Source organism: Sphaeramia orbicularis, chromosome 16 (genome assembly GCF_902148855.1).
Source record: "Sphaeramia orbicularis chromosome 16, fSphaOr1.1, whole genome shotgun sequence".
Lineage (NCBI taxonomy): Eukaryota > Metazoa > Chordata > Actinopteri > Kurtiformes > Apogonidae > Sphaeramia > Sphaeramia orbicularis.
In genome coordinates this window covers 58,595,475-58,667,563 of record NC_043972.1, presented here as the reverse complement: position 1 = coordinate 58,667,563, position 72,089 = coordinate 58,595,475, and the positions used below count along the sequence as shown (strand labels likewise).

The window sequence follows — 72,089 nt, the reverse complement described above, 5'->3', positions numbered from 1 at the left end:
GATGTCCAGAGCGATGGCTTGGCTTCCTCCAGATGGCATTGACTTCCAGTGGGCAGGACTGATGATATTATGGTGGTGGCAGTAGCTTAGAGGGCAAAGGCTTAGCAGTTAGCAGTTAGCAGTGGGTTAGTAGTAGGAAAACAGGATGTGGGCAGGGGTCAGACCGTAAAGGCTGGGTTATGTTTGCTGCACGAATGTGATGTGCGGAAAATAGACGTGGGGAGTCGGCACGAGAGTACGTGTGGTGCTTTTATAGTCCGGGCGGCTCCGCGCAGCATCTATTCCCAGACTGCAGAGGGTGATGTGCCACAAACGCACGTCTATCACAGTAAAAAACTAGAGAAGAAGAAAATTGCCATAACAAACCAAACATGGTGATGGTTTTTCCAGGTTTTTTTTTCAGCCCTTCCTCCTCTTTGCCGACTGTCGCTGCAGTTTCCCTCCATAAATTGTTCACCACACAGCTGTCACGGTGGTCCGGGTGTGACCAATGATACCAGTGCCTGTACTTCTGTATTTCTACCACCAGAGCTACAGAATGTCGGCCATGTTGTCCGCGCATCTCTTACAAATTTTCTGAGGTGTGCGAAGCGGAAAGTTTCCACTTGAGATGAGCCGCGCGAAAGGGTGTGGGTGTGAAAATGACGTCAATTGGCCGTGTGAAGCTGACGCGGTACGCATAAACCAGCCTTTACATTTTCTTCACGCTTTCAGATTTATTGTTTAACTTTTTAACAAAATGACTGAGAACGGATAAGTGTCAGTTTGCGTCCTTTTGTTAAATAGCTATTCAGTGGAACTCGTATCCCAACATTGGTTCCAAATACCCTATTGTTTAGGAGGATCATAATCACATGGATACCATATTCACATGAACACTGTCAAATTTAAAGGAACTATCAAAGACATCTGTCAGTTTAGATAAAAGATCAGACTCTTATTTTCCTCTGTTGTTGGTACGTTCTCATTAATGTTCCCTGTTCATATATTATGCTGCCACTAAGCCAAGAACAAAATGTTGATTTAACCAAGGTTATTATCGTTAACAAAAACAAACAAAATGACAAAAACTAGAATTGTAAAAACATTTTTGTTAACTGAAATAAATAAAAAACTATAATTAAAAGAAAAAAACGATAACTAACTGAAACTGTATTGTGTGTTTACAAAACTAACTAAAATATATAAAAATTTATGGATAAAATTCCATTCGTTTTTGTTTTTGTCAATGTCGGACTGATACGAAAGCGATTTATTTCCCTCAAGCAATTTCATCTAGTGGCACCATATGATATTTAACGGTCCGTCACTTGTGTTCACTTGTGGTTTCCAGTGTCTTCTGGTCCCCGCTCTACCTGGAAACATGGAGACTAACGCTGGGAGAAAGCAGCAGAGTCCTGTCTGGGATTTATTTGAATACGACGGAGAAGAAGAGAAAAGATATTTAAAAAAAAACTAAAACAAAACTAAAGCTAAGCATTTTGAAAATAACAAAAACTAATGAAAACAAGTGTTCAGAGAACGCAGACCTCCGCCAAGCACCCTGAACGGTGTGCATGTGTGGATCGACTATTTCTTTTTAAATTAAACAGTTTCAAGGTTGTTCCATACAGCAGAAAAATTGCAGTCAAAAACTGTAATACATTTTTATAGGTTTTACATTTTTACAGTTATAGTTTGATTGAATTAAAAGATTTGAACTATAGGTCTTCAGTACAGGGGGTCTGTAGTTGTTTTTTAATTATTTATTTGAAAATGGTGCATAAAAAATAACACAAGTCAACAGAGCGTAACGGAAGAGAAATGGAGTGGAACTATATTTCGTACAAAGTTGAAGCTTGGTACCAGTCATGTTTTGTCAAATTAGATTCAATTCCAATCAATATTTGTTGAGTTCTAATTTTAAATGTGTGGTAAATGGGATTTTCAATGTTAAATGTAAATGTCCACAGAGTCCACATTCCACAGTGGAGTGGACAATTTTGTGCAAGATACAAGATATTGTTCTAAGCTACAGGTGGATCCAATTGGAGGCTAATCAGAGTGTTTTGAATTTTTTTTTATGAATTCTCAAAAATTGCTCAATGATGAGAGATAGGAAAATTGTAGATGTTGTGACCTTGCTGTGACCTTGAACTTTGGCCTACTTGGCCCAAAATTAAATAGGTTGGTTCCAGGGCCTAGGCCTATCTGTGGAGAAGATTTGAGAAAGATGGTTGGAAGAGTTTTCCCCTAAAGTTGCAAACAAACAAACATGCAAACAAACAAACATACAAAGCAAAGTGATCACAATACCTCCTGGCAGAGGTAACTAAAAACCTGCTCTAAAAACGAATTAAAACTAACTGAATTAGAGGGAGATCCGGATACAAGCGGTCGAAATGAGTTTCCCTGTCGGGTGGCTGGGCGCACCCTTAGGGATAGGGTGAGGAGCTCAGTCACCAGGGAGGAGCTCGGAGTAGAGCCGCTGCTCCTCCGCGTCGAGAGGGGCCAGCTGAGGTGGCTCGGGCATCTGTTTCGGATGCCTCCTGGACGCCTCCCTGGGGAGGTGTTCCGGGCATGTCCCACCGGGAGGAGACCTCGGGGAAGACCCAGGACATGCTGGAGAGACTATGTCTCTCGGCTGGCCTGGGAACGCCTCGGGATCCCCCCGGAAGAGCTGGAGGAGGAGTCTGAGGAGAGAGAAGTCTGGGCATCCCTGCTTAGACTGTTACCCCCGCGACCCGGCCCAGATAGCGGAAGAGAATGGATGGATGGATGGAATTAGAGGGAAAAAAAAGTCAAAACTAAATAAAATTAAATTATAATGAAAAATCCAGAACTATTAGAACCTTGGATTCAACCTAAATGTGTAATCTGTGAGCATGCCTGATTGTAGACACAACAGAAGAGGATCATCTTCAGGGTTAAAGGTCAACTGTCGCTTTGCACAGTCCTCTCAGAGATAAGACTGCAGTTCTACTTCTGACAAACTCCTGCCAGGCAGGTTAATGTCAGACCAGCTGGAGGTCGTGACCCCACCACTCCACAGTTTTGTAGGTTAAAAACACACAGGAGTGTTTCACCCCGATGCTAACCCCATGGTCAAATGAGCACACTTGCCTCAGGTATCGTTTTAATGGTCTGGGCCTCAGTCATGACCAGATGCTTTGGAAAGACAGGAAAAAAAAGATGCTACAAAGACTTTTTCCTCACATGCTCACGTTTTAACTGTATGATTTTTAGGCAATAACAGGAGAAGGACCAGTCTTTCACAACCACTAGAGATGCTGAATGTGGTCATGACATAGACTACATGTTCTCTAATCACTCGTGTATAATCTCATTGATTTAGATATTTGTGCATTTATTGGATTAGGTCCAGGGGGTCAAAGTCATTTTAGTTCAGGGGCCACATTTAGCCAAATGTGATCTGAAGTGGGCTGGACCAGTGAAATAATAAGTGGTGCCAGGTGCTTGAAGTGGAGGAGGAGCATGGGGGGGGGGGGGGCACATGGAGAGGAAGGGGCATTTAGGGCACCTGGACGGAAGGGACACTTAGGGCATCTGGAGAGGAAGGGGCGCTTAGGGCACCTGCGTTGAAGCAGGTGTGACAGGCACATGTGGTGACGCTGGTGTTACAGCTATCTGAGTCAGTGCAGGTGGGATGGGCACCTGCACTGGGGGGGTGGGGGCTGGCTGGGGCTGAGCCTGTCTGGGTTGGAGCAGGTGTTGGAAGCACATGTGATGGAGACTGGGGTGGGGGGCATGTCTAACAGGCTCTGAACATGACTGAAGTGGTTATGAGACATGCTCATTATGGAACACATTCACTATGTGGACGGATCTGATTGTGGTTCCTCTGAGTCTGGGTGGGTTTACTCATTTCAAAGTCTGGTTCAGAGTCTACCTCACCACAACACACAACTGTCTCTGCAGTGCAGTAACGCATCACCATGTTCTTATTTCTTCAGTCTGGTCCTGAGTGGAAGGTGGTCCAGGCTGTCCCACATCCACAGGTGCAGCAGCATGTTCTGTGTTTGGAGCCTGAGGATGTTCACGATCTTGACGATATGATGGCTAGGTTTTCTGTCTTTCTGCCCTCCTGATTTCCCGATCCATATTCAATGCCTAAACTGTCCAGCTTGAAGGATCATGTAAAACTGTGTAGGATGTTGTCGTGGGCTGGTTCATACTGTGAGAGTTCCAGCTTCTGCATTGGCACACGCTCAGGTGTGAAGGGTCAGGGGTTCAGTTTGAGGTTTTATTTCAGTCTTTCAATAGGATTCAGTAGATGTTTCTACTTTTTTTGGATCAAGATGATAAAAGGATTAAACAAATGTAAAACAATAACTCAACTAACAAGACAATTCCAAATGTACACTCTAGTGCAGTGTTTTTCAACCTTGGGGTCAGGACCCCATGTGGGGTCGCCTGGAATTCAAATGGGGTCGCCTTAAATTTCTAGTAATTGATAAAAAATTAAGAACAACCTTACCAATAAAAAACATATGGTGAGTTGAGAGATACAATTACAATCCATAGCAGACATGACAAACTCTGAAGCTTTTATTGGACCAAAAGTAGGTTGGGTTTTAGGTATAAACCATACCCCTACCTTCCCTTTTTATCATATTTTGAACATTAATCTAGTCACGTCAGAGACCCCCTCCTTTTTAGCTCGTCTCCGATAGGGTAAGGTCTTTTTGGTGTTTGTCAGGATTGGTCAAAACATATACGAGGGGTGACTGAAAAGTTTTGAGCCTAACATGGAAAGGATTAAGATAAAGACCAAATTTGGCCCATGAAATCTTTCACATATCTTAATCCTATCCACTAAATTTCTTGGTCATAGCAATCTTTTTCCCTGTTTTACAGTTCCCTGAACTTTCTGTATGAAGTGTTTCCTGAAAAATGGGCAAACTTGAGTATGGGGCTGTCATCAAGTATGTGCAGCTGAGAGGCATGACCCCAGCTCAGATCCATGAGGACATGCAGGACACAGCAGGTGAACATGCCCCTTCATCTGCCACAGTGAAACCATGGGTGTTTGAGTTCAAACGTGGAAAAGACAATGTTGAAGATGAACCAAGGTCAGGGAGGCCGTTGACAGCAACAACTCCTGAGAACATTGACCTTGTCCTTGACATGGTCATGGAGGATCGCCATATCTCAACTTATCAGATTGCCAAGAGACTGGGCCTCTAACAGGAGTGAGCAGATCCTGTAATCAGAGATGAACTCGGATGTCAAAGGTGTCTGCGAGATGGGTGCCACGTCTTTTAACTCTGGAACAAAAACACACCAGATGCAGAATGTCAACAGAGAACTTGACACTCTTTGAGGCGAACCCATCCAGTTTCTTGGACCGGTTTGTGACTATGGATGAGACTGGGGTCCATCACTATCAGCCTGAGACCAAGGAGCAGTCAGAACAATGGAAACATCCCATGTCACCAACCCCAAAGAAGGCAAAGGACGTACATGTACTTGATGACAGCCCCATACTCAAGTTTGTCCATTTTTCAGGAAACACTTGATACAGAAAGTTCAGGGAACTGTAAAACAGGGAAAAAGATTGCAATGACCAAGAAATTTAGTGGATAGGATTAAGATATGTGAAAGATTTCACAGACCAAATTTGGTCTTCATATCTAAATCCTTTCTATGTTAGGCTCAAAAGTTTTCAGTCACCCCTCGTATATAAGCAACTAATTCCCAGTGTTTAATTATCATATAAATATGTAACTTTTTCCCAGAAAAAGTAAAGTACTTCCCTGAATGTTCAAAAATTTCCACTCACATGTACTTCTTTTGTACACCACATTTTCCAAAACTTTCCATGAGCTCACATGTTCTTTCTGCCCGCCCCGTTTTGTAACTTTCCATAAATTCACGTGTTCTTTCGATGGCTACACATGTTCGTTCTTTTGTGGGTCTCCAGGAAAAAAAGTCAACTACTATTACAACCATCACATTGCACTGAAATGTAACTTCTGGCAGGCAAATTGATACTTTTGAATATAAAATGAATTGATTGAAATACTGGTTTGTAATACTTTGATTAAAATACTGAATCTTTGATTAAAATACTGATTTCTGACACCACACACTATGCTTGATTATGCATGGAATTATTGTTAGAAAAATATTGTTGACCTATTTAATTGTGATTCAGAAATGATCACATGATTAAGTGTGCTTAAAAATCTGACATAATTACCGAAGTGTTATTATTTCTAAATAGTTTGGTCTGAGAGACCGTTTACACAGGAAACAGGTGCAATGGAGTCAGAGCGTAGGAGTGACCGGACAACGACTCACCGGAGTTTGACCTTCTACAGTACGAGGAGCTTCACGACAAGCATCAACAGAGGAACTGCAAATGAAACTTCCTGCTGTGTCTCATGTTTTAGAGTGTTACCTGAAAGTAGAAGAAAAGAGAGATGAGGCTGAACCTTTTCATCAATGCTCTGTCGGTCTCATGAATTGTATTGATTTCTTGCTCAAGATGAAGCTTTGGAGCCTAAAACGGTGCCTCTGTCTTTTCATGCGACCACAAAGTGAAGTTCTTTAACAATTATGCGATCGCATCATCTTGTTTTTCTGGGGGACTGATTATTGTCTTTCACTACTAAAACTAGACTACGACTCTGATGACAGCGTTTTCTGTTTTTTAATCTGCAAGTTCATCATGAATAAAGAAAGAAAGAAAGATAGAACGATAGATAGAACGATAGAACGATAGATAGAACGATAGAATGATAGAATAGAACGATAGAACGATCAATAGAATGATCGATAGATAGATAGATAGAACGATAGAACGACAGATAGAACGATAGAATGACAGAACGATAGAACAATAGACAGAACGATACACTGTAACAAATTACTGTAAAAAAACAGTACATTTTGTACAGTATCATGCTGTTATTTGTAAATACAGTATAATGCTGTAAATGATGAGGTCTTTAAGGTGCAAATTTAAAACAGTAAGCTACTGCAAAATTTGACAGTATTCTACAGTATTTTTTTCAGTTCCTCCACTGCTGTCCGCCCAGAACTGGTCTGAACAAAGTGTTATGTGTTAACAAAAATGTTTGGTGTGGGGTTTTTCTTTCATGGGGGCAGATAGGGTTTGGTCTCAGGACTGTGGACTTCCGGTGAGGATGGATAGTATTTCCCTTGTATATATTTTTGTTTTTGTACTGTATTTTTTTTTTTTTTTTTTTCACGTTTATTCTGGTTGGAGTGGTGTTGAATAAAATCACAGAAAATAGTTCGGAGACTAAGCCATCATTTTTTTTTTTTGAACCTGTGAAACCTGACCCCATGACAGTAGAGCTGCACCATGAGTCAGAGCCATAGGAAGAACAATGGATGTACTGTTCAGCTAGGATTGTTCTTTTTCAATATAAATCTATATGCCTTGCCAAATTAAAAGCACTTCCTGTACTGGCAAATTACACTGAGCTAACTTCCTACCTAACTTCCATCCACACTGCAATATTTTAAGTTGAATAATTTCATAAAGCAATTTAAATTGCAAAAGATTTTAATTTAAATCAATTTAGAATTGAGTCCAATGACCTGATGATATTAAGTCTAATGATTCCACAAAGCAATTGACAATGTAACAAATTTTAAGTTAAATGAACTTGGCATTTAGTGTGTTGTACTTAAAATAGCAATTCTGTTCAAATCAAGCATTTCAGTTGAACACACTCAAGTTTTCATTACTCATTACTTCAATTTTTTAAGGCAACCAGTTTCCTCAGATTTTTAAAGTAAACTCAACTTATCCGGTCTTACAGTGTGTGGGACAGTAGATGGACGTAGGACAGTGGCCGTTGTACTAAACCCACCTGAGAACACAACAATAAATCGGACCAATGGTCCTGTAGCGTACCGGCCAAATTCAAAGCTCTGGGAAATGTATCCAGATGCCATTTATTCTCACCCAGTTCTGTGTATTTATTCTATTACAGAAACAGCCCATGTTCTGGTCATATTCCAATCAGATCTGTAAAAAATTCAAATTTACACTTGATATCATTGATACTGATTTATTGGATCATCCACCTCCTATCTGTTATAATGGGGAAATTTTCAAAGTGGCACCAAATCCAGAATCAGATCCGGATCCAAATAATTTCAATCCCTTGTGTTGACATCATCATACAGAAGCTGTATACCAGGTTTGAAGTCAATCGGAATTGTAGTTTCGGGGAAGAAGATGATTGAAAGTTTTTTAACGGACGACAGACGACAGATGCCGCATGACGACAACAGCTCACGGCCTGTCGGCCGGTAAGCTAAAAAGCGACTTAGTATACCTGTAGATCTGCCCAGTCCGTGATGGGAGTTTAACTATTCAACATGTGCAGAGCTCAGTTCAACAGCAGTACAGGTCTAATAAGGCTGTTTTTAAAGGCTGATGCTGCTGATGGTTGTTTAACAGGGTGACCCATGGTTGTATTATACTGAACAAGGTTATTATCGTTAACGAAAACTAAGGAAATTACAAAAACTAGAATTGAAAAACATTTCCATTAACTGAAATGAAAACTATAATTAAAAGAAAAAATGATAACTAACTGAAACTGTATTGTGTGTTTACAAAACTAACTAAAATGTTTTAAAATTATGGATAAAATTGCCTTAGTTTTCGTCAATGTCATATTGATATGAAATCAGTTTATTTTGTTCGTGCAATTTTAGCACCATATGGTGCTTCACAGTCCGTCACTTGTGTTCACTTGTGGTTTCCAGTCGTCTTCTGGTCCCCACTCTACCTGGAAACATGGAGACTAAAGCAGCAGAGTCCTGTCTGGGATTTATTTGAATACGACGACAGAGAAGAAGAGAAAAGAGATTAAAAAACAAAAACAAAACTAAAACTAAGCAATTAGAAAAAAACGGCCCCAGGGGCCGCATTGGAACCTTTGGAGGGACACATGTTTGAGACCCCTGACATACGCCAAACAGTCCCTGAACAGATTTAATAAAAGTGAATATGGAGACGTTTACTTCGACCTAAAACAGCAGAACTTCACATTTATGAACATGTTTTCACTGTAGACAGGATGAACACAACACAACTACAGACACGCCTCACATTCAGGATCCAACAGAAAAACATGTGAATGAACATAAAATAAAATGTAATAAAGATGGGACGGGACTAATTAACCCTTTCATGTCTGACGTCCACATGTGGACCCATAGTTGAACTGATGTTCCAAAGGGTTCTAAAGGTAATCTAGGCCAGACCACATGGGTTCAGTCTGTACAGACCCTCAGACACACAATGAACCAAAGGATCACCTGAGTTTAGAATGTGGACTGATCTGGGATCTGCTCCAGTTAAATATAAACTGATGCAAAAGAGCAGTGAGCAGAGATACTGATGGAAATACAGACACACAGACGCTTTGAATGCACTGATGAGCTGATTCACTGTAACAGTCTGTGTTCTAATCAGACCTTTAATGCAATAATATGACAGAGAAGGATTAGACACAACTGACAGAGGTGAAGGAAGTGCCATGAACACTGAAATAAGTTTAAAATAATAAATAACAAAAAAAAAAAAGAATAAATGAATAAATAATACATAAATAAAAAATTAAATAATAAATAAATACATGAATGAATGAATACATGAATGAATAAATAAATACATACATGAGTAAATAAATAAATTAATTAATAAATAATCAAAATAAATTAATCAATAAATAAGTAAATAAAGTGTATTTGTTTCAAATAATAGTGGCCGCACACACACACATGCACACACGCACGTGCACACACAGACACACACAGACACACAGACACACACAACACACACACACACACCACAGACACACACACACAGACACACACACACACACCGACACACACACACACACACACAGACACACACACACACACACACAGACACACACACACAGACACACACACACACACGCACACAGACACACACACACACACAGACACACACACACACAGACACACACACACACACAGCACACACACAACACACACACACAGACACACACACACACACACACAGACACACACACAGACACACACACACACAGACACACACACACACAGACACACACACACACACACACACAGACACACGACACACACACACACACACACGCACACACAGACACACACACACACAGACACACACGTACGCACACACACACACCACACACACACACAGGTGTACGTATGAAAATGCCAGTTCAGTCTTCATGCCTCAGTTCACTGCAGGTCTGTGCAGCTCATGTTAGTTCAGGTTCCACATTCAGTCCAGTATGATCTGAAACAGACTGAACCAGTCCAATAAGAGCAGCGAAAAATGTGTAAATGATTTATGAAAATGTTTACCTTCACAAAGTTTCCTTAAAAATGTGAATAAACTGACATTTCTTAAGAAAATTAATGCAAGTTTAAGAATATTGTGCCTCAGGTTTTCATTTCTACGTGTTCATTATAATGTACAGGTCACAGTGGATCTGCAAACACACAGAAGATCTAGTACCAGGCACAATGTTGGTTCAGCTGCACTTCTATTAAGACATTTCATGTTGTTCATATTTGTTCAGGTTATTCATATTTTCTGTTGCTTTTTTGTCAAAGTGTTGAACAGAAGTGGAAGCAACCTCTGCCACAAGGTTATTTTCATTAACGAAAACTAATGAAATGACGAAAACTGGAATTGAAAAACATTTTCGTTAACTGAAATAAATAAAAATCGGACCAATGGACCTGTATCTTACCGGCCAAATTAAAAGCTTTGGGAAATGTATCCAGATCCATTTATCCCCCAGTTCTGTGTATTTATTCTGTTACAGAAATAGCCCATGTTTTGGTCACATTCCAATCAGATCTGTACAAAATTCAAATTCACACTTGATATCATTGATACTGATTTATTGGATCAATCCACTTCCTATCTGTTATAATGGGAACATTTTTCAAAGTCGCACCGAATCCAGAATCAAATCGGATTGAAATCATTTCAATCCCTTGTGTTGACATCATAAAGAAACTGTATACCAAGTTTGAAGTCAATCGGAATTGTAGTTTCGGAGAAGAAGATTGAAATTTTTGTATTGGACGACAGATGATGACGACAGACGATGACGACAGACGACGATGACGATGGATGCCACATGACGACAATAGCCTGTCAGCCGGTAAGCTAAAAACTGTAATTAAAAGAAAAAAAAACGATAACTAACTGAAACTATATTGTGTGTTTACAAAACTAACTAAAACGGATAAAAATTATGGATAAAATTCCATTAGTTCTTTGTCAATGTCGGATTGATACGAAATTAGTTTATTTCACTTTAGCAATTTTAGCTAGCGTTACCATACGACACTTTTTGGTCCGACACTTGTGTTCACTTGTGGTTTCCAGTCGTCTTCTGGTCCCCACTCTACCTGGAAACATGGAGACTAAAGCAGCAGAGTCCTGTCTGGGATTGATTTGAATACGACGACAGAGAAGAAGAGAAAAGATATAGAAAAAGTAAAATTAATACTAAAACTGAGCATTTACAAAAAATTGAAAACTAACTAAAAACAAACTAAAACTAACTGAATTAGAGAAAAAAAAAGTCAAAACTAAATAAAACTGAACTATAATGAAAAATCCAAACTATTCGAACCTTGCTCGTCCACCCACTTTTGTGCAATGGGTGCATGATTTATTTTTCTTTTTAAAGTTGGAAAAGATTCAGTTTTCTTCATGGACAAATTAATTTGTTTCATCAACAATGGAATCCTTTTTTCTCTGCTGTCAGCCAGTGTCCTGCTGTCCCATGTCCTTTAGACTGAGAAATGTGTTGTTAATATACATTAAATTAACTCTGAATCAGCCCTGAGTATTGGAAAGAGGAGCTGATAACATTATTTATCTTGTTGTTCTTTTTGTTGTTGTGGTTTTTTTGTTGTTTGTTTGTTTTTGTTTGTTTGTTTTTTTTCTTCTTTTTTGGGGGGTTGGGTCGGTTGGTAGGTTTGTTGTATAATTTGTTTGTATATGTTGTGCCTGTGTAGTTCCTTATGTATGGGTGCATGTTTGTGTAAATGTATAATTTGAAAATAAATAATAAAATAAATTAAAAAGTGTTGAACAGAACGATACAAAAGGCAGATGTTAAGAGACATAATGTACGTCATTGATTATCAGCTCATATGTGTGATTGATGTCTTTATTTTTCTTATCAACGCCATCAATTCATCGTTCTACCGTTATCATACAGTTCATGGTCTTGCGCACACGCACACACACACACATGCACACACACACACATAAATAGTCATGGTCGGTGTTTGTCCTGCTTTACAAGTAAAAACGCTGCTATAAAAGTCGTGCGCTCGTCTTCTGTTATGACCTCACAGCTGTGATGGTGGAACCAGAGTGGTACAGAAAACAGAGTTGCAACACTTCCATAGACTCCTGTTGTAAAAACTGGTGTACAAAATATGGAGCTCCTTCTGGGTTCTGGAGGCGGGGCCAATAGTTCCAAACATTGAGTGTAACACCGTCTGAACCCATTCACTTGTATTTGTGCTGATCTACCAACTCCAGCTCTAAGTTGATCAGATATGGTCATCTTTCCACTGGTCCAGTCTATTTCCTGTATCAGTGACATTTCTGTTGTAAATTCTGTTTTCTTTGGTCTGTGTTTGCGTTTGGATCCGTTTCTATCTGATCCGACTGTTTTGTGGGGTCAGCTGTAGTCCTAGAGTTCCATAGTTGGACTGGTCCAGCTGTTCACATGGAACCACTAGAACTGCAAAGATGGAGGTTCACATGGAACCACTAGAACTACAATGATGGAGGTTCTAAGGCAGGGCTCTCAAACTCATGTTCTTTCAGGTTCCACATTCAGCCTGATTTGATCTGCAGTGGACCGAACCCGTAAAATAAGACAGAAGAACCTATAAATAATCACAACTGCAAATTTTTGTCGTTTTTTAGTGTAAATAAAAACAAACAAACATTGAATTATGAAAATACTTACTTTTATAAACTATTCAAACAAAAAAAAAAAACTGAAATTTCTTAAGAAGAATCAGCACAATTTTAACAGTCTTCTTCCTCCACTTCTCATTAGTCCATGTGCATTCTGGATCAGATCTACAAAGACACTAAACACTGAGGAACAGGAAGAAAAGAGTTCAAACTGGACTGAACTTTCTTTAGACATTTCAGGTTGTTCATATTTGTTCAGTTTTTTGCCCCTTTGTATTGTTACAGGATAGTTTATAAATGTAAATATTTTCATAATTAATGTTATTTTTTGCACTAAAAAAAGAAAAAATGTGAAGTTGTTAATTCAAGATTTTTTGCTTAATTCAAGTTTTTTTTTTTTTTTTGCTTAATTCAAGATTCTTTTTTTTTTTTTTGCTTAATTGAAGATTTTGGTTTTTTTTTTTGCTTAATTCAACATTTTTTCCTCATTTCAAGATTTTTTTTTTTTTTGCTTAATTAAACATTTTTTCCTTAATTAAAGCAAATTTTTATTTATTTTTTTGCATAATTGAACATTTTTTCCTTAATTCAAGCTATTTTTTTTGTTTAAGTCAACATTTTTTCCTCAATTCAAGCTAATTTTTTTTTTTTTTGCTTAATTCAACATTTTTGCCTTAATTCAAGTTTTTTTTTTTTTTTTTTTTTTTTTGCATAATTCAATTCAAGACTGTGGAATTATTGACTTCTCACTAACATCCCACGGGCCAGATTGGAAACTTTGGCGGACCACATTTGGCCCCTGGGCCGCATGTTTGAGAGCCCTGTTCTAAGGGAAGGTACCATTAGTCCAAATGCAGTTCTGTGGGTTTGACTGCAGTTGTTCTGTTAAACCTGCTGGTGTTGGCTTCAGTTTGTCAGCTGAGGTCATGTGATCATTAGTGTCATTTACTGTGGTCCAAATATGGGTCCACTTTGACACTGATTGGATTCTATTTGTCAGTTATTATCATTTCCAAATGGTGTCATGTGATGTTTGTCAGTAGTTTGATTTGTCCTCGTTTGTTAAAACTGCGACTAAATGTAAACCTGTTGACAGAATGAAAGTCAGTCCTGTCAGTGGTTTCAACCCCACAACTGAAAAACACAACTGACACTAACAGACACACAGTAGAAACACAACTGACATTAACAGACAGACAGTAGAAACACAACTGACACTAACAGACACACAGTAGAAACACAAGGTAACACTTTATAATAAGTCCACACTATGAAGCATTAGTTAAGCATTAACAAATACTGAATTCATTGTTTATAAAGCAGATTTCTGACATGAATACTCATTAGTATATGGTTTATAAGCACAGTTATAATGGTTTTACTAATCATTCATAATCCTTCATCATTCAGTCATACAGTTTGTTTCAATAATCCCATGTGCTGTGTTTTTCCTTTGTTAGAATAACTCAGACTTTTGTGAGTCTTTATTCATTGCCAACCTTTAAATCTCATTTGTAAATGCTTTAGATGTCACAGATAGTGCACACTTCAGATGAGCTCACACCATAGACTGAATTAATGAGTAGTAAGTGCTTTAGAACTACCTGAAATAATGAATTCATGTATTAATAACTGTTTATGGGACATCCATTGGAAAATAAATGTGTGAGTTACTATAAAATACACACTAACATATCCACTAACCATTAGTACATGTCTGAATACTTAATGTTTAAATGCTGAATCCAAAATTTATAAAGTATGAAAATACAATCATGAAGCACATTGTAGATGAGCTTATTAATGATGAGTAAAACATTTATAACTGTGCTTATAAACCATATATTAATGAGTATTTATGTCAGAAATATGCTTTATAAATGATGAATTCAGTATTTATTAATGCTCAACTAATTCTTCATAGTGTGTACTTATTATAAAGTGTTACCAAAACACAACTGACACTAACATATATACAGCAGAGACATAACAGCTGTAAACAGACTAGTGTGTGTTTCATTTGTGTATTTTCCTGTATGAACCCACTCACTGCTGTCTGTCCAGTAGAAGAACAGGACAGTGGACTGTTTGTTTGGAACTATTGAGGCTTACATACCACCTGATCACTGTTTGTAACAACATCAAGTGTGTTGTAACTCTCTCTCTCTCTATGGCTCTGGGTGGAGCAGGTGATGCTGCTGCTGGGGGAGGGGCTTGTGTTATTTGCATAGGTGACAGGAGGATATAGACCTGAGGTGACCGCTGATGCTGAAGCCTCGTCCACCTGCAGCAGGAACGGTCCACATCTGAGGAGGTGAGTGGCTTTGAACTACAGACCTCAAACTAAACAGGACTACAGCCCTGCTTTCATGAACGTTTCATCCTTTCCTTTGGTGTTTACTCGACCTCAGTGACATTGATCCTCATCAGCTGCACCTGTGACTTCTCATTGGTTAGGGTTAGGGTTAGGTTACGTGATTAACGCTGATCAGTCGAGGATAATTCTGCTGATATGATGGAGCTTCTGTCAGCAGAGTCATGACTCACCAGTTCCTTTTCCTTTAAAGCAGGGCTCTCAAACATGCGGCCCAGGGGCCAAATGTGGGCCCCCGAAGGTTCCAATCTGGCCCGTGGGATGAATTTGCAAAGTCAAAAATTCCACAGTCTTGAAGTGAATTAAGCAAAAAAAAAATTAGCTTGAATTACGGAAAAAATGTTGAATTAAGCCAAAAAAAAAAAAAAAAAATCTGAAATTTAGCAAAAAAGTTAAATTTAGCAAAAAAAAAAATCTTGAGTTAACAACTTCAAATTTTCTTCTTTGTTTTAGTGCAAAAAATAACATTAAATTTTGAAAATATTACATTTACAAACTTTCCCGTAACAATAAGTTTTTTTTTTTAGATAAATTTCAGTTTTTTCAGGGTTTTTTTTTTTTTTTTTTTTTTTTTGATAGTTTATAAAAGTAAGTATTTTTGTGATTTAATGGGGTTTTTTTGCACTAAAACAAGACAAAAATTTGGAGTTGTCATTATTCATAGGTTATTATGCTGTTATTTTGAAAATATGCCTATAAAATAATACAAACTTCATTTTTTTGTCTTTGTTTTAGTGCAAAAAATAACATTAAATTCTGAAAATATTTACATTTACAAACTATCCTGTAAAATAAAATGTGAATAACCTGAACAAATATGAACAACCTGAAATGTCCAAAGAAAATTCAACACAGTCTGAACTCTTTTCTTCTGTTCCTCAGTGTTTAGTGTCTTTGTAGATCTGATCCAGAATGCACATGGACTAATGAGAAGTGGAGGAAGAAGACTGTTAAAATTGCACTGATTTTTCTTGAGAAATGTCAGTTTTTTCGGGTTATTCACATCTTTTTGTTTGGATAGTTTATAAATGTAAATATTTTCATAATTTAATGGGGGGTTTTTCTTTACCCTAAAACAAAGACAAAAATGTGCAGTTGTCATTATTTCTAGGTTCTTCTGTTCTTATTTTACTGGTCCGGCCCACTGCAGATCAAATCAGGCTGAATGTGGAACCTGAAAGAACATGAGTTTGGGAACCCTGGTGTAAACAGACTCTTCCAGTCCAGCTCCTCGGGTCTGTCTGTACTGGTGCATCAGTGTCCTTTAGATTCTGAATGATGGTCCACTTCAGTGGATGGACTTAAACCTGGCTGTAACTTAATGTAAGCTTTAGAAGTGCTGTGCTGCCCATGTGCCCTGCAGGGGGTCCGTCCTTTGTGCTCCGCTGGTTCATGCAGTTGGAGGTGACAAGAGCGAACCCCCCCAGCAGGTTCTCAGGTGTCTGAGAGGAACGGCAGGGATAAGGTTAGAGGTTTAAAGGAGCAGCTCCTGACCTTCAACACACAAATCAGGTTACAGTTTAGAATTTAAGCCAAACATTCAAAGTAACTTTAGGCCTTTGGGTTAAGGCCAACCCTAACCCTAACCCTGTTCCTAACCCTAACCCTGTTCCTAACCCTTACCCTGTTCTTAACCCTGTTCCTAACCCTAACCCTGTTCCTAACCCTGTTCCTAACCCTGTTCCTAACCCTAACCCTGTTCCCAACTCTGTTCTTAACCCTGTTCCTAACCCTGTTCCTAACCCTAACCCTGTCCCAACTCTGTCTTAACCCTGTTCCTAACCCTGTTCCTAACCCTGTTCCTAACCCTAACCCTAACCCTGTTCCTAACTGTAACCCTGTCTTAACCCTGTTTCTAACCCTAATCCTGTTCCTAACCCTAACCCTGTTCCTAACCCTGTTCCTAATCCTAACCCTGTTCCTAATCCTAACCCTGTTCCTAACCCTAACCCTGTTCCCAACCCTGTTCCTAACCCTAACCCTGTTCCTAACTGTAACCCTGTTCTTAACCCTGTTCCTAACCCTAACCCTGTTCCTAACCCTGTTCCTAACCCTAACTCTGTTCTAACCCTGTTCCTAACCCTAACCCTGTTCCTAACCCTAACCCTGTTCCTAACCTGTTCCTAACCCTAACCCTGTTCCTAACCCTGTTCCTAACCCTAACTCTGTTCCTAACCCTGTTCCTAACCCTAACCCTGTTCCTAACCCTAACCCTGTTCCTAACCCTAACCCTGTTCCTAACCCTGTTCCTAACCCTAACCCTGTTCCTAACCCTAACCCTGTTCCTAACCCTAACCCTGTTCCTAACCCTGTTCCTAACCCTAACCCTGTTCCTAACCCTAACCCACACTGTATTCAAACCAGACAGGAGTCTCTAATGGAAACCAATGTGTGGCCTCATGAACACTCTCATGTATTTGTTTGTTTGTTTATTTATTTGTTGATTTATTATTGTTTGTTTGTTTGTTGTTTAATGTCTGTGTATTTCACTGGACAGTAGAAAACAGTTTTCAGTGTGAGTTGAAGTCACAGTTCTTTTTTTTTTTTTTTTTTTTTACCAGTGGATGTTTTCTCATTCATTTCATCATTTTCACATTTATGTTTATGTTTATGTTTATGTTTATGCATTTGGCAGACGCTTTTTTCCAAAGCGACTTACAGGGGAAAACCAATCAAATCACTCAATCAATCAAATTTTATTTATATAGCGCCAGATTGCAACAAAAAAGTTATCCCATGACACTTTATATATAGAGTTGGTCAAAACCAGACTCTAAACCAATTTACAGAAACCCAACAGAATCCTCCAGGAGCAAACACTTGTGACTGGTGACAGTGGAAGGAAAAACTACCTTTAACAGCAGAAACCTGGAGCAGACCCAGACTCCTGGAGGATGGACGACTGACAGGACCAGCTGGGGTTAAAGAGAGAGAGTAAAGAAAGAGAAAAGAGAGAGCGATGGAGAAAGAGACTGGGGAGAGGGGAGAAGGGGGGAGTAGGGGAGACACATGGAGGCAGCTGAGGATAAGTGAGTGGTGATGATGAAGGCAGGAGAGAGGCAGGACCACCGCAGCAGGTCCAGAGATAATCCTGGGAAAATCTGTGATAATCCTGGGAAGAACTTTATTAGAATATTTAAAATGGAATGTCTGACAGTGCTAGGACAGGAGGTGCTCCTGGAAGAGCTGGGTCTTCAGGAGCTTCTTGAAGATAGGCAGGGATGCCTCTGTTCTCATAGTACTTGGTAGAGCGTTCCACCAACGTGGAACGACCCATGAAAAGAGCCTGGATTGTCTTGTACAAGGTCTGGGGACCACCAGACTACATTCCCCAGACGAGTGGAGTGGTTGTGGGGCAACATAAGCTTTTATCAGTCCACCTAAGTAGACAGGAGCAGACCCACTGAGAATTTTGTAGGCTAGGATTAAAGATTTGAATTTGAAGCGGGCAGCTATGGGTAGCCAGTGTAACTCTATGAGTAAGGGGGTGACATGTGCCCTTTTAGGCTGATTGAAGACCAGACGCGCTGCTGCATTCTGGACCATCTGTAGTGGTTGGACAACACAAGCTGGGAGGCCTGTTAGAAGAGCATTGCAGTAGTCAAGGCAGGAGATAACCATAGTCTGCACCAGGAGCTGGGTGGCCTGTTCGGTTAGTATGGCCTGATCTTTCTTAGGTTGAACAGAGTGAAACAACATGATCAGGTGACGGAGGCAACGTGATCTGTGAAGGTCAACTGATTATCAATCATGACTCCCAAGTTTCGTACTACACTGGTAGGAGCCGGAGATAAGGAGTCAGTACAGATGGAGATGTCCTGCTGTATGGTTGGCTTAGCTGGGAAGACCAGCAGTTCAGTTTTGGACAGGTTCAGCTGAAGGTGATGGGCTTTCATCCATGCAGATATGTCAGAGAGACAATCTGAGATCCGCGCTGAGACTGTGGAGTCATCAGGTGGGAATGCCAGATAGAGCTGGGTATCATCAGCATAGCAATGATATGAGAAGCCGTGTGAGTGGATGATCTGACCGAGTGAGGTGGTGTATATGGCAAAAAGGAGGGGGCCCAACACAGAGCCTTGGGGGACCCCGTGGTGAGGCGGTGAACTGCTGATGTGTGCCCTAGCCAGGACACACTGAAGGACCGACCAGTAAGGTAAGATTGAAACCAGGAGTGTGCGTGGCCTGTGATGCCCATGTTCCAGAGTATGGATAACAGGATATGGTGACTGACAGTGTCAGATGCTGCTGAGAAGTCCAGTAGAATGAGTACTGAAGACTTGGCTGCTGCTCTAGCCTCTTTCAGGGCTTCTGTCACAGACACCAGAGCCGTTTCAGTGGAGTGGCCGATTTTGAAGCCAGATTGGTTGATGTCAAGGAGGTTATTTTGGGAGAGGAATTCTGTGACATTTAACCACCATTGTTAATGTCATGTTGAATTTTTTCCCTGAATAAAAAATCTACAATTGATGCTGTCTTTCTTCTGGAAAATTATGGAGAAAATCTATCAGGACATTCATGAGATATTAAAACGAGTAGACTGAACAGACATGACATCACAGTGACCTTTGACCTCTGTCCACCACCAATGAATCCATTCATTCTGAAGTGTCCTTTTGGAGTCACAGTGTTTAAATGTAATGGAGGACAATTACACACTGTCTGAAACAGACACTGGGTACAGATACATGATGTTTTTTAAATCTGTTTTATTTTTACAGAAGAAATTAATGCAGAACTAAAGTATTTTCTCTTCTGTTTACATGGAAATGTTAAACCTGAATAAAGGTTTACATGAGGTATTAATGAGGTAGACAAGTGAGCAGAAGGCTTTGTGCTGCAGTGCTCATGTTGCCTTGTTCTGGCAGCCCTTCTGTTAGCTTAGCTTAGCATAGTCACTGCATTTCCATGGTCACATGTAGCCAGTTTTTTAAAGGTGATTTGTCGTCTTTTGTCAGTGATTTTGTGAAATCTGATTCTCCCTAATTATTTCTTTAGATCTGCGACTTACTGCACTCATACAATCTTGGGACATTTGTGTTGACGGAAGTTGGAAAATGTTTTTGTTGGAAGGGATGCATGCGCTAAATTAGCTTTACTTTAGCGTTTTAATTATAATTTATAATATATATATATGTATATATATCTATATATATATTATATATATAATATATATATGTGTATATATGTATATTATATATATTATATATATTATAATGTGTGTATATATATATATGTGTGTGTATTTATATATATATACATACATATATATATATATATATATATATATATGTATATATATATATATATATAATATATATATATATATATATATATATATATATATATATAATTTAATTAGTTTTTATTGCCCAGATTTTCTTCCTGCAGTAAGTCACATGACCATGATCTGAGCCTCAGTTTGTGATCATATTGACCCCAGCGGACTAAAGGAATGATTAGGGAGAACTGAATTGACCAAAATCACTCCTAAAATACAACAAATCACCTCTAAAAGCCTGGCTACGTCTGACCAGAGGAATGAAGCCATTATGCTAAGCTAGGCTAAGCTAAGCTAACAGAAGGGCTGTGAGAACAAGACAATCAGTGCACTGCAGTTCAAACTGTTTAGCCCATTTATGGAACTCATTAGTTCATGACAAATGAATGAATAAAGCCAGTGTTGAACTGTTCCTTCAGGGTTTTCCAGGCTGGTAGATCCCATCAGAACAGCCCACTGGAACGCTTTGGGAAGACTAGACTGCAGTGCATATTCTTCCACCAGCGCAGAATGTGTGCGTCACTGTGACAGGACAAGACACTGAGCATGTGCAGAATGGAAGGAATAAAGTCCAAATGGAATAAAGGCTTTACATGTCCAGGAAGAATTTAGACTGGAATTAAAAGTGGGTTAAACCAGTGACTTTAATCTGGTTTAAATTTAATCCCAACTTTTCTTTTTCAGCTGGAATAAAGTGTTTACATGGACATCTGAAATAGGATCGAACCTTTAATCAGATTAAACCAGAAATAAAAGTTGTCATGGAAACGCACAGACTGTCTTACACCGACAGTCCATAGATGGCCCTTCTGTGGGCTGACCTCATCTGTGTTTCCATGACGTTGTTTTTTTATTCAACAGTTCTGTTCAACTGTCCTTCTAGGTGTAAATAATCAACAGTCAACATGTCCAAGCTGCAGAATCTGAAAATGTCAGAGCTGCAGAATGCCATGGAGTCCCTGGTCGCTGTGTTCCACAACTATTCTTCAAAGGAAGGGGACAAGTACAAGCTGAATAAATCTGAACTGAAGACCCTGTTACAGGAAGAACTGGGGGATTTCATGGCAGTGAGTATATAGAAGAACAATAGAAGAACAATAGAAGAACAATAGAAGAGGATTCCTGTATGTATGCATATATGCATGTATGGACACTGTACAAATCTAAATCTTGTTCCATTGGCAGAATTTTTGGCTTGAATTAAGTTTAAAAAAAAAAAAAATAGAATTAAGCAAATAAATCTGCCAATGGAACAAGTGAAAATGATCTTGTTCAAATTAGTGTAAATCAGATTTTCCAGATCTATTATCTGTAAATCAGTTCATCTATCTGACTGAACAGTTCCTCTGTAGGTGATTCTGTCTGATTTAAAGTGTGATCTGATATTTGGACTAGAAATGAGACAAATACACTGGGTCAGATTCAGATTTTTGCAGTGCATGTTGTCCTGAGGGCTCTGTCCAAAGGATATGACATCTAATCTAGTCTAATTAATCTAATCTAATCTAATCTAATCTAATCTAATCTAATCTAGTGTAATATAATCTGACCTAGTCTAATGTAATGTAATGTAATGCAATGTAATCTAGTCTAGTCTAGTCTAGTCTAATTTAATTGAATCTAATCTAATCTAGTCCAATCTAATCTAATCTAATATAATCGAATCTAGTCCAATTTAATATAATATAATAAATAATACATACACTTAGTGTGTGACTGGAAGATGCTGGTGGATACTGGCCAACAACTGGTGCTTAACTGGTCACATGACCCCACAGTGGGTGTTGACCTCAGTAGGGAACACATGGGACCTGGGTTAGATTGCTGGTTGAAGTGGTCATTTTCAGATCAATCAAATGCTTATTTTCATAGTTTTTTTCTACTTGCTCCTCTTCTTTTCAGACTTTAATCCTTTTATCCACCTCAGCCAGTTTATATTTAGTATATTTCACTTATTTTAATGCTGTAAAAAGTTACATTTGAAGTAATCTCATCTTAAAACCGTCATTTATTCTTATTTCAAACCTTCTAAATCAGGGGTCTCAAACACGCGGCCCTGGGGCCAAATGTGTCCCATCAAAGGTTCTAATCTGGCCCCTGGGATGTTTTTGCAAAGTCAAAAATTCCACAGTCTTGAACTGAATTAAGCAAAAAAAAAATAAACAAAAACAAAAAAAACATTGATTCAATTTAGGAAAAAATGTTGAATTAAGCAAAAATATTGAAATAACAACTTCAGTTTTTTTTTTCTTTGTTTTAGTGAAAAAATTACATTAAATTATGAAAATATTTACATTTACAAACTAAAAAAAATTAACTTCAATTAAGGAAAAAATGTTGAATTAAGTAAAAAAAAAAAAAATTAAGCAAAAAAAACCCTTGAATTAAGCAAAAAAAAAAAAAAATCTTAAATTAAGCAAAAATCTCGAATTAACAACTTCAAATTTTTGTCTTTGTTTTCGTGCAAAAAAATAACATTACATTATGAAAATATTGACATTTCCAAACTCTCCTGAACAATAAAATGTGAATAACCTGAACAAATATGAACAACCTGAAATGTCTAAAGAAAATTCAGCCCAGTTTGAACTCTTTTCTTCCTGTTCCTCAGTGTTTAGTGTCTTTGTAGATCTGATCCAGAATGCACATGGACTAATGAGAAGTGGAGGAGAAGATTGTTAAAATTGCACTGATTTTTCTTAAGAAATTTCAGTTTTTTCAGGTTATTCACATCTTTTTGTTTGGATAGTTTATAAAAGTAAGCATTTTCAGAATTTAATGATTTTTTTTTCTTTACACTAAAACAAAGACAAAAATTTGGAGCTGAATGTGGAACCTGAAAGAACATGAGTTTGAGAGCCCTGCTGTAAATACTTCTGTAAACCTGCCTATCTCTGGAGTAAACAATCTGAATTCCAGAACCCGTGTCCAGTGTAATCCTTTTGCTGCATGGACAGATATTTCACTTGTTTTAGTACGTTTTTCAGATTCAGTTTTTTTCTCTTGTTTTCAGACAGCCTTTTTTTGTGGACACTGATGTTGTTTTTTTCCTGGTGTGTTTGCTGCAGGTCAGTAACGACCCCAGAAGGGTGGAGTGTATCCTGGAGGACCTGGATGAAAACGGTGATGGGGAGGTGGACTTCCAGGAGTTCGTCGTGCTCGTCGCCGCATTAACGGTCGCATGCAACGACTTCTTTGAAGATTTTCTCAAACTAAAACAGATGGAAAAATCTGTTCTGAACAGAACTAGTGACCGTTTGACAGTTCATGGAATGTTCCTGAACATCATTTATGACAGAATGTTTGACACAAAGGTTTGAATGATCCAATAAAAACAGTACCTGGACACAGATGTGGTTTATTTCAAGTCCTGCATAAAGATGGTACTGGACCCCCTGTCCTCTCTGTAGGAGACCTTCACTGATCGTCTAGATCACGGGTGTCAAACAACCGGCCCGGGGGCCAAATCCGGCCCATCAAAAGTTCCAATCCGGCCCATCAAAGGTTCCAATCCAGCCCATCAAAGGTTCCAATCCGGCCCACCAAAAGTTCCAATCCGGCCCACCAAAAGTTCCAATCTGGCCCATCAAAGGTTCCAATACGGGCCACCAAAGGTTCCAATCCAGCCCATCAAAGGTTCCAATCTGGCCCTTTAAAAGTTCCAATCCGGCCCACCAAAGGTTCCAATCCGGCCCATCAAAAGTTCCAATCCGGCCCTTTAAAAGTTCCAATCCGGCCCACCAAAGGTTCCAATCCAGCCCATCAAAAGTTCCAATCCGGCCCACCAAAGGTTCCAATCCAGCCCATCAAAGGTTCCAATCCGGCCCATCAAAAGTTCCAATCCGGCCCATCAAAGGTTCCAATCCAGCAAATCAAGGTTCCAATCCAGCCCATCAAAGGTTCCAATCCATCTTACCAAAAGTTCCTATCCGGCCCATCAAAGGTTCCAATCCGGCCCATTAAAAGTTCCTATCCGGCCCACCAAAGGTTCCAATCTAATCTATTCCAAAACTATTAGACCCTGCACCACACTGGGGCCGGTGTTCACAAATGCACTTCCCCTGAAGCAGGAACCATTTCCTCTGATCCCTAAACCATAAAACTTTTTCCTTCTTCATGAACATTTCACAGTTTTTAATGATGATTCCAAACTATTTATGCCTGTGGCGTCTATCCAAGGACAGAGGCAGGAGCAGATACAGGCGTCTGGTTCGACTTCATCAGAAAAACCACCACAGAGCTCTGTTTCCTTCTATCTGCAGAATCCATAAACATACTGAACAAACCCCTGGTATGAGCTGTTCACCATAAAGGTCTGGAAACGCAAAACTGCAGCCAAGCCTTGGTCCTTTTCTGAGTCCTTTTGTTTTCATATGTGTTGTATAATAAGTAGGGCTGTGGATCGGCAAGAATTTGGCGATATGATACAAATCATGATACTAGGATCACGATACGATATATCACAACATATCATGATACTGTTGAAAAAGGTAATTTTTTGTTTCTTTTTTTAAAATGATTATTTCCTCGAAGAACTGAAGTACACCAGAAATCTGCACAAATATTAAACACATTTTATTTGATCCCACCAGGATCTAATTCTATCACAAAATGTTCCTCAGCTAAACTTTCTTAGAGGTCTTATTTGTGTCTTTGTGCATCATAAATCATCTCAGTGAATCAAAGGAACTTTGTGTTGGTAAATGACAGTTGTTCAAATGGACAGGATTTCAGTTCTGTTCAACATGTTGATGCTCAATGAACTATGTTTTCAGCTCAAAAATGTCCAATTTCAGCACAATTAATGCTATATTTCATGTCACAAATGGACAAGTTCTATTTGAACTGAATTACCTGAAAAACAAATCTTCTCTTCTTTGGATTCCCCAGTTTTTCTTACAGATTCTCTCCTCCATATCACATGTTTTATTTGTACAGGTTCAATCTGGAGTATGGTGCTGATCCATCCTGCTTCTGTTCCACCAATACATACATGAAGAATGGCACACAGCACTGTTTACATCAGCAGTTTTACAATAAGAAGCATTTTTATACAGAAAGAACATTCTATGTTCTTTCCTCTTTAGTCTGATGCTAAACTATCCAATAAATAATAGTGCTCCTAGTTTTTGCACAGGGATCATTAGTGTAAACGCTGACATGGCTGCAGAGCATCAGTATGATGGGATCCACAACAACCATGTCACATCCGTCCACTGACACATTTAGTGTTTTGTGTCAGCTGGGATTGTTTTAGATCCACAATACCAACATTTATGAAGAAGAGCAGAATTATCAATAGGAAGTCTATAAGTTTATTCCTAATAAAGTACTGGGACTGACCAGAGCATCATGGGTAATGTCACGTCCGTCCACCAGCAAAAGTTTTCACATACACGTGCTATTCCAAATCCAATATTTATGAAAATAGAGCTTCCACTGTCAGAGAATATCAGTAGTCTGTGCACAAATGGATTAGCATTATTTACACACAATTTTATGCATTTATGACAACTTTTTTTTTTTTTTTTTGACAAAAATGGACACTCATTTGACCCCCTAAAGACATTTTAGCCATCCTGTGTTCAAACTGAAATTCTGTTTTACAGACATTACAGTTTCAGATCCTGTTCAAATGTTCATATTCTTTTAGTTCATATCGAACATCATAACAGTATTTTTGTGCAATCCCAACAAAAGAACTAACATTATTTGATAAAAGTGTGTTAAATAATGATAATAAATAAAACAAAAACAAAAAAGAAAAACGAAGAAACAAAAATGAACCTCCGCCATATCTGCATTTGAATAAATACCTAAAAATATCGATACAGTATTGGGAAATGAAATATCACGATATATTGCAGAGCCGATATTTTCTTACAGCCCTAATAATATGGATTCACCAGGTATGTGAAGAACACACAGTTTAACATTTATACAAAGTTTAAGTCAAAAAGAATGAATCGATTTCATTATGCAATATTTTCATAAGGAAAAGCAGTAGAAAACTCCAGCCAAGTCCCCAGTATTCCACTGACTATCAGCTTCTATTTCCTGTCTTCCACATGTTCAGTGTGTCCTCCACCTGCAGCACAGACAGCGTCAACGCCAGAGGACCATTCCACACAGACACGTGTCAGTATATGACCGTCCACTGAGTCGATGCTGTTGTTATTCAGTGTTTACACTCATCCAGGTTAGTGGGCAGAGGAGGAACATAAACTCAGAAAACTCCTCTTTCAACTGGTCACTGACTCATTCCATGACGATGCTTGAGGACTGAAGCAATGCGTCTCGAAATCAGTTCATTCTTTTTGAATAACTGTAGAATTAAAAGGGAGGTGGACTGTGTGTGTGTGTGTGTGGGTGTGTGTGTGTGTGTGTGTGTGTGTGTGTGTGTGTGTGTATGTGTCTCAGGCATTACACAAAATCCACACAGAGTTGACTGCTGCAGTTTGTCAGACTTATGCATTTTTGGTCAATGAACAGACTAGTGGAAACTGTAAGTCGATAGAACCAATATTTTGGGAGAAATTAGTGAATTTGGAATACAGTAGCCCAGTGTGTTTCAACCCTGGGGTCGGGACCCCATATGGGGTCGCATGGAATTCAAATGGGGTCGCCTGAAATTTCTAGTAATTGATAAAAACAAAAACTTACTAATAAAAAATATATGGTGAGTTAAAAGAGACAATCCCAATCCATAAAAGACAAACTGTGGTTGTGAAACTGCAGCTCTGTGGTTCTGTTTCTCTGTCAAATGTTCATTGTGGTCAGTTTCAGATGCTGCAGCTCTTTCATAATTCATAGTTTCAGTTCTTGTTTGTTCAGTATTAATTGTCCTCCTTGTAAATCACAGCTGGACTGACTGTACAGATCCTGACCTGGATTTACTGCCTCCGTCCACAATAACAGACATTATATAGACTAAATGTCCTCTAAAATTAACCTGGATCTGAAACAGAGGATAAAAAACTATTACAGGATCAAAAACAAATTAGTTTTAGCAACAAAAAAAAAAAACAAAAAAAAAGTCTCTGTTTTGAATGTCTGGGGTCGACAGAAATTTGTGATGTTAAAATGGGGTCAGGAGTAAAAAAGGTTGGACCCGCTGCAGTAGCCTTACAACGGCCGATCACGTCACTAAGTCCAGAATCATAGAATCATCATTGAAGTGGGTTACCTAGCAACAGATAAACAGTAGGACCTTGTTACCAGACATGTCAGCTGAGAGGTTGTTCAACTGAAAATGACCGAGAAAGGAAAGAAAGGAAAGGACTGGACTGGATCAGAGGACCTAGAACAGGACTCTCAAACTCCTGTTCTTTCAGGTTCCACATTCAGCCTGATTTGATCTCAACTGGGCCGGACCGGTAAAATAATAGCATAATAACCTATGAATAATGACAACTGCATATTTTGTCTTTGTTACAGTGCAACAAACCCTATTAAATTATGAAAATACTTACTTTTTTTAACTATCCAAACAAAAAAGATGTGAATAACCTGAAAAAACTGAAATTTCTTAAAAAATCAGTGCAATTTTAACAATATTCTGCCTCCACTTTTCATTTGTCCATGTGCATTCTGGATCAGATCTACAAAGACACTATCACTTTTCCTTCAACATTTCAGGTTGTTCATATTTGTTCAGGTTATTCACATTTTATTGTTACAGGATAGTTTGCAAATGTAAATATTTTCATAATTTAATATTATTTTTTGCACTAAAACAAAGACAAAAAATTTGAAGTTGTCATTATATATAGACATAATATAATGTTTTTTTCACATAAAACCGAGAAGAAAACATGGAGTCATTCCTTTTTTGTGGGTTATTCTGCTGTTATTATTTGACTGTAGGTCACAGGTTTCAAACATGCGGCCCTGGGACCAAATCCAGCCCGCCAAAGGGTCCAATCCGGTCCGGGGATGAATTTGTGAAATGGTGTCAGAATCCTTTTAATTCAGGTTCCACATACACACACATACAGTCCAATTAGATTTCATGTGGGTCAGAACCAGTAAAATATGATCAGAATAACCTATAAATAATGACAACCTCAAATTTTTTGGTGTAAAAAAGTAAAATTACATGAAAATGTTTACATTACCAAACTATACTTTTACAAAACATGTGAATAACCTGAACAAATATGAACAAACGGAAATGTGTTAAGAAAAGTAAATGCAGTTTTATCAATATCCTGCCTGTTACTAAATGTTTTGTGTGATTGTTTTGTGCAAATGACAAACTGATAAAGACGAGGCAGAATATTGTTAAAATGTTAAAATTGCACTTGTTTTTCTTTTGACAATTCAATTTGTTCATGTTAATTAGATTTTTAAGGAAACTTTGTAGATGTAAACCTGATCATCATATAATTTTACTTTTTTCGTTGTTATTATTTTACTGGTTCGGCCCACTGGAGATCAAACTGGGCTGAATGTGGAACTGAACGAACATGAGTTCCACAGCCTTAACAGTGGAATTTTTGCACTTTGCAAATTCATCCCATGGACCGGACTGGAACCTTTGGTGGGACGCATTTGGCCCCCGGGCCGCATGTTTGACACCCTGATCCAGAACCTGTGGTTCTCCACGGGTCAACGCACTAGTTCATATTGTTATTGTTCCAGACAGACTTTCTGGTCAGACTGGATCACCTAAACCACAATAAAAAACAAACAGGAGTTCTTGTTGAAATCTGATTCATGCACCAAGTTGTTTCCAGATTATACAACAGTATTCTGCTGTCTAAAAAGGGTGATACGACCACATTAGAAATAAGTGGAGAAGGAAGGAAATCTAGTTATACCAGTGGACAGATGGGAAGAGATCCTCAAACAACAATGGATGACCTCAAGCTCCAGCAATTTGAAGGAATTCTGTTGGAAAAGTATTGTTAGATTTTTTGTAACTCCAGCCCAGAAAAAACTTCAGGGCAGAGGAGACACCTGTTGGAGACTCTGTGGGACAATGAATGCCAGTCACTATCATATTTTCTGGAGTTGTCCACTGATTAAACCATTTTGGGAACAGTTGTGTGAACATTTAAATCCCATTTTTACTGAAAAAATTCCTTGTAAGTGTGAAGCCCTATACTCAGGAGATATTTCATGTGAGAACTGGACTCTGAAAGATAAAAAACTGTTGCTAATGCTTTTGGCAGCGAGTAAAAAGACTACCACTAGAAAATGGTTAAAGCCTGAAGCACCCACAACAGAAGAATGGCTCAACATCGTACAGGACATTTACATTCGGAGAAGTGGACATTTTGTTTTACGGGTCAAAAGGAATCTTTTTCACTATTTGGTCAAAATGGAAACTATGTTAAATTTGTCATGGATGTGAAATGAATACATGGGTGATGTGAATACTTTTACATGTGAAACACTTCTGTTTAGACTGATGTAAACATTCACACCTTATAGAGTCTGGTCTTGTCTTTTCATTGAAGTAATGGAGTAAGCCCTCTCTTCCAGCTCACTTTTCTTTATTTGCTTTAAAAGTTCTTTATATGACCAAAAATCTCAGATAAGCCTTTTTTTTATGTGATGTGTAGAAATTTAACTGTGCAAGTAACAGAAGTTTTGTAAATTGTGCTTTTCCCAATAAAAAGAATTAAAAAAAAAAAAAAACAAACAGGAGTTGATGAGGCGTCTCTGTCCACCATCCATCCCCGTCTAGAACTGCTTCTTCTCACTTCAGCATTCACACCCCCGCCTTCTAAGGCCGAGTTCATCCTCTGTGTTTTATCGCTCAGCCGTCGTATTGTGGATCGGAAACTTCCACTGTCCATATCTGATCACATCAGAGCCATCAGGGTAATGGAACCCACAGGTTGACTCTTCACTCCTGCAGCGACACAAAGGCTTCTCCTCTGTCCTCATTAACGGAAGGCGAGGAAGCGTTTAAGGTTCAGTGGAACCCTCCAAAGGCCGGAGCACAAAGGGGTCTGGAGAAACTCAACCTGCCCTTTACAACATGAACACGCTGATTCAATTATGGAAGGACAGAGGGATGGAAGAGGGTTCTGAGGAAACTCTGCTTCTGTCAAGACGCTGGAGTTAAACACAGACGAACAGAAGGAACATGGTTGGAGTGTTTGGAGGAGACAGAACAGGCTGGAGCAGTGGAAAGTCTGGGTCACCGTCACAAACAAAGGCCTGGAATCCTGAACCAACGGTGCCCTCTGGTGTCTGCTTAGGCCTACTGCAGACTGTACTCTGTTTATTCTACATCAGGGGTCTCAAACATGCGGCCCGGGGGCCAAATGCGTCCCACCAAAGGTTCCAGTCCGGCCCCTGGGATTTACAAAGTGTAAAAATTCCACAGTCCAGGCTGTGGAACTCATTTTAGTTGGTTCCACATCCAGACCAATCTCATCTACAGTCAAATAAGAACAGCAGAAGAACCACAAAAAAGAAAGACTGCAGATTTTCTTCTAGATTTGATGTGAAAAAAAATATTACATAATGCCTATAAATAATACAAACTTCATTTTTTTTCTTTGTTTAAGTGCAAAAACAAAACAAACAAAAAAAAAGCTTGAATTAAGGAAAAAATGTCGAATTACGCAAAAAAAAAAAAAATTCAATTCTGTAATCTTAATGGATTTTATTGCATTTTACGTGGTTTTAGAAGTTGCAAATTTTATTTTTTTCTGGAAATACTGCACAAACTTTTGAGGACTGTGGACTTTATATCTGATTTTGGGCTAACTATATCTGCTTTGAGCTGGGCTTCCCAGCCTGAGCCTGCTACATCTCTCTGGGGCCTAGCTTCAAAAAAAAAAAAAATCTTGAATTAAGCCAAAAAAAATCTTAAATATTGCAAAAAATCTTTAATTAAGCAAAAAAATCTTTAATTAACAACTTCAAATTTCAAAAGGCTGTGGAATTCATTTTAGTTGTGGTTCCACATACAGATCAGTCTGATCTACAGTCAAATAAGAACAGCAGGAGAACCCACAAAAAAGTATGACTGCAGATTTTCCTCTTGGTTTGATGTGTAAAAAATATTACATTATGTTTATAAATAATGACAACTTCAAATTTTTGTCTTTGTTTTAGTGCAAAAAATATCATTAAATTATAAAAATATTTGCATTTACAAACATGCGTCCCGGGGGCTAAATGCGGCCCACCAAAGGTTCCAGTCCAGCCCGTAGAATGTTTTTGCACTGTCAAAAATTCCACAGTCTTGAATTGAATTAAGCAAAAAAAAAAAAAAAATTAGACTGAATTAAGGAAAAAATGTTGAATTAAGCAAAAAAAAATCTTCAATTAAGTAAAAAAAAATCTTCAATTAAGGCAAAAAAAAAAAAAAAAATCTAAAATTAAGCAAAAAATCTTGAATTAACAACTTCAATTTTTTTTCTTTGTTTTAGTGCAAAAAATAACATTAAATTATGAAAATATTTACATTTACAAACTATCCTGTAACAATAAATGTGAATAACCTGAACAAATATGAACAACCTGAAATGTCTAAAGAAAATTCAGCACCATTTGAACTCTTTTCTTCCTGTTCCTCAGTGTTTAGTGTTTTGTGGCAGATAATTCAGGGCAAAAATAGGGCTGACGAGCCACTCCAGGACCCACAGAAACTGAAGTCAAAGTCGTCATGGAGACTGATGGACGAACAACAGTGTCTTTGTAGATCTGATCCATTATGCACATGGAGAAATGATAAGTTCAGGCAGAATATTGTTAAAACTGCATTTATTTTTCTTGAGAAATTTCAGTTTTTTCAGGTTATTCACATCTTTTTTGTTTGGATAGTTTATAAAAGTAAGTATTTTCATAATTTAATCAGGGTTTTTTTGCACTAAAACAAAGACAAAAACTTGTAGTTGTCATTATTTATAGGTTATTCTGTTCTTATTTTACTGGTCTGGCCCACTGGAGATTAAATCAGGCTGAATGTGGAACCTGAAAGAACATGAGTTTGAGAGCCCTGGTCTATACGGTGATTTCCTGTTCATCCAACTAGGGTCATAAATTAGTATAAAATATTTTTTAAGTTCATGTTGATCAGTGTCTCCAGTAAAGCTACGTATAATAACATTAGTCATGTGAACAGTGAACCCTTAAACACACCTTAAAACATGTGGCCTCGTTTAAAAATGAAGGAAATCAAGTCAAATTAACTTCTTTATTTTTTCCTCTTAAACAAAATTGGTTTAGTATTAATTAGTTAAATCCTAACTGAATCAACATGTATTTGAATAGATTTTCATTTCTATAAACAGTAGCTTCTGTTTCAACACACCCACCTCGTGACTGCTCCCTTCAGCCATCAGCTGCTTCCCTCTGACCTGTTCCCCCCTCCATCTTCTAGCTCAGGGGTCTGCAACCATTCATTATCAGTCAGGCCATTTGGCCCCTCCCTCTTCCACCCAAAAAAAAAAAAAAAAAGTCTGGAGCCACAAGAAATAACAGAGCTTATAAACTTCTAAAAGTTTTAATATTTTTTTTACATTTTATCTGTTACAACCACTGAATACCACAGAAGTGCAGTGTGGAATGGATTCAGGAGTATGATTACTCTAAAAGTACACAGTAAACAGTAGTTCATAGTATTTGTGCTAATAGTATATGAAGTACTAATACCAAAATATACCAAATTCATGAGGTACTTATTGGAAAAATAAATTTGATTCATCATTGAATTAGTCTTAAAGCCTATTTCAGACGAAAAAACTAACACTTTTGGAGCTTGGAAAGGATTTTGAGTATGATTACTCTGAAGGTACACTGTAAAAGTAGTTCATAGTATATGTGCTAATAGTATATGAAGTAGTAATACCAAAAAATACCAAATTCACAGCAGTACTTATTGGAAAAATTAATTTTATTCATCATTGAATTCAGTATTAAAGCCTATTTCAGACGAAAAAACTAACACTTTTGGAGCTTGGAAGGGATTTTTGAGTATGATTACTCTGAAGGTACACAGTAAAAGTAGTTCATAGTATATGTGCTAATAGTATATGAAGTAATAATACCAAAAATACCAAATTCACGCAGTACTTATTGGAAAAATTAATTTTATTCATCATTGAATTCAGTATTAAAGCCTATTTCAGACGAAAAAACTAACACTTTTGGAGCTTGGAAGGGATTTTTGAGTATGATTACTCCAAAAGTACACAGTATAAGTAGTTCATAGTATTTGTGCTAATAGTATATGAAGTACTAATACCAAATATACCAAATTCACGAGGTACTTATTGGAAAACTGAATTTTATTCATCATTGAATTTAGTCATAAAGCGTATTTCAGATGAAAAAGCACACCTTTGGAGCTTGGAAGGGAATCTGTTGTAGGATTACTCCAAAAGTACACAGTACTCATACTCATACAGTCGCTCTATGAAAAGTATCACTATTTATGGAAATGATTCTCTTCCAAACTCAACACTGCCTCCACAGTTCCCAGTTGTACTGCTCCATATTCTCCATCTGGGTTCACATCCGCAAGCTCCCGCAAAACGGACAGAATGAGGTGAGTAATAAACAAAGGACGGACAGAACCCTGCGTCCGTCTGCGTCTTAACGTAGAGCAGAAATGAGCCCTTCCTTTAGTTGAAGGCACATTCACTCCATGCAGCTCATCTTCTGTAACTGTCCAATGAGTAGTGCACAGAAAAACGCTAGCAGCTGGTTTGACCGCAGTAAAGGGAGGAGCCACTACAGGAGGAGGAAGGGTCCCGCAGGTTGACCAGTCCTGTTCTGGATCCATAAACCTCCTCTGTGCCTCCTTCCTGGTACCTCCATCTTCATCATCCATCTACCGATGTCTTCACCATCTGCCCTCTGCATCAGGTCATTACCGTGAACGAAAACTAACGAAATGACTAAAACTAGAATTGAAAAAACATTTCGTTAACTGAAATAAATAAAAACTATAATTAAAAGAAAAAAAAACCATAACTAACTGAAACTGTATTGTATGTTTACAAAACTAACTAAACACATAAAAATTATGGATAAAATTCCCTTCATTTTCATCTTTGTCAATGTCAGATTGATACGAAATTGATTTATTTCGCTCTCGCAGTTTTAGCTAGCGGCACCATACGACACTTTTTGCTCCGTCACTTGTGTTCACTTGTGGTTTCCAGTCGTCTTCTGGTCCCCACTCTACCTGGAAACATGGAGACCACAAGTTGGGAGAAAGCAGCAGAGTCCTGTCTGGGATTTATTTGAATACGACGCAGAGAAGAGAGAAAAGAGACGACTAAACTAAAATGAATACTAAAACTAAACTAAAACTGAGCATTTACAAAAATTGAAAACTAATAAAAACTAGCAAACCTGCTCTAAAAACTAATTAAAACAAACTGAATTAGAGAAAAAAAGTCCAAACTAAATAAAATTAAACTAGAATGAAAAAATCCAAAACTATTAGAACCTTGCTCTGCACACGTCTGAACCCGACGTCCCAAACGTCCACCCTGTCCTGTCCTCCTGATGACCTCATTTGTCCATCTTTGCCCCTCCCACAGAATGAATCCAGCCTACATCTACAGTTGGAGCCCAGTGTTTCTGCAGGGTCACAGCTTCACTCTTTGCAGAATTTACTTTGCGACAAGTCTTTTAAATCTATAAAACATTGTCAATTGTTCTTTAATGCATCTCAATAACATGGAATAAAGCCTGTCATCTAAAGGTTCGGGCTCTGACTTTGAATGTCTTTGACGTTCTCATTATCTGCTTGGTTCGTGAGTTCAGAAGTTGTGGGTGAGAAATCTGAAACTATAATCTAAAAGTCCCTCAGTCTGTTGGAGGAACCCCTCCACAGCCCAGTAACCTTCCACACACATGGGATTAAAGGCATCAGCTCTGTTTATTGCTTGAGTTACACATGATGAAGCAGAGGACATGTTTTGTAACAGCAACGATTCATTATAAGAGGAAGTTTGAAAAATAAGGGTTGAAAAACAAGTCTGAGAGCCTGGGGAAAAAAAAACAGCATTAGGCCCTTTTCCTCCGCAGGAACTTTTGCAGGAATGTTGAGCATTACCCTGAACTGTCAAAAACCCTGGTGCGTTTGCACCGAAAATTACCCGGGTAAATAACTTTCCCTCGGCCCCAAACTTTCCCCAAAGAAGTTCCTGGTAGGGAGGTAGTTAGGGGTGTAAGAAAATATCGGTTCTGCAATATATCACGATATTTCATTTCACGATACTGTATTGATATTAAAAGTACTGTATCGATATTTTTAGGTATTTATTCAAATGCAGATATTGTGGAGGTTCATTTTGTTTTTTGTTTACATTTTATTTATTATTATTTAACACTCTTTTATTAAATAATGTTCGTTCCTTTGTTGAAATTGCACAAAAATAATGTTCTGATGTTAGTTGTGAACTAATAGAATCTGACATTTGAACAGGATCTGAAACTGGAATGTCTGTAAAATAGAATTTCAGTTTGAACACAGGAACATTCTGTGATATAACATTAGATCCTGTTGGGATCCAATAAAAATGTGTTTAGTATTTGTGCAGATTTCTGGTGTAATTCAATTCTTCAAGGAAATAGTCATTTAAAAAAAAAAAAAGAAACGAACAAAAAAATTACCTTTTTAACAGTGTCATGATATATCGTGATATATCGTATCGTGTTCCATAATTGTGATTTGTATCATATCACCAGATTGTTGTCAATACACAGCGCTAGAGGTAGTACTTTTCAGATTACAGGAGCTCTTAGGGGCGGGGCTGTGTGCTGCCGAACTCTGAGTGGTGGACTACACTCCCAGTGTTTCCACATTCTGTTCACCCGCCAATATTTGATTCATTTATTTAATTTCCACAAGCTTTGTATTTGATACTTCGGAAAATGGACCAAAAGAGAAGCTATGACAAGAATATAGTAATTAAGGTATGTAATGATGGTTAACTTCATTAAAATGTTTCCAGATGAATTAAGTGATTCAACAACCAGTAAAACGTTAAACCCAAACCGTCCACTTCCAGTACTGTGTCACTTATTGACTAGAGCTCAGTTTGTGAATGGACATGAACTGGACTGCACTTTCTGTTACTGCTCCATCAAACATCATCAACCTGAAAAATTACCAAAATTACAAAAATTACCCTGAACTTTGGGGTCCGATGGAAACGCAATTACCAGGAGTTCTTTTACCCAGATATGTTCCTGGTAAATAAGTTCCTGGGCTTTTGGTGGAAAAGGGCCTATTAAAGTTTCTCCTGTTGTGTGTTCTAATGTGGACGGAAAAAGAACCTTTTAGACACAGTGACACATACGAGCACATCTGCTGACACACTGTTGGACCTGCTCTGTCTGTCTGTAGCTCATGGTGCAACTGTTGTGGAGGAGATGGGTGAAGATTTCCACAGAAAACGAATGACATGAGTACGAGGGTTAGCCAACCACGACAAAGAACCCAAAGGACACATTAGACCAGGTTCTGGTTTTGGATCATCGCTGATAACAGCAGATACAGTCTGGCTTTCTAAAGTGTGTTGACATGAATCCACGCCCAATCCCCAATTCACCCTTTGGCCCCTCCCCCTCCATTTTGTGTGTTCACATGAAGGGGTAGGGATGTCGGAGTCGGAGGGGAGGGGCCTAAGGGGGAGGGCTGTTTGACCTCCAAACGGAGATTTTTCAGGACCCACCGACAAGGGGAGGAGTAAGGGGGGAGGGCCAAGGAGTAGGGTCAGGGGGAGGGCTAAAGGGGAGGGCCCAAGGGAGTAAGGGTAAGGGGGAGGACTAAGGTGGAGGGCCAAGAGAGTAAGGGTAAGGGGGAGGACTAAGGGGGAGGCCAAGAGAGTAAGGGTAAGGGGGAGGACTAAGGGGGAGGGCCAAGGGAGTAACGGGGAGGGCTAAGGGGGAGGGCTAAAGGGAGTAAGGGTAAGGGGAGGGCTATGGGGGGAGGGCCAAGAAGTAAGGGTAAGGGGGAGGACTAAGGGGAGGGCCAAGAGAGTAAGGGTAAGGGGGAGGACTAAGGGGGAGGGCCAAGGGAGTAACGGGGGAGGGCTAAGGGGGGAGGAGCCAAAGGGAGTAAGGGTAGGGGGAGGGCTTAAGGGGGAGGGCCAGAGAGTAAGGGTAAGGGGAGGACTAAGGGGGAGGTCTAAGGGAGTAAGGGTAAGGGGGAAGACTAAGGGGGAGGGCCAAGGGAGTAAGGGTAAGGGGGAGGACCAAGGGGGAGGGCTAAGGGAGGAAGGGTAAGGGGGAAGACTAAGGGGGAGGGCCAAGGGAGTAACGGTAAGGGGGAGGGCCAAGAGAGTAAGGGTAAGGGGGTGGGCCAAGGGAGTAAGGGGAGGGAGAGGGCTAAGGGAGTAAGGGGAAGGGGGAGGGCTAAGGTAAGGCAAGGCAAGTTTTATTTGTATAGCACATTTCAGCAACAAGGCAATCAAGGTGCTTCACACAGGACATTGAAATAAAAGAAACAAAAAGAAACACATTTAAAACATTATAAAAGAAACATATAAAAGGTGATTAAAAACAGCGAGTAAGAAAACAACACATAAAATCAAAATAAAATAAAATAAAAATAAAAACACACACATATTAAAGTAAAAGTTGCAGTGCAGAGTTTCTAAGGGGGAATGTTGTGCCAAATTCTGCTCCCTGCTGAAAACTGCATCCCCAGCCCAGGGTGATGTAGTTTTTGGCAGTATCTGTTTTTATTGTTACATATTTTGTGTGTTTTCTATTTAAGATTTAACGTTTTAAAGTTTTATACACCTTACACTTTGCACATTTGTTAATATTAAACAGATAAAAAGTGTAACTGCAGTATCTTACAATATTATTAATTAATTGCTACACAGCTACAACGGTGCTCAGAGGATGAATAATTCACAATTAATTTCCTACCCTACAGTCAAAAAAGAGAAAAATTACCTGTGAAAATTAACTAAAGTACATTTGGTGCACACTGTCCTCCTCATGGCTGATTTAGGAAGGGGGAGCAGTTTTCGGCAGGGAGGAGAACAGGGCAGGCCAAGGGTAAGGGGGAGGGGCCAAAGGTGAACTGGGATTGGGTCCTAGTATGGTCTACTGCAGAGGCTCACACATGAACATGGTGTTGGAAGAGTCCCCATAAGGTCTACAGAGGACGTCTACACCAACATTAGAACTGCAATGTGCACGAACCCAGGCAAACAGGAAGTCCAGGTCCAAGAGTCGAGTGTGTACCACCAGTTGAACTGTGCCATTAGATCAGAGGTCTCAAACTCCTTTTCCTTCAGGTTCCGCATTCAGTCTGATTTGATCTGAAGTGGGCCGGACCAGTAAAATAATAACAGAATAACATGCAAATAATGGCAACTCCAAATTTTTGTCTTTGTTTCAGGGTAAAGAAAAAAAAACATTAAATTACGAAAAATACTTACTTTTATAAACTATCCAAACAAAAAAGATGTGAATAACCTGAAAAAACTGAAATTACTTAAGAAAAATCAGTGTAATTATAACAATCTTCTGCCTCCACTTCTCATTAGTCCATGTGCATTCTGGATCAGATCTACAAAGACACTAAACACTGAGGAACAGGAAGGAAAGAGTTCAAATTGGGCTGAATTTTCTTCAGACATTTCAGGTTGTTCATATTTGTTCAGGTTATTCACATTTTATTGTTACAGGATAGTTTGTGAATGTAAATACTTCCATAATTTAATGTTATTTTTTGCACTAAAACGAAGACAAAAATTTGAAGTTGTTAACTCAAGATTTTTTGCTTAATTCAAGATTTTTTTTTACTTAATTGAAGATTTTTTTTTTGGCTTAAATCAACATTTTTTCCTTAATTCAAGCAATTATTATTATTTTTTTTGCTTAATTCAAGACTGTAGAATTTTTGACTTTGCAAAAACATCCTTTGCCGGGCTGCATTTGGCCCCTGGGACGCATGTTTGAGACCCCTGCATAAGACACAGATGAAGGTGAGCTGAACATACATACATACGCACACTTAAAAAAGCCCATGATAATAAATACACAACTATATTTCAAAAACAAACAAAAAAATCCCTTTAAATCCTTGAGACTGTTCTTGCCCCACCTGCTTTTATGAAGACATGTTTCTGAGTAAACAGTCTTCTGTCCGTGTGTCCTACTGAGACTTCAGAGCCACCAGCACAAAGTTCCTCGGAGACAAGTTTGGGTTGAAGAGAGGAATGAGCTGACTGTCGACACCTGCAGAAAGACCACAGACCAGACCTTCATTCATTGGAGATCATTTTGAAGGACAAGCATGTAAACACAGGACAGGAAACACACTGGAAGGTTCTAGAACACAGGTGTCAAACATGCGGCCCGGGGCCCATATCCGGCCCGCCAAAGGGTCCAGTCTGGCCCTTGGGATGAATTTGTGAAATGCAAAAATGACACTAAGATATTAACAATCCTTTTAGTTCAGGTTCCACATTCAGACCAATTCAATCTCAAGTGGGTCAGAGCAGTAAAATACTATCATAGTAACAGAAATAGTGACAACTCCAAATTTTTCTCTTTGTAAATGTAAATATTTTCATGTATTTACACTAAAATAAAGTATAATTTTGCAAAAAATGCAAATAACATGAAATGTGTTAAGAGATGCAAGAGCAATTTTAACAATATTCTGCCTGTTAGTCAATGTTTTGTGTGTTTGTAGATCCACTGTGATCTGTAAGTTCTAATGTACATGTGTAAATGATAAACTGAGGCAGAATATTGTTAAATTACACTTATTTTTTCAGTTTGTTTATGTTATTCACATTGTTTGAAAGGATAGTTTGTAGATGTGAACCTGTTCATAATGTGAATTAACTTGTTTTGCTCTAAAACATAGAGAAAAGTTTGGAGTTGACATTATTTATCAGCTAAAATTTGCTTAGAGGTCTTATTTCTGTCTTTGTGCATAAGAAATCAATGTCAGTGAATCCAAAGGAACTTTGTGTTGGTAAATGACAGTTGTTCAAATGGACAGGATTTCAGTTCTGTTCAACATGTTGATGCTCATATGAACTATGTTTTCAGCTCAAAAATGTTCAATTTCAGCACAATTAATGCTATATTTTCATGTCACAAATGGCCAAGTTGTATTTGAACTGAATTTACCTGAAAACAAATCTTCTATTCTTTTAGATTCCCCAGTTTTTCTTCCCAGATTCTCTCCTCCATATCACATGTTTTATTTGTACAGGTTCAGTCTGGAGTATGGTGCTGATCCATCCTGCTTATGTTCCACCAATACATACATGAAGAATGGCACACAGCACTGTTTAAACCAACAGTTTTCTAATAATAAGCATTTTTATGAAGAAATAACAATTCTATATTGTTATTTACACTTTAGTATGATGATGAACTATACAATAAATAATAGTGCTCCTAGTTTTTGCACAGGGATCATTAGTGTAAACACTGACATGGCTGCAGAGCATCAGTATGATGGGATCCACAACAACCATGTCACATCCGTCCACTGACACATTTAGTGTTTTTGTGTCAGCTGTTATTGTTTTAGATCCACAATACCAACATTTATGAAGAAGAGGAGAATTAGCAATAGGAAGTCTATAAGTTTATTCCTAATAAAGTACTGGTACTGACCAGAGCATCATGGGTAATGTCACGTCCGTCCACCAGCAAAAGTTTTCACATACACGTGCTATTCCAAATCCAATATTTATGAAAATAGAGCTTCCACTGTCAAAGAATATCAGTAGTCTGTGCACAAATGGATTAGCATTATTTACACACAATTTTATGCATTATGACAACTTTGTTTTTTTGACAAAAATGGCCACTCATTTGACCCCCTAAGGAAATTTTAGCCGTTATACATTTGTTATTATTTTACTGGTCCAGCCCATTTCAGATCAAATTTAGCTGAATCTGGCCCCTGAACTAAAATGAGTTTGAGACCCCTGTTCTAGAACCAGTGACGGGGTGTGACTGTGTCACCGTTCTCCTGCAGGTAGATCATTCTGTCCAGCAGCACCAGCGTCTCCACTACAGGAGCCAGGAGCATGGACAGGCTGAAGTAGACCACCACCCGGACCTGCTGATCCAGCATAGTCTCCATCCGCTCCGCATCCAGAGGCAACATGGCAGGAAGGCCGACCCGGACCAGACCCAGACGAGCGTATCTACCACCGACACACAGACACATACATGAGCCTTATGTACCATCACTACAGTGTTTACGTTCATTCTGGGATGGTTTTAGACACGAAAATATGCAAATATATGAAGAGTTTGGTTCCAATCAAGGTTCTAATGGTTTTGGATTTTTCATTATAGTTTAGTTTTATTTAGTTAAGCTTTTAAACCTTACCAGAGAAAACGCTGCAATGTTAGTATCACATTAGTGTTGCCTCTGTCGTCTCCATGTTTGCTATTACTGACTTTCTTCTTCTTTTCATAAAACTTTACTCTTCCTCATGGTATTTGTCCAGTATGGTTAATTCAGAGTGGTGCCCCCTAATGGACTGACTGACAAACGCTCATTCCAACACATTAAATATCAGCAGCAGCACTTTGTCCCAGTCAGACTAATGACAACAACAACTGGAAGCACTCGGAGAGCCCAGACCTCCGCCAAGGCGATCAGTGGGCCCCCGTGGCCCCCCCACCCCCCCGATCACCACCACAATTTAATCATTTGTTCCTTGCGCCAGTATCAACATTTCCTGAAATTTTCATCCAAATCCATCCATAACTTTTTGAGTTATCCTGCACACAAACAGACAGACAAACAAACCAACGCTGACAAAAACATAACCTCCTTGGTGGAGGTAATAAAGCACATTTACAAAAGGGACGAACAACTGGAATGGGATTATTAAGTACTCATATCAGTACTCGGTATGGGCAAGTACTCAAATGTAAGTACTTGTACTTGTACTCAGTCTGGAAAAAAGTGGTATCGGTGCATTCCCTGATCTTAATAATTAGACACTTACTCTGCAAAAGGCAACAGATGGGCTTTTTTGATGGTCTGGATTCCCGCCCTACGTAGATCTGGCCTCACATTTCTAATGAAGGCTTCCAGCATGGCCCGGTAGCAGTGCGTCCTGAGCAGCTGGCTGTCCTCCCTCAGCCTCCGCACATAGTCCTCGATGGCATGACACGCCCCCTCTCGGGCCTTATAAGACAGCGGATGACCAGGGAGACCCCGGACCCACGAGCTCATGGGGTACCCAAACTCTGCAGGCAGTGGTTGGTGACTTGACGTCGGTGGGATGGGACCCTCTACCACTCCTGGAGGGACGGGGTTTTCTCTGGTGGTTATTTTCATGTAACAACAGGCCACAGAGGTGATGCCCCGCACATGAGGACACTTTACGAAGTGACGGAGCAGAGTGGTGCTCAAGTCACCACAAGCATGGAGACCAGTAAGGACGAAGTCTTCAGCCTGTGGACTGTCCTCTGCTTTATCTGAAACGTCCTCACAAACAGGTTGGACATGTGAGCCGCAGTTTTCAGAGGATGAGGTCTGACTCTGCTGCTGCTGTGACGTCCTGTCAAAGCTCTGGGAGGGGGAGGTGTTGTCTGGACAAGCACAAGCCTCTGAACCCTGAATGTCAGGTGCATGTCTTTGGTGTTTCAGTCTCTTCTTACTGGGTCCTGATGGTTTTGGGGAGCCCTCACTGCCACAATTTGATGTTTTCAGCTGCTTGAGGAAGTCTTCCCAGGATGCATTTGGATTTACCCAGCCGGCAACATGGCATGGAGAAGACTGAGATGTTGGGAGCTGAGAGGAACATTTCTAGGGAGAAGAAAGGCCTTAGTTATAATTTGCTGAATTTTTTTTAAAATTTCATTTGTGGCAGGAAATGAATCAAAACTTTTCACAAAAAATTATACTGTTGAGAGCATCAACAAAACGTACAAAGATATACTCAGTGCCAATGAAAACGCAACACTTGAATGTGTTTTATTGTTCCTGAGCTGCATCAATATGTTTAAGTTTCACCTGTATAAGATAATCCCAGACAATTTCTTAACAACCTGAGACGGGCTGAGCTATTGTCACGCTTGAATGAACTTGTCTGCATTCATAAGACTTGTTTTTCTCATTGCTCAGCAATGAACTGCTCAACTTAAGGAACTGTGGTCAGTTAAGGAGTGGTCATGTTCTGTATATAAAGGCAAGCTGAAAAGCATGAAAATCTTTGCAATAACTCAGCGATGCCTAGACTGACACGTGGCCAAAGATGTCATGCTATGGGCTGCTGGAGGACGGAATCTCTGCTCGGCAGGTGGCGCGCCATTTTGGATGCAATGTGTCCACCACAGTCAGGATGCAACAGAGGCATGAAGAAACTGGCTCAACTGCAGACAGACCTCGCTCCGGACGAGCACGTGTGACCACGCCACAGCAGGATCGCTACATTGAGCTGCAGCACCTCCGGGACCGCTTTGTGACTTTTGGTTTTGGGGGTCCTTGAGTTTCTTTCTTTATCCTTATTTTTTGTCAACAAATTTGGATGTGATTTTTTTTATTTTTACTGTACAGAAATGGCCTATGATTAATTCCAAAGAGCTTATGGAATAAAAATCCTCATCGATTTAAAAAAATTTAAGAATCTTCAAGTGTTGCGTTTTCATTGGCACTGAGTATACAACATGCAGTTCAGTTTGTAGTGTTTTATAGCTAACTCCTAGAATGCCTAAGACACAGGTGTCAAACATGTGTCCCGGGGGCCAAATCCGGCCCACCAAATGGTCCAATCTGGGCCGCGGGATGAAAGTGCAAAAATGAACCTGAAAAGTCAAAGCTGTCCAAATCATTTTGGTTCAGGTTCCACATACAGACCAATGTGATCTACAGTAAAAATAACACAATAAACCTACAAATAATGACAACAAATTTTATTTGTGAAAAATTATGTGGAAAAAATTTTAAGTCAAAAAAATAACATTACACTGTGAAAATATTTACATTTACAAAATTATTCATTCACAATAAAATGCAAATAAATACATAGATTAAAACACAGATGAACAACCCGAAATGTGCAATTTCAATATTCTGCCCTGTTACTAAATGTTTTGTGCATTTATGGATCCCCTGTGATCTGTAGTTGTGTTAATAATAATGAGATGGAAATATCTGAAATTGTTCAAATTTTAGTTCCAAACTCGCAAAAATTGTTAACAATATTCTGCCTGTTACCAAATGTTTATGTAACAGTTGTGTGTAAATGTACATGTATCAACAATAAGTCGAGGCATAATATTGTTAAAATTGCATTAATTTTACAAATGAAAATTTCTGTTTTTTCAGGTTATTCACATCTTTTTTGTAAAATGTAAATATTTCATAATTTTATTGGGGCTTTTTTGTACTAAAACAAAAAGAAAAACTTGGATTTGTCATTATTTATAGGTTATTAAGTCATTATTTCACTGGTCTGGCCCGCGCTTGAGATCAAATTGGGCTAAATATGGCCCCTGAACCAAAATGAGTTTGACAGCCCTGGCCTAAGAAGTGGAATGGACCTAAAAGTGACTCCATCAATTATCTTATAAATGGGTAAAGTCAGAACTATCTTACTGTCAAACAGGGCAGTTCGATACATATCACAGCACCAGGGGTTGGGACTTAATAGACTGGGATATTGTAGGTGATATATTGTGATTATTTTTTAAATCTAGTCTGAAGAACATTTTCTGGAGGACATGCCTTTAAATCGCTGTGAAACCCTTCTTGGTCCATTAACCTCAAGTCTGTGACTGGTTAAATATGTACTGACCTTTTTTCTGCTTTTCCTTTCCAAGCTTGCAATAACGTCCATCAAATCTGGACGCCATAGAAACCAAGTTGTGATCGGCTTCAATAGCGGTCACAGACAGGCCGAGTCCAAAGGACATGAAACGTGTGAGGTGACCCTGTTCGTGACAGAGGAACATGAAGTCCATGAGTGTAAGAACAGAGACACTAACCCCGTTATTCTGACCTCTGCACACCCTCACAGTAGGTCTGATATGAAGTAATGCACATGTGACTGAAGTGTGGACCTTCAGCTGAAATTCAAGGGGTTTAAATAAACACTTTTACAATCAGTTCAAATGTTGTCTCTCAATTTTCTGAGGATCAAAAGTAATCGGATGAACTAAGACAATTATAAATGTGAGGACTGCTTTAAAAACTTGGATGAAATCCTTTGTTGTTAATGACAGCCTGAAGTCTGGACCCTACGCACCAAGGTTCTAATAGTTTTGGATTTTTCATTCTAGTTTAGTTTTATTTAGTTTTGACTTTTTTTCTCTAATTCAGTTCGTTTTAATTAGTTTTTAGAACAGGTTGCTAGTTTTTATTAGTTTTAGTTATTTCTAAATGCTTAGTTGTAGTTTAATTTTAGTTTTTTCATATCTTTTCTCTTCTTCTCTGTCGTCGTATTCAAATAAATCCCAGACAGGACTTTGCTGCTTCTCCCAACGTTAGTTCTCCATGTTCCAGGTAGAGTGGGGACCAGAAGACGACTGGAAACCACAAGTGAACACAAGTGACGGACCGTCAAGTGTCGTATGGTGCCAGCAGATAAAATTGCTTGAGTGAATAAATTGATTTCAATATCAATCTGACATTGACAAGACGAAAACGAAGGGATTTTATCCATAATTTTTATACATTTTAGTTAGTTTTGTAAACACACAATACAGTTTCAGTTAGTTATCTTTTTTTTTCTTTTAATTATAGTTTTTATTTATTTCAGTTAACAAAAATGTTTTTACAATTCTAGTTTTCGTCATTTCATTAGTTTTCGTTAACGATAATAACCTTGCTATGGACCCCATCGTCCTCCTGTAGATGAACGTTTTTTCAGGCTTTTACTCTTTTACTAGCGCTGCCTTCAGCTGATGCTGGTTTGTGGGTTTTCATTCTTCAGTAATTGAATAACATGATCTATTGGGCTGAGAACAGGAACAGTCCATTTCTGTTCCTTCAAAAGTTCTTGGGTTGTTTTTGTACGATTATTTTGGGTCATTATCCACCTGCAAAGGGTAACATGTAGAAGATGTACCATGTGTACCTTGTGTACCCTGTACCATCCTATCAGTTTTTCAGTATTTAGCTGAATCAGAGAATACCACTGAGTCCTTCAGCACTCATCCTGTTCCTGCTGTTGCCTCCATCAGCAGACTCTGAACCATAACCTACCTCCACCACAGTGGACAGATGACGTGGTCTGTGTTGGATCATGACCTGTACCAATAAAACTCTGGTATAACTTCATCTTGGTATCATCCGTCACCGGAATCTAAAGTAGAACTGGGCTGGATACTGAGATGTTTCCTGGGGAGTTCTACTGTGACCTTCTGTTACCAGTGGTTTATCCTGGATGTTAAAAGCTCTGGATTTACATTCATGAAGGGGACTTGGACTCCTCTCTTCTCCTCCTCCTCTGTCCTCCTCTGTCTGTCCTCCTCTCTGCTCCTCCTCCTCTCTGTTTCCTCCTGTCTGTCCTCCTGTTTTTCCTCCTGTCTGTCCTCCTCTCTGCTCCTCCTCCTCTCTGTTCCTCCTCCTGTCTGTCCTCCTCTCCTCCTCCTCCTCCTCCTCCTCCTCTTTCTCTGTTCCTCCTCCTGTCTGTCCCTCCTCTCTCCTCCTCCTCTTCTCTGTTCCTCCTTCTGTCTGTCTTCCTCTCTTCTCCTCCTGTCTGTCCTCCTCTCTGTTCCTCCTTCTGTCTGTCCTCCTCTCTCCTCCTCCTCCTGTCTGTCCTCCTCTCTCCTCCTCTCTCCTCCTCCTGTCTGTCCTCCTCTCTCCTCCCCCTCTCTCCTCCTCCTCCTTTTTCCTCCTCTTCTTCTGCTCCTCCTTTTCCTCCTGGTGGATTCTGTGCAGTCTGACAGTCTGGTTTATTCCAGCTCTAAATGTAAACTGTTATCACAGATCTACTGTTCTGATGCAGCACTGTATAAACAGAATTTCATTGCTTGATAATGACCTGCTGACCTCTAGTGTGTTCTTAACTTGGCTGTGAAAGGGTTGTCCTTCACCAACAAACTAATTCTACTATCGTCCACTTTGGAATCAACTCCAGACTCTTTATTTACTCAAGGTGGCAAAGAATAACCAGGAAGCAGGTCACACCTGACCATGAAGCTACTGGTCAGTCAGTGTCTATTACTTTTGAGATTCTGAAAATGGAGAGACTAGTATTAAAAGAGATCCCACTCCTAAATGGTTAATGCGGGTACTGTGTAATTCAATCTGAATATGAGCTGAAGTAATATATATATAAATAAAATTTGATTGATGAGTGATTAATTGGTTTTCCCCCGTAAGTCGCTTTGGAAAAAAGTGTCTGCCAAATGCGTAAACATAAACATACACATAAACATACGTAAACTTTATTAAAGCTGAAGTCCACACCTGAACTACATATTGCTTGTTTCATGTCAGATCCATTTTGGTGGTCTACAGGGGCAAAAGTACAACCTTTGTGTCACTGTCAAATAGGGATGTAACGATTACCGGTATAATGATAACCGCAGTAAAATTGCCAATGGTTAGTATTATCGTTGAAATTCTAATTATCATGATAACCATGTTTGATTACTGCACTTCTCTGGAGAAAATGCCTATGTCAGATCTACTTTTATGTCCAAATATTTGAGTATAGTTTTAATTTATTATAATATTAATTTTATATACCTAATATTTGGAACCAATATTCACTTTAAAGTCTTTGAAAAGGTTCATTAAGCATCTTGTGTTGTTTATGCAATAAAGTATATACATTTTTCAAATTGGATTTTATATTTTTTTGTATATTTTCTGGCCTTTTGTGTTGATATAGTAGGTTAAAATGAAAAAATAATAGACAGATGATATAAATGAAGTTGTGCTGAAAAAAAAGATCCCAAACATGGGTATAGTAAACATTTGTTTATATAGTATATAAAGGCAAAATCAAAAGGACCTGAAAAACGGACAAAATAGGCTCAGACCACTAAGGGTTAATATTTGAATGTTTCTGTCAACATAAAGTATATTGTGCCATTTATTTTGTTTGTGTTTTTTGTTGTGTGTTGTTTTTTTTTCCAAAATACAACTTGGTTAAAATATTTCAGTGTGTGTATCAGTACTTTTTGAATATTTGAGCACAATTTCAACAATACCGTGATATAATGATAGCTGTCATAATTTTGGTCACAATAAACGTGATATGAAATTTTCATATCATTACATCCCTACTGTCAAATACTGAAGGACCTGACTGTACACCAGTGGACAGTAGAGCTGTGTATCAGCAAGAATCTAGTGATACGATACAAATCATAATACTAGGCTCACAATATGATATATCAAGATATATCATGATACTGTTAAAAAGGTTGTTTTTTTGTTCTTTTTTTTTATTATTTCCTTGAAGAATTGACTTACACCAGAAATCTGCACAAATACTAAACACATTTTTATTTGATCAGAACAGAATCTAGAGCTATATCACAAAATTAAAACTTAAATTCTGTTTTACAGACATTACAGTTTAATATCTTGTTCAAATGTTCATATTCTATTAGTTCAGAACTAACATCGTAACATTATTTTGTACAACACCAACAAAGGACTAACATTATGTTAATAAAAGTGTGTTAAATAATAAAAAAAAATATATAACAAAAACAAAAATGAACCTCCACAATATCTGCATTTGACTAAATACCTAACAATATTGATACAGTACCTTTTAATATCGATACAGTATTGTGAAATGAAATATTGCGATATACTGAAGAACCGCTATTTCCTTACAGCTCTAGTGGACAGTCAATGGTCCTGTTTTCATAAGTTCAATAATGCATTCAATAATTACCTGACCAGGAGCCCACATCCACCACTCTGCTGCACTCCGTCTGCTCACAAATGTCCTTCACCAGCTGCAAAGAAAACTACAGACTTTTAGGACACAAAAATACATCATGTGTCTTCGAAAAAACTAAAAATGAATAAAAGCTCAATTTCATACCACGCCCAACTTGCGAATCTCATGCTGTTTCTTAGGTTTGACATGTTTCCTGAAAATATGTCCCAGCAGTGAACTCTGGCTGTGGTTTACACAAAACTCCTCTGGCATGGACACCACTCTGGTCTGTCTCGGGAAACGCCAACGCATGAGCCGTGGCACAGGAACGCCAGGAGGGACAGAGGCCAGACGGAAGGATATCTGCAATGACAACACCTCCACCATGAGCACAGAACCAGAACCACAGAACCAGAACCACGGACAAGGACCACAGAACCAGAACTACAGAACAAGAACCACAGAACAAGGGCCACAGAACAAGAACCACAGAACAAGAACCATACAAGAACCAAACACACCTCCACCATCAGCACAGAACAAGGACCACAGAACCAGAACTACAGAACAAGAACCACAGAACAAGGGCCACAGAACAAGAAACCACAGAACCAGAACCATACAAGAACCAAACACACCTCCACCATCAGCACAGAACCAGAACCACAGAACAAGAACCACAGAACAAGAACCACAGAACAAGAACCAAAGACACCTTAACCATTATCATGGAACAAGAATACAGAACAAGAACCAAAGACCCCTCAACCACAGAACAAGAACACCTTTAACTTGGGCTAAGGTCATGGCTGAGTATGAGGTCAAACCCCTGCCTTCCATCCAGTGCATCAGTTTACAGTTCACCCCCAGCAGAGGATCTACTGTTCCAGACGGACAGAATATACTGTATTATCAAATTACATAAAGTACATGACAAAAAACAAACCAAAACACAAGTAAACACAAATGTGGCTACCTGGGGTTGTAACGATATGAACATTTCATATCACGGTTATTGTGACCAAATTTATCATGGTTATCGTTATTATCGCGGTATTGTTGAAATTGTGCTTGAATGTTCTAAAAGTACTGATACACACACTGAAATAATTTAACCAAGTTGTATTTTGAAAAAACAACAAAAAAAAAACAATAGGTACAATGTCCCTTCTGTTGCAGAAACATTTCAAATATTAACCCTTAGTGGTCTGAGCCTATTTGTCTGTTTTTCAGTCCTTTTGATTTTGCCTTTATATACTATATAAACAAATGTTACTATGCCCATGTTTGGTCTCTTTTGTTTCAGCAGAACTTCATCTATCTCATCTGCCTCTCACTTTTTTCACTTTAACCTACTATAAAAACATAAAAGCCCAGAGAACACAAAAAAATATAAAATCCGATTTGAAAATGTATAATTTATTGCATAAATACACACAGATGCTTAACAAACCTTTTCAAAGACTTTAAAAGTGAATACTGGTTCCAAATATTGGGTATATAAAATTAAAATTGTAATAAATTAAAACTATACTCAATATTGACATAAAAGCAGATCTTTACGTAGGGTTTTTTCCCCTAAACGTGCGACAAGCAAACATGGTTATCATGATAATTACAATTTAAACGGTAATATTAACTGTCTGCAATTTTACCACGGTTTATCACTGTACCGGTAATCATTACATCCCTAGTGGCTACACTGATGATTCATATCAATAAAAACTACAGAGGAGCACCATCCTACCATCCTTTCAGTTGGGCATCTCTGCATGACTTATTTGGAGACTCTGTAATGGGGGACTGTTCTATGGAAGTGAGCCTTTCATTTCTTGTCTCCATTCTCCTTTACACCTTGTACTTGATGGGGGTGTTCTATGTGTGTGAAAGTACTGCTCAACACTAGGGCTGTGTATCAGCAAGAATTTGGCGATACGATACAAACTACAATACTAGGATCACGATACAATATATCACAATATATCACGATACTGTTAACAAAGCAGTATTTTTTTCTTTTGTTTCTTTTTTTAAAAAATTACTTAGTGGAAAAAAATATAGACCAGCATTTGGATAAAAAAAAAGTTTTAACATGCAGCTTTAACCAGTACAAAAATTACACAAATAAATAATAATTTACAGACATTACAGTTTAAGATCCTGCTTAAATGTTGGTATTCTATTGTGAAAAGAATGCATAGTGTTCAGTCCCAGAACTGTTCAACATCAGAACATTATTTTTGTGCATTCCCAATAAAAAAATCCTATCATTTGCCTATTTGAGACAGTAAAAAGTGCCTTTAGGATGCTTGAAATAACCGTTATCAATTTCAAAAAACTACATGTATGACCTGCAATATCACAATACTACTTTTGTAGTCTGCTAAAATTTCCTTAGGGGGTCAAATGAGTGGCCATTTTTGTCAAAAAAAAAAAAAAAAAAAGTTGTCATAAATGCATAGAAGTGTGTGTAAATAATGCTAATCCATTGTGCACAGACTACTGATATTCTTTGACAGTGGAAGCTCTATTTTCATAAATATTGGATTTGGAATAGCACGTGTATGTGAAAACTTTTGCTGGTGGACGGACGGGACATTACCCATGATGCTCTGGTCAGTACCAGTACTTTATTAGGAATAAACTTATAGACTTACTATTGATAATTCTGCTCTTCTTCATAAATGTTGGTATTGTGGATCTAAAACAATCCCAGCTGACACAAAAACACTAAATGTGTCAGTGGACGGATGTGACATGGTTGTTGTGGATCCCATCATACTGATGCTCTGCAGCCATGTCAGCGTTTACACTAATGATCCCTGTGCAAAAACTAGGAGCACTATTATTTATTGGATAGTTTATCATCAGACTAAAGAGGAAAGAACAATATAGAATTGTTCTTTCTGTATAAAAATGCTTATTATTAGAAAACTGTTGGTTTAAACAGTGCTGTGTGCCATTCTTCATGTATGTATTGGTGGAACAGAAGCAGGATGGATCAGCACCATACTCCAGATTGAACCTGTACAAATAAAACATGTGATATGGAGGAGAGAATCTGGGAAGAAAAACTGGGGAATCTAAAAGAAGAGAAGATTTGTTTTTCAGCTCAATTCAGTTCAAATAGAACTTGGCCATGTGTGACATGAAAATATAGCATTAATTGTGCTGAAATTGGACATTTTTGAGCTGAAAACATAGTTGATATGAGCATCAACATGTTGAACAGAACTGAAATCCTGTCCATTTGAACAACTGTCATTTACCAACACAAAGTTCCTTTGGATTCACTGAGACTGATTTCTTATGCACAAAGACAGAAATAAGACCTCTAAGCAAATTTTAGCCGTACTATAAAAACAACAGAGCAAAACACCCATGTGAAAATAGAAATAAAAGAGCATGATAAAAAAGAAAAACAAAAAACAAAATGAATCTCCGCCATGTCTGCACTTGAATAAATACTTAAAAATATCGATACAGTCCTGTTTAATATCGATACAGTATCATGAAGTGAAATATCGCAATTTATTGTGGAACCGATATTTTCTTACACCCCTGGTCAACACGTTACCTCCTGTCTCCATGCGTAGCATCTAGTAATAGGTCTGCAATCTGTGGGTATGAGAGGTCTTTGAGCACAGGCTGCCAGCTGCAGGGTAATGTGGACCACAGATCCTCAGTGAAGAACTCCTGAAGGGCAAAAACAAAGAGAAGACCATCAGATGACATTTGAAGAGAGTGGCAAAGCACAATAATCAATAGAAGAAAAAATCCAATATGAAAGAATCAGGCAGATCTGTGTTATGCATAAATGTGGTTAACTTCACTTTGTTTGTATGCACATCCAATATCTATGGTTCAACAGTTTCAACAGGACTTTGTATGATTTGGAGTGTCTGGAGGTCCTGGGTGATGTGGTCAGAAGTGCCTCTACTCCGCAGGAAAAGGACGTGCATCGCAGCTGTATGCTTCATAATCATCCATCACTGCCTTCACTTACTGTTTTTCAGGACACTAATGACACAAACACATTTTCCTAGTTTGAGTGATTTGTGCTCACCCAAACTTTGGGTGTTGTCAGTGAGAATCATCCAAAACGGACTGTCATAAACTAAACTTCTCCTAAACACATGTATGCAGTACTCTGTAGTCTGGAAGCACTGTCACTGTCAAATGGACCACCGTTACCACGTCAGAACCAAGCAGAACAAATAGGATCATCATTAATCATTCCAGACTAAATCCTATTTGTTTAAAAGGGAAACAGCTGAAGAAAATAAAGCCTCATATTTGTAATTACATTTACACTGATACAAACCCATAGCATTAAGGATGCTGACAATCAGACAAGACGCCCTGAGGTTTCTAAGTGGTTCTGACTAGATACAGGTGGTCCAGATCATGCGTTCACTCCAGTCTCTGTGGCAAATATCCACAGTTTTCCTGAACACATTTTAGTTTTTCACACCAACATTACTAAACCAGTGGATCATGCAGACTGATCAAACTGACTCAAAGTAAGAACAGGTTCAGACACGGACAGGCGAACTGTGCACTTCTTTGAAGACTCTGATTTTCCCTTTAATGAAAGAGCTATATTCTGGCAGCATAGTCCCTACACAAAGACTTCCCTTTAATAAATCTGGGACCAGAGAAATAACACATGAGAAGATCAGCTAACAAATTCCTATGGAAGTAAATCTGTCTCATCAGATTTTGAATTATAAAAGCCATTGAATTTTGCACTGATTTTTTCTGCACTGAAATTAAGTATCTGAATTTTGCACCTGAATTTTTTTATTCTAAATTTATGAATATAGTTGAATTCAGAGACTAAAAATCCAGAAACTTAATTTCAGTGCAAAAATTTTTCAGATACTTAATTTCTGTGCTAAAAAAAATCAGACACTTAATTTCACTGCCAAAAACCCCAGATACTTAATTTCAGGGCAAAAAAAAAAATCAGTGCCACAAATTCAATGTCTATTATAATTCAAAATCTGATGACACAAATTTACTTCCATAAATTCCTCTACTACAAAAACTACATAAACAAAGGTTCGTAAGGAATCAGCCCTGAGGAGAACAGAGCAGGATACCAGTTTACTACACAGTAAATCCTTCTTCTGTCTCTCAATCACAAAATCCACATTAAAAATCTGCAACAACTTGTGTGCAAGAATGGAAGGTTTTCTTCAATGAAAATCTAAAGAAAAATCAATTACAACCACCCTTGTGTGTTTTTTATCCTCTGAGAAACTACAAAATAAGACTCAACATGAGTTGTAGTTGGAAAAGTTTAACTATGTTATAAATAATTTGTTCAAGTGTTTTTATGTCAGGATCTACTGTATAATTGTTCTAAAAATATTCATCAACTAACATGGAAACTAGAGCTGCAACCGATTAATCGATTAGGTGTTTGAAGCAAATGCAAAAATTCATGATTCGATTAATCAACTCGAATTGATTTAAGGGAAATATTCTATTGCAGTTTTTCTGAATTGAAGCTTCTTTGTGCGTCACAATAAGTATCCGTGTGAAACACAACAGTGGAACCAATGTTTATTCGCATAGAAATGAAGAAAACAAAGCTTTGATTCAGGAGAATTGTGGTTGAATGATTTTTTTTTGGATCATTTTGAGTCGATTAATCGGTTGCAGCTCTAATAGAAACATAGATCAGTGATGGGAAGTCAGTGTAAAACTGTTTTAAGTGGTAACGTAGATATCCGTAGTTTCCTAAAGCACCGAAACTTTAGGAGCATTTAACTACAATTCATCATAAAGATTACACTTTGATCAAATAAAATGTAATAAATGTAATTCCGTGGCTACAGTAAAACCTCTAAAAACGTCACACAGTTATCATGCCAGTACTGCACTTTTGTGTCACACCAAAACACTACAATAAACCTGCAAATCTGAAGTTACGCACTATTATATAGGCGTCGGACAGGTGGCTGTACTGAGACAGAAAAGTGGTAATTCTTATCGCCAGGTCTCGCTGCTGTTCTGATGAAAGGCTTGGTGTAAACATCTCCACATCTTCTGCTAACAGTTGCACTAACACAGGAGTACAACACGGGACGAACTAATGCTAGTTAGCTACTTGGGCTACGTCACATTTCCTGCAAGCCACAAGCCTCTTTGACATTTTAATTTGTTAAACTACTTGTAACTAAAAGGTTGCTTGGGTAATTAACTCTTAACTGAATAGAACTTCACAGAAAATTTTATCATTTTGTCATTTAGTTAAATATCTGTTGCAGTGAGCCTGCTATGCTAGTAACATCATGACAGGAAGCTAACTTTCACATGCACCGGTGTTGCCTTCAGGTGCTGCTCGTTTGTTATTAATATTTATAGAATTGCTTTTATAATTTAATGAACTTGGCAACAAAAGTACCTTTCACCACATGATCTTGTATAAATAACATTGATTAAGTTACTTTGCTACCTTTTCTGAGTAAACCATATTTAGCTAAATAATAAAATGAGTAGATGAACAAATTAGGGCGAATGATAAGTTCACTACCGTTTACTAAACTGCTATTTTTATTGATTGATTGATTGATTGCTTTTTTGCAAGGGTTGAGTAGTGATTTGTGGGATTTAAGTCTTTACGTAAGTCTTTGCGTCTCATAAAAATGTGTAGGCAATCGTTTGTATCTATCTAATAATACCCAAATATTTTACGGATGTTGGCCTGTCCCAAACGCACCATAACCCGGAAGTAATCAAAGAATGTTGTGACCTGCTGGAATCTACACATGCTGCTCACTGTGCGGAACAGGTCTGTGTTTTACTGAAAACTATTGACAAAAAGTGTTTTAAGAGATAACATGAAAGGAAAAAAGAGACTAGTGCCAGATGACCCCAACACGAAAATATCAGAATAGACTTTGGTCGGAAATACAGTTTTATTCATGGGTGAAAACAGCCGTTAGACTGAGCTGTGGTAGTAAAAGGCAAAGTCTGGGGTGAAAAACACCAGACTTTAAAGGCACTTCAGCTGGAATACCGAGGTGAACTTAGCAGGTTGGATATGCGACGGACATTCAAAAGCCATCGCCTTAGGGACTATCAATAAATTAGTGCTCTAAACGTTTTTCTTCATTAGTTTCTCAGTCATGTGACCCAGAGACTCCAAACCAGTCTCAAATTATTAGAATAAAGAGGACCTTTAGGAAACACCACTTAATAGTTCTCTCCAGTCTATATTAATATTTTTTGTGAACATTATTCATATTATTATCAAATTATTATACCAAAGGGAAACTCCAGAGACTGGTTTGGAATTGCTGGGTCACGTGATTGGGAAACTATTGAAGAATTTTTATTTTATTTTATTTTTTTTATAAAAAAAATTTGAATAATATTCATAAAAATATTTATACAGACTGGAGAGATACATTAAGTGGTGTTTCCTAAAGGTCCTCTTTATTCTAATAATTTGAGGCTGGTTTGGAGTCCCTGGGTCACATGACTGAGAAGCTATTGAAGAAAAATTTACATCTTTTGTAAAAAAAAAAAAAAAAAAAAGAATAATCATAAAAAATAATATAGACTGGAGAGAAATATTAAGTGGTGTTTCCTAAAGGTACTCTTTATTATAATAATTTGAGACTGGTTTGGAGTCACTAGGTCACATGACTTAGAAGCTATTGAAGAAAAATGTTTAGAGCAGTAATTTATTGATAGTCTGTAAGGCGATGGCTGTTGAATGTCCATCAAATATCCAACCCGCTGCTAACTTCACCTCAGTAACTGTAATGGGTAAACCTGGGTAATCTTATATTGTTTACATAAGCTGTTATAACTGTTTGTTCATGTCTGCTGAACAACGGTATGTGGATGTTTACAGAAATTGGTAGAACAGTTGTGTCCTGTTTATCCACAATAACCGAATATATAAAAATATAAATACTACCAATAAAGGACCAGATCCAGACAAAGTGAACATCAGTGTCAAAAATTAAAGTTTCACCCATCATTTCTTAAATAGAAGAACTGTATTATATGGGACTGTTCACATACTTTCAGTATTACTTGTGGAAAAATATATATAACTGATTAGCCTATGTAAACTTATACTTATGACATATATGTAAATGCACCATTAACTTTAATAATAATATTTGTTCACACTCATATATGTAAATGCACTATTAACTTTAATAATAATATTTGTCCTTGTCTTAGTTCCCACCTGTCCCCGTGTCCCAGTTCCCACCTGAAAAAAAAGTTCCCACCAAAAAAGGACAGCCCAAAAATTATCCACTATGAGAAAAAAAATTGATATTTTTTTAGGCTGTTCTCTTTTTTTTCTTATAGTGGATAATTTTTTGGGTTGTTCTCTTTTTTTTGTTATAGTGGATAATTTTTTGGGCTAGCGGATAATTTTTTGGGCTGTTCTCTTTGTTTTCTTATTGTGGATAATTTTTTGGGCTAGTGGATAATTTTTTGGGCTTTTGCACCTCTGGGCCACCGTGGTATTGTTTCCACCTCTTTTAGTCTCATTTTTGCGGTGTTCCTCCATTTTTATAATTTTCAATATTTTTAAAATCATATTATCATTACAACAGAGTTCATCACTTTTTGTCAATAGATTTCAAGTTTGCTTTTTGGTGAATTAAATTTTTTTTTTTTCTTCTTTTTTTTTAGAAATAAATACCCTTTTATTAATACCCAGTTCTTGAATTATTTGATGCGTTCGTCATATTGTCTAACCGTACATTAAATGTGTTTGTCTTCCATAGGATGACACCTTTAGAGGATCTGAAGTGGTGTTGAAAACAAACTGGACTCCTGAACCAGGACTATGTCAGACGTGTGGATCAATGCGTCTTCTGTTTCTGACAACACTACGCTTACAACACAAACACAAAAGAAGTTAAAAAAGAAGGAGAAATGGAAGAAATATTTAGAGCGAAAGAAAAACCGGAAACTTCAGCGCACCAAGGCGCCGGGGCATTCAGGGTCGAAACCAGCGCCTCGTCCAAACGGCGCTAAACCCACACCTCCTGCAAACTGGGCGTACGTCTCACCTTTCCAGCCTTCAGCCTCTGCAGATACTGTTACCAACCACAGCTCAAAGCCATCCACCTCAACACACAGCTCCTGTTTCTTGGCCGTCAGTGGAACAAAGGGCGACGACCCAAAGCCACAGGTAGGGATGGAACGATTACCGTAAAACGATAAACCGCAGTAAAAATCTCAACAATTAGTATTACCGTTTAAATTCTAATTATCATGAAAACCGTGTGCACTGCACTTTGAAAACTAATGGTACTGCACATTTACAACAGAAGCAGCATCTATCTACCTGTCTGTCTGTCTGTCTATCTATCTATCTGTCTGTCTGTCTGTCTGTCTGTCTGTCTGTCTGTCTGTCTGTCTGTCTATCTATCTATCTATCTGTGTCTGAAAAAGAAACTAAAAACTCAAACTTGATCTGGAAAATGGTCAAAGAATGTCCATACGGTTCCATCTTTAATGCACATTTGTATATTTGATTGTTTACATGTTAATATTTGAATGTTTCTGCAACAGAAAGTACATTTTGCTTGTTATTTATTATTATCATTTTTATTTTTATTTATTTATTTATTTTCAAAATACAACTTGGTTAAATTATTTCAGTATGTGTATTAGTACTTTTTGAACATTTTGAGCACAATTTTAACGATACCCCGATAATAATGATAACTGTGATAATTTTGGTCACAATAACTGTGATATGAAATTTTCATATTGTTACATCCCTTGCCACAGGTCAAGTCCCAGTCATCGTGGTTACCCAGCAGCGCCGGCCCCTCAGCCAGTAGCACCTTCGCCCCTTCCAAGACCCTGGCCATAGACTGTGAGATGGTGGGTGCAGGACCCAAAGGCCACATCAGCCAGCTCGCACGCTGCAGCATCGTGTCATACGACGGCGATGTGGTCTACGATAAGTTCATCAGTCCGTCGATGCCCGTCACCGACTACCGCACCCGCTGGAGCGGCATCCGGCGCTCCGACCTCACTGGGGCCACACCGTACGCTGAGGCCAGGAAAGAGGTGAGGACATCCAGCTAAGTTCATTCAGTTCATGGAACATCCTGAAGCGTCCTAAACTTGACTCAGACTCTGGTTTGTGTTGTGGTTTTTACGCTGACGTGGTCTGTGGCTGGGGTTCTGTTCCAGATCCTGAAGCTGCTCATGGGGAAGGTGGTGGTGGGCCACGCCATCCACAATGACTTCAAGGTCCTGGGTTACGCTCATCCTCCCGCTCTGACCAGAGACACCTCCAGGTTCCCACTGCTCAACCAGAAGGCCGGCTTCCCCGAGAACCAGGCCGCCTCGCTGAAGAGACTGACCAAGGCCATCTTCAACCGAGACATTCAGGTACAGAGAGATGAAAACCAAAGCACAACACTGAGGTAGTAACGCATACAAATACATGTAGGCCCAACCCCAGTTCAGTCCTTGGCCCTCCCCCTTAGCCCTCCCCCTCCATTTTGTGCGTTCACGTGAAGGAGTAGGGGTGTCCCGATTCTCGATGAGGACCACACTACAAGCAGAGGGGTAGGAGAAATCTGCCATAATTCAGTTCCAATCGTCAGTCAGATGGAGGCAAACACAGCAAAAAAGAGCAACAGTAACTAGAGCTGTGTATTGGCAAGAATCTGGAGATAAAATACAAATCACAATACTAGGATCACGATATGATATATCACGATATATCATGATACTGTTAAAACGGCAATTTTTTCTTTTTTTAAAATGATTATTTCTTTGAAAAATTGAATTACACCAGAAATCTGCACAAATACTAAACACACTTTTATTTGAGCAGCAGAACAGGATTTAGTGCTATATTGCAAAATTTTCCTGTATTAAAACTGAAATAATGTTTTACAGACATTACAGTTTCAGATCTTGTTCAAATGTTCATATTCTATTAGTTCAGAACTAACATCAGAACATTATTTTTCTGCAATCCCAACAAAGGAACTAACATTTAATTAGAGCGTAAATAATAATAAAGAAAATATAAAGAAGGAAAAAAAAAAAAAGAACCTTCACAAAATCTACATCTGAATAAATACATAAAAATATCGATACAGTATTTTTTAATATCAATACAGTATTCTGAAATGAAATATCACGATATATTGCAGAACTGATATTGTCTAACTCCCCTAGCAGTGACCAAAGAAACACACAAATGGACGGATTTTCATAAACAACTTCATCGTGTGATCATCCATTTAATGCTGTTTCAGTGTGTTCTAGATGTCATTTGTGTGGTGGTTTGTGGTTGATGGTGGTAAACAGATGTCCAAAGCCCATGGAACAGAGACGGTCCCGGCTGCTGACCACATGGAGAATTCTGTCCAAACAAAGTTAGAACATCTGTTTATAGTGACATCGATGACTGATGATGACGGAACAGGTCTGGAAGGGTTGGACCATTTCAGAGAGGAATGAGTACACCATGACCAGGGATGGGAATCGATAAGAATTAACAATTCCGATTCCATTATCGACTTTGCTTATCAATCCAATTCCTTATCGATTCTCTATCGATTCTCGTTGGGTGACGGAATAAAAGAGTACAAACAGGTGTGTTTGCATTAACTGTCTTTTATATTTACATCTACACAGAAAATACAAAATATACAATATGGACAAATAAGAAGAATGGATGACGCTGGGCCCGGTTTGGTGGGTGGGTGGGAGGGGGCGTGCAGTGAAAGTGAAACTACAGACTCTTTACCCAATTCCTCTATTGCTGCACTTCCACTACGTGGAACCAGTTCGACTCGGCTCGTCTCCCATTGTTGTGCACCTCATTTCCTTTCCCCTATCTTCAGAAACTTGTATTTGAGGGGGTATGATATTTGTTGACCACACTGGAACTGGAACTGGGCCCAGATGACGGCCCCAGCGTTCACTCTGCCGCTAGATTCACAAGCGTCGCTAAGTAATGAGTCAAATACGTGACATTCCTGTAAATGAATCACATGCTGTGGACAAATGTTTGAGCAGAGTGGAGGGATTCCACCGTTTTGAAGAAATGGAAGCTTTGACAGTGTTCCAGTGGACCTGGTGTGCTCTGTTTAGACCTGGTGTGGTCTGTTTGGACCTGGTGTGGTCTGTTTGGACCTGGTGTGGTCTGTTTAGACCTAGTGTGGTCTGTTTAGACCTGGTGTGGTCTGTTTAGACCTGGTGTGGTCTGTTTGGACCTGGTGTGGTCTGTTTGGACCTGGTGTGGTCTGTTTGGACCTGGTGTGGTCTGTTTAGACCTAGTGTGGTCTGTTTAGACCTGGTGTGGTCTGTTTAGACCTAGTGTGGTCTGTTTAGACCTGGTGTGGTCTGTGTGGACCTGGTGTGGTCTGTTTAGACCTAGTGTGGTCTGTTTAGACCTAGTGTGGTCTGTTTAGACCTGGTGTGGTCTGTTTGGACCTGGTGTGGTCTGTGTGGACCTGGTGTGGTCTGTTTAGACCTAGTGTGGTCTGTTTAGACCTAGTGTGGTCTGTTTAGACCTGGTGTGGTCTGTGTGGACCTGGTGTGGTCTGTTTGGACCTGGTGTGGTCTGTGTGGACCTGGTGTGGTCTGTGTGGACCTGGTGTGGTCTGTGTGGACCTGGTGTGGTCTGTTTGGACCTGGTGTGGTCTGTTTGGACCTGGTGTGGTCTGTTTAGACCTAGTGTGGTCTGTGTGGACCTGGTGTGGTCTGTTTAGACCTGGTGTGGTCTGTTTAGACCTGGTGTGGTCTGTTTAGACCTGGTGTGGTCTGTTTAGACCTAGTGTGGTCTGTTTAGACCTGGTGTGGTCTGTTTAGACCTAGTGTGGTCTGTGTGGACCTGGTGTGGTCTGTTTAGACCTAGTGTGGTCTGTTTAGACCTAGTGTGGTCTGTGTGGACCTGGTGTGGTCTGTGTGGACCTGGTGTGGTCTGTGTGGACCTGGTGTGGTCTGTTTAGACCTGGTGTGGTCTGTGTGGACCTGGTGTGGTCTGTTTAGACCTAGTGTGGTCTGTGTGGACCTGGTGTGGTCTGTTTAGACCTAGTGTGGTCTGTGTGGACCTGGTGTGGTCTGTTTGGACCGTTTCTGCCTCAACACCAAGTTGGCTATGTCCTGACCAAAACAATGCAGCGTACGCGTGACGTTATTGTGCATGTGCAACGAAGGTGGAATCGATAAGCAGAATCCTTAAGCAGGCAGGCAAACGATTCCAAGGAATCTAGCTACTGGGAACCAGTTCTCAAAAAGAAAAGGTGGACGTTTGGGTCTGTAAGGGTTAAATACAAACACACACTTCATCGGTGTTGGACTGATACCTGGTAAAGCACCTCAAAACCCTGTGTACCCAGTGTTACATTTGCAGAGTGATTTTAACTTATAATATAGGCTGGAATATATGTAATATAATATATAATGAACTTATAATTTATACTGGTAGTAGCAGAATTCAAAGTGTTTAAATTACAACTTAATAATTAGCATGAAACCTAGTGACCTTCCTTTTTGTGTCGTCAGACTGGGAGGAGAGGCCACTCGTCTGTGGAGGACGCCAAAGCCACTATGGAGCTGTACAGAGCAGTGGAGGTGGAGTGGGAGAGGACACCGACCTCCAAAACCAACAACAACAGAGAAAACACAGACACAACAGGCAGATAAAGGCCTGTGTTTCCACCAGGTCCCACTGAGGAAGGAACAAGGTCTGAGTTTATGCAGAAACGGATCAAATGTCCGACTGTCATGGACAAAACACTGGACCTCAGTAACATTCTGTCTCAGGTTTACATGGAAATGTCCTTTAACTTGTTCAATTAGTACAATATTAAAGTTGGTTAAAGCTGGTTAAAGATGGTTACAGCTACTTAAAGATAGATTAGATTAGACTAGACTAGACTAGACTAGAGTAGATTAGATAGGACTTTATTAATGCCTGGTCCTGGTTAGAGGGTGTTGGATTCCCATCAGTCAGACTTCATTTGTCTTTATATTCTATTTCAGTTGAACCAGAGGCGGTTGGACCAGACCAGACCAGTGGAATGAAACTGGTCCCAGTTTACTGTGGGTGTCTGTGATGGGCTGAATGTTAATGAGCAGCACATCTGATGCAGTTTTTACTGTAAATTTTACATTTAGAAAACAAGAAGTATTTAACCTTGCATCATTTTGACTAAAAATTGATAAAATAGAATTTTATTTATTTTTTGTGAAATGGTGTTCAAGGTTTAACGTTTTAAAGTTGTTTGTGGACTTTTTTGTAAATGACATCTTTGTATGGACTCCTGTTGTTCTTTTAGAACTGGACACTGTTTTTATTGATGCTGTGAACATTTGTAGAAGCAGCCGCTCTGGAACATTGCCTTTTTTGATACCAGTTTGTCTGAATCAGAACAAATACAAAGCTTTTGTGCAGATGTGTTTCCTGTCTGTTGTCCACGTATTGATGATGGCGTTGACTCGGACCCCACGCCCACTGGTCCTTACCCTCCAACACACCCGCTCATCCACTTCCTGGATCCAAAGGTACATTCACCTCAGCAGGTTTTTCAGGTACTTGTACTTTACTTAGCACTAAGTATTTCCTTATACTCCCTACATTTGAACACAGATCCCTGTACTTTCTTCTTAGTACATTTTCAAACATGTGTGAGATGTAAGTCAACAAAAAAAGACAAAAACTGGTCTGATGTGGTCCTGAAGGGTCAGTGTGGTTTCTACAGACCTGTGGGGAACAGGTTCTAGAAGTGGTCGTTTTTATGCAGGGCAGAGCTTCCACCTCCTGGACTTCATCACTGTCAGCACTGAAGGGTGTTTATTTGGGTATTATTAGTGTTTATTTGTGTATTATTGGTGTTTATTTGGGTATTATTAGTGTTTATTTGTGTATTATTGGTGTTTATTTGAGTATTAGTGGTGTGTATTTGGGTATTATTAATGTTTATTTGGGTATTATTGGTGTTTATTTGAGTATTATTAGTGTTTATTTGTGTATTATTGGTGTTTATTTGGGTATTATTGGTGTTTATTTGTGTATTATTGGTGTTTATTTGAGTATTATTAGTGTTTATTTGAGTATTATTAGTGTTTATTTGGGTATTATTGGTGTGTATTTGGGTATTATTGGTGTGTATTTGGGTATTATTGGTGTTTATTTGAGTATTATTAGTGTTTATTTGGGTATTTTTGGTGTTTATTTGAGTATTATTGGTGTTTATTTGAGTATTGTTGGCGTTTATTTGAGTATTATTGGTGTTTATTTGGGTATTAGTGGTGTTTATTTGAGTATTATTGGTGTTTATTTGGGTATTAGTGGTGTTTATTTGTGTATTATTGGTGTTTATTTGTGTATTGTTGGTGTTTATTTGTGTATTGTTGGTGTTTATTTATGTATTATTGGTGTTTATTTGAGTATTATTGGTGTTTGTGTATTATTGGTGTTTATTTGAGTATTATTGGTGTTTATTAGAGTATTATTGGTGTTTATTTGAGTATTATTGGTGTTTATTTGAGTATTATTGGTGTTTATTTGGGTATTAGTGATGTTTATTTGTGTATTATTGGTGTTTATTTGTGTATTGTTGGTGTTTATTTGTGTATTGTTGGTGTTTATTTATGTATTATTGGTGTTTATTTGAGTATTATTGGTGTTTGTGTATTATTGGTGTTTATTTGAGTATTATTGGTGTTTATTTGAGTATTATTGGTGTTTATTAGAGTATTATTGGTGTTTATTTGAGTATTATTGGTGTTTATTTGAGTATTATTGGTGTTTATTTGAGTATTATTGGTGTTTATTTGGGTATTAGTGATGTTTATTTGTGTATTATTGGTGTTTATTTGTGTATTGTTGGTGTTTATTTGTGTATTGTTGGTGTTTATTTATGTATTATTGGTGTTTATTTGAGTATTATTGGTGTTTATTTGAGTATTATTGGTGTTTATTTATGTATTATTGGTGTTTATTTGAGTATTATTGGTGTTTATTAGAGTATTATTGGTGTTTATTAGAGTATTATTGGTGTTTATTTGAGTATTATTGGTGTTTATTTGAGTATTATTGGTGTTTATTTGGGTATTAGTGATGTTTATTTGTGTATTGTTGGTGTTTATTTGTGTATTGTTGGTGTTTATTTGAGCATTATTGGTGTTTATTTGAGTATTGTTGGTGTTTATTTATGTATTATTGGTGGGGTGTGAAAAGGGGGGTGTGTGTTTTCAAATCCACGTCCCACTCCCCCAGCAGGAATGTGTGTTGTGTATTCATGTGTGTTGTACCACATTTGTCCAGCAGTCACCGCCAAAGTGTTCAAATGCGGTAACCCCTAACGGGAGTGGAAGGCTTTTGGATCCAGAATGACCAATATGTCCTAAAATACTGGTCCAATCAACTTTCTGTTTTCACTAGTCTGTTCCAGAAATACATAAGTATGACAAACTGCAGTAGTCAGATCTGTACGGGTTTAGTTTGATGCCCCAGACTCACACAAACAGAGTCCACTTCCCTTTTAAAATAGAAGGTAAAGCATAGATTTGATCACATTAAACGAAGCTCACCAACCAAACAGTAAATAGTGACGCTTTAGTGCAGGAGTCTAAACTCATGTTCTTTCAGGTTCCACATTCAGCCTGATTTGATCTGCAGTGGACCGAACCAGTAAAAGAATAACAGAATAACCTAGAAATAATGACAACTGCAAATGTTTGTCTTTATTTTAGTGCAAAAAAATAAAAAAACACCCCTTAAATTATGAAAATTCATTTATAAACTATTCAAACAAAAAAAATGTGAATAACCTGAAAAAAAACTGAAATTTCTTAAGAAAAATAAGTGTAATTTTAACAATATTATACTTCAACTTCTCATTAGTCCATGTGCATTCTGGATCAGATCTACAGACACTAAACACTGAGGAACAGGAAGAAAAGAGTTCAAACTGGACTGAATTTTCTTTAGACATTTCAGGTTGTTCATATTTGTTCAGGTTATTCATTTTATTGTTACAGGATAGTTCGTGAATGTAAATATTTTCAGAATTTAATGTTATTTTTTGCACTAAAAGAAAAAAAAATTAAATTGTTAATTCAAGATTTTTTACTAAATTTAAGCCTTTTTTTTTTTTTTTGCTTAATTCAAGATTTTTTTTTTTTTTTTACTTAATTGAAGTTTGTTTGTTTTTTTTTGCCTAATTCAACATTTTTCCTTAATTCAAACAATTTTTTTTTTTTTTTTTTTTTTTTTGCTTAATTCGATTCAAGACTGTGGAATTTTTGACTTGGCAAAAACATCCCATGGACCAGATTAGAACCTTGTGCTGAATTTTCTTTAGACATTTCAGGTTGTTCATATTTGTTCAGGTTATTCACATTTTATTGTTACAGGATAGTTCTTAAATCTAAATATTTTCATAATTTAATGTTATGTTTTGCACTAAAACAAAGACAAATATTTGAAGTTGTTAATTCAAGATTTTTTGCTAAATTTAAGATTTTTTTTGCCTTAATTGAGGAATTTTTTTGGCTTAATTCAACATTTTTTCCTTAATTCAAGCTGTTTTTTTTTTTTTTTTTTTTTTTTTGCTCAATTCATTTGAAGACTGGAATTTTTGACTTTGCAAAAACATCCCACTGGCCGGATTAGAACCTTTTGCTTAATTTTCTTTAGACATTTCAGGTTGTTCATATTTGTTCAGGTTATTCACATGTTAATGTTACAGGATAGTTTGTAAATGTAAATATTTTCATAATTTAATGTTATTTTTTGCACTAAAACAAAGACAAAAATGTGAAGTTGTCATTATTTATAGGCATAGTTTAACATTCTTTTTTTCACATCAAACTGAGAAGAAAATCTGGAGTCATTCTTTTTTGTGGGTTCTTCTGCTGTTCTTATTTGACTGTAGATCATATTGGTCTTTAATACTTTCTGTACTGACTGTATTCCATGTCCTACTTTCTGAATCTTTTGTGAAACTCGTCTGGGTTCCAGGTTAAATGCACAGGACAAATCTATTCCACCTCCTTCCACATGTTCTGTAATCCCCTCCCTGTTGAAGTTAATCCCATGTGGTTTTTCCCTCCCTAAGCTCCTTGTGCACGGCCAACACTGTGAATAATTCACTTTAATGCCTTGTTATTAACTCCAGAAGTCAAACCCACAGCTTCTGCTTTTCCCTGTGTGGCAGCAGTGGATGCTAACATATGGAAGCGTATTGCATTCACACAAAGAATAAAAGTCAGTTCTGTTTTTCTGAATTAACAAGATAATTATCTCAGAATTATGTGAAAAAATAAGTAAAAAAAAAATTGGCTCCGTTTTTCTGAATGAACGAGATACAGTTTTCTGAAAAAATTAAATTCGGCTCTGTTTTTCTGAATTAATGACATACTGTTTTCTAAAAAAAATTAGATTCGGCTGTGTTTTTCTGAATTTCTGAATTAACGAGATACCGTTTTCTGAAAATATGTAAATTCGACTCTGTTTTTCTGAATTACTAAATTAACGAGATACTGTTTTCTGAAAAAAATTAAATTTGGCTCTTTTTCTGAATTAAGGAGACACTGTTTTCTGAAAAAATGAAAATTTGGCTCTGTTTTTATGAGATAATTGTCTCGTTAATTCTCACACTGGTGTATGAATGTGTATGAATGTTCGGTGGTGCAGATTGGCAGCCACGTTTCCGTCAGTCTGTCCCAGAGCAGCTGTGGATACAGATGTAGTTTACCTCCACCAGAGGGAGAATGTGTGAGTGAATGAATAATGGATCCACTGTGCACTTTGAGTATACATTCACAGAAAAGCGCTATGCAAATCTATTCCATTATTATTATTATTATTATTATTATTATTATTATTATTATTATTATTATTATTATTATTATTAATTTCGAAAAACAGCCAAATTTTATTTTTTGTGTGAATGCAATACACTTCCATATTAACATTTTCATATTTGGGAAATATTTTTTTCCTGAATCCTTTTTTCTTTTTTTTTTCTTGCAGTGTTTTTGGGTAACTGTCTTTTTTTTTTTTTTTTGCAATGTTTTTGGGTAACTGTCTTTTTTTTTTTGCAGTGTTTTTGGGTAACTCTGTCTCGGTTTTTTGTTTGTTTGTTTGTTTGTTTGTTTTTTGCAGTGTTTTTGGGTAACTTTGTCCCTTTCTTTTTTTGCAGTGTTTTTTGGGTAACTGTCTTTTTTTTGCAGTGTTTTTGGGTAACTATGTCTTTTTTTTTTCTTGCAGTGTTTTTGGGTAACTTTGTCTTTTTTTCTTTTTTGCAGTGTTTTTGGGCAACTTTGTCCTTTTTTTGCAGTGTTTTGGGGTAACTATGTCTTTTTTTTTTGCAGTGTTTTTGGGTAACTCCTTATTTAGCGGTGTTTTGGGGTAACTATGTCTTTTTTTTTCTTGCAGTGTTTTTGGGTAACTTTGTCTTTTTTTTTCTTGCAGTGTTTTTGGGTAACTGTCTTTTTTTCAGTGTTTTTGGGTAACTCCTTTTTTTTCTTGCAGTGTTTTTGGGTAACTTTGTCTTTTTTTTTTCAGTGTTTTTGGGTCAGTGTCTTTTTTTTTTTCTTTCAGTGTTTTTGGGTAAATGTCTTTTTTTTTTTCTTGCAGTGTTTTTGGGTAAATGTCTTTTTTTTTCTTGCAGTGTTTTTGGGTCAATGTCTTTTTTTTCTTGCAGTGTTTTTGGGTCAATGTCTTTTTTTTTTTTCTTGCAGTGTTTTTGGGTAACTTTGTCCTTTTTTTTTTTTTTTTTTTTTTTTTTTTTTCTTGCAGTGTTTTTGGGTAACTTTGTCTTTTTTTTTTTTTTCTTCTTGCAGTGTTTTTGGGTAACTTTGTCCTTTTTTTTTTTTTTTTTTTTTTCTTGCAGTGTTTTTGGGTAACTTTGTCTTTTTTTTTGTTTTTTTTTTTTCTTGCAGTGTTTTTGGGTAACTTTGTCTTTTTTTTTTTTTTTTTTTCTTGCAGTGTTTTTGGGTAACTTTGTCCTTTTGTTTGATGTGTGTCCATGTGATTTATTCCTGACATTTGACATGAAAGCAGATTAAGTGCTGACTGTATTAGTTTTAATTTTGTTGAAAGAGCACATGCACTCATGGGGCGGGACTCTGTGGGTTTGGATTGGACGACCCCCCCCCCAGGTCCAGTTATTGGGAACCGTTGGAGATTACACACATCACACACAGCGCACACACAGGAGTCTGTTAATCAGCAGTGTGTCTAATGCATTTTTGATTACTCACATAGTCCAGCCATCAGGAATCTGTGTGCTGTGCACTGTGTCCTATTGAGCCCAGTGGGAATTTAACCTGACACTGTCAGCACACAAAGACAACACACATTTACAGCTAGGAAAGAAACCCACTGGTCCAATGGTTTATATCTGTATGTAAAACATTATAATATTTGAACAGTTGCACCTTCTTCAGTCATGGATTTGTCAATATTTGTTGTTTGATCATAGAATTCCTTGTATCATAGAAGTGTATGTCAGTAATGTGTAGACTTAGAGCCACGTCTTTCACATGTTCATGGAGAAAATCCTTCTGACTCAAACCCTTCCATGGAGTTTTATAAACATAATAATAATAATAATAATAATAATAATAATAATAATAATAATAATTATTATTATTATTATTATTATTATTATTATTATTATTATTATTATTATTATTATTATTATTTGGGAATCATGTCACCATTTCACTTCAGTAGAAGAACAGACAGAGCATGACTGTGTTGGTCTGGACCCAGAGGACTCTACAGCCAAAGTATCTACAAGGGGACTGGACTGGACTTTACTGGACTGGACTTTTCTGGACTGGACTGGACTAGACTGGACTTTTCTGGACTGGACTGGACTAGATTGCACTGGACTGGACTGGACTGGATTGGACTTTACTGGACTGGACTGGACTGGACTGGACTGGACTGGACTGGATTGGACTTTACTGGACTGGACTGGACTGGACTGGACTTTACTGGACTGGACTGGATTGGACTTTACTGGACTGGACTGGATTGGACTTTACTGGACTGGACGGGACTGGACTTTACTGGACTGAACTGGACTGGACTTTACTGGACTTTACTGGACTGGACTTTACTGGACTTTACTGGACTTTACTGGACTGGACTGAACTGGACTGGACTTTACTGGACTGGACTGAACTGGACTGGACTTTACTGGACTTTACTGGACTGGACTGAACTTTACTGGACTTCACTGGACTGCACTGGACTGGACTCAGCAGAAATGAGGTACTCGAGGACAGTGTTTGTGTTTGTAGGATGGATCCACTCAGGACATTCATTCAGTTGTCTGTTTTAGATCTTTATGTTACTCACTCTCCTGTTCAGTCAGCTGTTCTCTCCCTGGTTCCACGTGTGGAACATAGGTTCCATATGTTACTCATATTCCATATGTTCCATATACTCTGTGTTTTCAGAACACAACATTCCAACTACTATCATGTACTGATAGTTCAAATATTCAAACACTAGAACATCTGTGAAGAAAGTGGGCATTTTCTGTTCATGTCACTGGTGTGACCATGGGTTAAAGGTTAAAGGTTAGAGTTAAGGGTTAAAGGTTAAAGGCTAAAGGTTAGGGTTAAGGGTTAAAGGTCAGGGTTAAAAGTTAAAGGTCAAGGTTAAAGGTTAGGGTTAAGAGTTAGGGTTAAAGGTCAGGGTTAAAGGTTAGGGTTTAAGGCAGTGTTTTTCAGCGTTAGCGTCAGGACCCTATGTGGGGTCGCCTGAAATTTCTAGTAATTGATAAAAATAAAAATAAACCCTTCCAAATATAAATCTGTGTTGAGTTAACAGAGCAAATCCCAATCCAAAGCAGACAAACTGAGTGTGAAACTGCAGCACTGTGGTTCTGTTCATCTGTGGTTCTGTTCATCTGTGGTTCTGTTCATCTGTGGTTCTGTTTATGTGTGGTTCTGTTTATCTGTGGTTCTGTTTATGTGTGGTTCTGTTTATCTGTGGTTCTGTTTATCTGTGGTTCTGTTTATGTGTGGTTCTGTTCATCTGTGGTTCTGTTTATGTGTGGTTCTGTTTATGTGTGGTTCTGTTCATCTGTGGTTCTGTTTATGTGTGGTTCTGTTTATGTGTGGTTCTGTTTATCTGTGGTTCTGTTTATGTGTGGTTCTGTTTATGTGTGGTTCTGTTTATCTGTGGTTCTGTTTATGTGTGGTTCTGTTTATGTGTGGTTCTGTTTATCTGTGGTTCTGTTTATGTGTGGTTCTGTTTATCTGTGGTTCTGTTTATCTGTGGTTCTGTTCATCTGTGGTTCTGTTTATGTGTGGTTCTGTTTATCTGTGGTTCTGTTTATGTGTGGTTCTGTTTATCTGTGGTTCTGTTTATGTGTGGTTCTGTTTATGTGTGGTTCTGTTTATCTGTGGTTCTGTTTATGTGTGGTTCTGTTTATCTGTGGTTCTGTTTATCTGTGGTTCTGTTTATGTGTGGTTCTGTTTATCTGTGGTTCTGTTTATGTGTGGTTCTGTTTATGTGTGGTTCTGTTTATCTGTAGTTCTGTTTATCTGTGGTTCTGTTTATCTGTGGTTCTGTTTATGTGTGGTTCTGTTTATCTGTGGTTCTGTTTATCTGTGGTTCTGTTTATGTGTGGTTCTGTTTCTCTGTGGTTCTGT

The 72,089-nt window shown here is 38.1% G+C and overlaps 3 protein-coding genes across 3 annotated transcripts; 2 read left to right on the top strand and 1 right to left on the bottom strand.

The window, feature by feature from the left end:
* Positions 1-15,286: 15,286 nt before the first annotated feature.
* Positions 15,287-23,963, top strand: LOC115435849 (protein S100-A1-like). Its single transcript, XM_030158459.1, has 3 exons — positions 15,287-15,302; positions 21,527-21,710; positions 23,712-23,963. The coding sequence occupies exons 2-3, from the start codon at positions 21,549-21,551 to the stop codon at positions 23,961-23,963; spliced, it is 414 nt and encodes a 137-aa protein (XP_030014319.1). The 5' UTR covers positions 15,287-15,302; positions 21,527-21,548.
* Positions 23,964-39,534: 15,571 nt separating this feature from the next.
* LOC115434838 (protein RRNAD1-like) lies at positions 39,535-55,757 on the bottom strand. The gene is given in 11 exon segments (XM_030156961.1): positions 39,535-39,828; positions 41,584-41,768; positions 42,585-43,407; positions 45,381-45,516; positions 48,842-48,845; positions 49,451-49,509; positions 49,599-49,728; positions 49,730-49,755; positions 49,757-49,796; positions 53,011-53,129; positions 55,378-55,757. Coding segments are annotated over 11 exon segments (1,707 nt in total). The 5' UTR covers positions 55,480-55,757; the 3' UTR covers positions 39,535-39,745.
* A 442-nt stretch (positions 55,758-56,199) lies between these two features.
* On the top strand, positions 56,200-63,859 carry LOC115434876 (interferon-stimulated 20 kDa exonuclease-like 2). Its single transcript, XM_030157007.1, has 5 exons — positions 56,200-56,235; positions 58,202-58,611; positions 59,217-59,501; positions 59,628-59,828; positions 62,967-63,859. The coding sequence occupies exons 2-5, from the start codon at positions 58,264-58,266 to the stop codon at positions 63,105-63,107; spliced, it is 975 nt and encodes a 324-aa protein (XP_030012867.1). The 5' UTR covers positions 56,200-56,235; positions 58,202-58,263; the 3' UTR covers positions 63,108-63,859.
* The last annotated feature ends 8,230 nt before the right edge of the window (positions 63,860-72,089 follow it).

Excerpts from the sequence above, each read along its gene's own strand:
- LOC115435849 (XM_030158459.1), top strand. The coding sequence starts at position 21,549 with ATGTCCAAGCTGCAGAATCTGAAAATGTCAGAGCTGCAGAATGCCATG. Across the intron at positions 21,711-23,711 it reads AACTGGGGGATTTCATGGCA|GTCAGTAACGACCCCAGAAG; the intron begins GTGAGTATATAG and ends TGTTTGCTGCAG.
- LOC115434876 (XM_030157007.1), top strand. The coding sequence starts at position 58,264 with ATGTCAGACGTGTGGATCAATGCGTCTTCTGTTTCTGACAACACTACG. Across the intron at positions 59,502-59,627 it reads ACGCTGAGGCCAGGAAAGAG|ATCCTGAAGCTGCTCATGGG; the intron begins GTGAGGACATCC and ends GTTCTGTTCCAG. Across the intron at positions 59,829-62,966 it reads TCTTCAACCGAGACATTCAG|ACTGGGAGGAGAGGCCACTC; the intron begins GTACAGAGAGAT and ends TTGTGTCGTCAG.